We start from the raw sequence: 60,948 nt of genomic DNA, 5'->3' as shown, positions 1-60,948 counted from the left end.
CTCGCTCCCTAAAGGCTCTTTTTTTCTTGTTCAATAGTTCCTTTAGCTCACTGGTGATCCAGGGTTTGTTATTAGGGAAGCATCTCACTGTTCTGGTGGGGATGGTGTTGTCCACACAGAAGTTTATATAGTCAGTCACACACTCAGTCATGGCATTAATGTCCTCTCCATGTGGCTTACAAAGAGAAATCCAATCAGTTGCATCAAAACAACCCTGTAAGGCTTCTTCAGCTTCATGTGACCACTTTCTAACAGTCCTTTTTATGACAGGTAGTCTCTGGACAAGGGGTTTATATGCTGAACAGAGAAAAACAAGGTTGTGATCTGATTTTCCCAGGGGAGGTCTTGATTTGGAAATGTATGAATCCTTGACATTTGTGTAAAACAAATCCAATGTCTTGTTTTCTCTGGTAGAGCAGCTGACAAACTGTTGAAAAGTTGGCAGTGTAGCAGAGAGTGAGGCATGATTAAAATCACCAGATATTGCCACAAAAGAATTGGGGTGTTGAGTCTGTATCTTAGCAACAACGGAACTGATGACATCACATGCAGTGTCGGCAACAGCTGAGGGTGGAATGTAAACAGCCACCAAAACAACACTGGTGAACTCTCTTGGCAAATAATATGGACGAAAACTTACTGCCAATAGTTCAATGTCAGGACTGCAGATACGACTCTTCACAGTAACATGTCCTGGGTGACACCATCTGTTGTTGACAAGCACTGCCAATCCACCAGGTAAACGCAGCTTACGCAGGTAAACGCAACTAACGCAGGTAAACACAGCTAACGCAGGTTAACACAGTGTAACTCTGCACAGCAGCATGATGGCGTGTCCTCAGCCAGCTTACAGACAGAGACTAACCCTTCACCAACGTCCTGCTGATTTTAGAATGAGGTATATGACCCTGGACCCGGTTAACATCGGACCCTTCTGCTCTGTGGCGGGTCCCAGGAAACAGGGGTGCCTATTGCAGCCATCATGTGGCTGCCCTCTCCGGGGGAGCCTCTCTCCCCCGGTCTTCTCTCTCCCCATACCCCTCTCCCTTCTGGCTCCTGTACACAGCACACATTCACACACCTAGGGTTCTGAGGACGGGTGTGTTCTGCTGGGTGCAGCGGATGGGTCCACGTAGGTGGTCCCCTTTGCTGCACTCTGCAGCCCCCTGCCCAGAGAAGTTTGAACCTGTTAATTGATTCATAAATCTGGAGGCTGTGAGTGGTTTCCTCATGAAAAACAGCTATTTTAATAGTTTTAAAGTCACAGTGTAAAGAAATAATTAACACTTTAATAGCAGAAAGGTTTAATGCATTTTCCCATCCACAATTTTCCCACTTTTGCCCATTTTGCCGGAATTCCTTTCGACTAATGAGAGCCAAACGTAATAGCACACCATTCCCGATCGAGGTACTAAATAAATTGGTGTGCATTAATCATATAAAAAGCAGTAAAAAGGGACCGAAGACAGTCAAGGGATGGATTGCGCCGCTGTCACCTTTGCAGCCTCTTCTGGGAATTTATCAACAGGAACAACACAGAAACATGTCACATGGCAGCATACTCAGAGTTCCTGACGATAACAGATCATGAGGCTCCTTTATACTTCCTGAAAACATTCTGTGCGTACGTGGCCAAAACCCAATCTCTGCTCAGCACCGTGTCTGAGCATCTTCCGTTATCAGCTTGGCAGAGATCGTTCTGACCCTGAATAAAGTGACCCTGAAGCATCCCATAGTTCTGCTGCGATAGGCCCAGCCTGCTGGGGGAGCTCCCATGATGCACCTCTGTCACTCTGTCAGCACAACCAGCTCTCTGTCAATCCAGTTTGACCCGTTTGTGACTGACTGCCACACCTTTAGTTTCCACTGATGCAGAAACTTTGTGGTGAACTAAAGTCCCACCTTTACAGTCACAGCGGTGAGGAGATGGCTTCTGATTGGTCGGCCGCTGTGCCACCTGGCTTCTGATTGGTCGGCCGCGGTGCCACCTGGCTTCTGATTGGTCGGCCGCTGTGCCCCCTGGCCACCTTCTGCAGGTATAAGCAGTGAAGTCTGAGAGCTGACAGGCGTTCGTGTGGAGAGTTCAGTTCCAGCTGCAGGTGAGTTCACACAGGTGAGCCCCGAGCGGGATGACTTTACACAGAGTGGCAGTCTGTCTCTGAACCCTGATCATTGCTTTATGTTGTGGATTCAGCAGCTCAGCAGAGATCCAGACGGACATCCGCCTCCGTCACTTCAACACAGCTGAGATGATGAAGGTGAGTTTGGACCTTATTGAGCTCTTTAAAGCCTCGGGACAATATTTCAGAACTTGGGATCGGTGCTGTTAGCAGATCTGGGTCGAGTCGTGTTAAACAGACTCAGATGTTTGGGTCTTGGATGGATTTGCTCTGTCCAGATCTTAATCTTCCCATAAGTGTTTGAATTCCAAATGGATCCAGAACTTTAAACATGTCGGAACCATCGTTATGAACAAACTTGTAGATGTAGAACAGATAACTCTGTATTAGTGTGAAATAAGCAGATCCTGAGCACTCCCCCACAGTCTGAAGTGAGTGACTCCTTTTATCCCTGTAAGGAAGCAATGCACTGCATTTCTGACCTGATGGAGCAGCGACACTGGGTTTCAGGAAGGGGAGCTTTCACATGAGTGCTGCCATGTCTGGGGGTTTTCGCCATGTTTTTCATTGTTTACTTCTTAGTTTTGCCATGTTTTAGTTTTTTCTCACGCCTTAGTTTTCTGGTCCAGATCCAGTATTTAGTTTAGCCATGTTTTCCCCACAGTTTCTGCTGCTCTGCCATCACCCTCATTCACGCCACCCGTGTTTTTCCCCTCAGCTGCACTCACTCACCTATCACTCCGTCAGTATTTAGTTTCCAGGTTTCCTCATTCACTTTGCCAGATCCTACCCGTCAATATCCTTCACACCAAGTTAAATATTATCATGTCAAGTCAAGTTCTTTGATTTTTCTCGGTCACAGGGATGTTTTGTTTTCTCACAGTTTAGTTTTTGTCACCCGGCTCAGCCGCGCTTTGTTTTGAAATAATAAATCAAGTTTGCTTTTTGAAGTCCGCATCATCTCGTCTACGCCTCGCACCCCCACCTTACTGACAAGTGGCTGTCGTCTCACGCATCACTAACTCACAGACAGTTAACTTTAGTCCAGGTGAGTTTGGCCCCGCCCCTTTTCCTGCTTCTGCCAATCACTCAGATCCTCCAGAACAGAGCAGAACGTCATGGATACAGAACGTGTGGCGAAACGTGGTGCTGCAGCAAAGTGAGCTAAAAAGAGGAAACTTCTTATTTATTTCTACGTCAAAAATCACGTTGTGCAGTTTTCCAGCTCAGCGACTCTGCAGTAAAACCTGCCTGCAGTCGGACCGCCACCCGCTGAGCACGTTCGGAGCAGCAAGAAACCGAAAAGACATGAAAGAATGTCTGAAGTGCGTTGAAGCTGCTCAGCAGCAGGTGGCAGACGGTAAGAATCTCCTCATGTCCTCTGTTCCAGCTCCCATCAGTCCTCCTCCTCCTCCTCCTGGCTCCGCCCATGATCAGCTGTAAAACCTTCCAGCCGGTCGACTGCAGCGACATCCACCACCACGACAACAAGACACCCAGCGGAGTGTACACCATCTACCCCATCGGATCCACATCTGCTGTCCAGGTACCCCTCATCCTGTCTGTGAAGCCCAGGCAGGGGCTGTTATTCACAGTCTCATGGAAGGAGGTGGGCCGAGGGGCCCGTCTAAGGGCCACAGCAGCCCAAACCTCCCTTCTGCTTTCAGTCTGTGGGTTCTTACTCCTGTAGGGGCGGTATGGGCTCTTTGGGGTCCTTTGAGGCTCTTTGGGATCCTTTGGAGTCTCTTTGGGGCTCTTTGGGATCCTTTGGGGCTCTTTGGGGTCCTTTGGGGTCTTTTGGGGTCTCTTTTGGGGTCTCTTTTGGGATCCTTTGGGGTCTGTTTGGGACCCTTTGGGGCTCTTTGGGGTCCTTTGGGGTCTTTTTGGAACCCTTTGGGGTCCTTTGGGGTTTCTTTGGAACCCTTTCGGGTCCTTTGGGGTCTCTTTGGGATCCTTTGGGGCTCTTTGGGGTCCTTTGGGGTCTTTTTGGAACCCTTTGGGGTCCTTTGGGGTTTCTTTGGGACCCTTTGGGGTCCTTTATGGGCCCTTTGGGGTCTCTTTGGGGCTTTTTGTCTCGTAAAGACGTGTAAAATCTCCATGAAGTCTGGATCACATGAACACATGGTGTGTGTGTGTGTGTGTGTGTGTGTGCAGGTGTACTGCGACATGGACTCTCAGGGAGGACGCTGGACGGTGAGTTCTCCACCTGAAGTCGCGGCCGGTTAACGGAGAACCTCAGTTCTCTGAGTGTTCTCTGAGGTTCTGCCTTGACCCTCAGACCCTCAAACGCTTCTTTGCTTCCAGGTGTTCCAGAGGAGGATGGACGGCTCGGTGAACTTCTACAGGCCCTGGGATCAGTACAAGACGGGCTTTGGGAACGCTGCTGGGGAGTACTGGCTCGGTGAGACGTGACTTTGCTGGCTGTCCGTGTTCTTTGACTGTAGCGTAACATGTGTGGCGTTAGCTCCACCTACAGGTCAGGGGAGGAATGACAAACCTCCACAGGATGCCTTTTAATGTCAAGAAGAGTTGATAATGTCCAGCTGGAGCAGGTCTGAGTAAAGTGAGGATATAAAGTTAAGGTACTCTTGTTGGTCCTTATTATGTAGGTTAAATCCTAGGCGGGGCTTACTCTTCTAATTATCTATGTCCTCATGAGTCGGTAATAAATCAGGTTGTAATTTTTTGAGTTGATTTTAAACACATTTTGAAGTGACTTTTCTGTTCTGTGGCTTGAAATATAATTGTTGATATCTTCAGCAGCTCTGTAGAGCATTCAGAAAGTGGTGTCCCTGTAATACACCCACAGAACCGGTCTGACAAGCGTCCTTATAACACATATAAACCTGTGTGTGTGTGTGTGTGTGTGTGTGTGTGTGTGTGTGTGTGTGTGTGTTTCTGTAGGTCTTGAGAACATCCATCAGATGACTCGCCAGCGAAACTACGAGCTGCTGGTGGACATGGAGGACTTTGAAGGAAAAAAGGTGTTTGCTCGTTACTCCTCCTTTAAGGTGGATGCTGAGTATGACGGTTACGTTCTGCAAGTGACTGGATTCTCCAATGAGGGAGGGGCTGGTGAGTTACCATGGTTACTCCTGCTGTGGAGTTTAATATCAGCTGTCTTTTCTGGAGACTTTGTCATGGTTTCACTCTGAGAGGAGCTGATCAGTTTTTCCTTTAATTTCCATCAAATAAAAACAATAAGAATACTTTGGTATCACTTCACTTGTGTTTCTGCAGGAGAAACTGAAACATTCCCTTCTTATATTTGCTGTGTTTCTGCAGGAGAAACTGAATCATTCTCTTCTTATATTTGCTGTGTTTCTGCAGGAGAAACTGAAACATTCCCTTCTTATATTTGCTGTGTTTCTGCAGGAGAAACTGAATCATTCCCTTCTTATATTTGCTGTGTTTCTGCAGGAGAAACTGAATCATTCCCTTCTTATATTTGCTGTGTTTCTGCAGGAGAAACTGAAACATTCCCTTCTTATATTTGCTGTGTTTCTGCAGGAGAAACTGAATCATTCCCTTCTTATATTTGCTGTGTTTCTGCAGGAGAAACTGAAACATTCCCTTCTTATATTTCCTGTTTCTGCAGGAGAAACTGAAACATTCCCTTCTTATATTTGCTGTGTTTCTGCAGGAGAAACTGAATCATTCCCTTCTTATATTTGCTGTGTTTCTGCAGGAGAAACTGAAACATTCCCTTCTTATATTTGCTGTGTTTCTGCAGGAGAAACTGAATCATTCCCTTCTTATATTTGCTGTTTCTGCAGGAGAAACTGAAACATTCCCTTCTTATATTTCCTGTTTCTGCAGGAGAAACTGAAACATTCCCTTCTTATATTTGCTGTGTTTCTGCAGGAGAAACTGAATCATTCCCTTCTTATATTTGCTGTGTTTCTGCAGGAGAAACTGAAACATTCCCTTCTTATATTTGCTGTGTTTCTGCAGGAGAAACTGAAACATTGCCTTCTTATATTTGCTGTGTTTCTGCAGGAGAAACTGAATCATTCCCTTCTTATATTTGCTGTGTTTCTGCAGGAGAAACTGAAACATTCCCTTCTTATATTTGCTGTGTTTCTGCAGGAGAAACTGAAACATTCCCTTCTTATATTTGCTGTGTTTCTGCAGGAGAAACTGAAACATTCCCTTCTTATATTTGCTGTTTCTGCAGGAGAAACTGAATCATTCCCTTCTTATATTTGCTGTGTTTCTGCAGGAGAAACTGAAACATTCCCTTCTTATATTTGCTGTGTTTCTGCAGGAGAAACTGAAACATTCCCTTCTTATATTTGCTGTGTTTCTGCAGGAGAAACTGAAACATTCCCTTCTTATATTTGCTGTGTTTCTGCAGGAGAAACTGAATCATTCCCTTCTTATATTTCCTGTTTCTGCAGGAGAAACTGAATCATTCCCTTCTTATATTTGCTGTGTTTCTGCAGGAGAAACTGAATCATTCACTTCTTATATTTCCTGTTTCTGCAGGAGAAACTGAATCATTCCCTTCTTATATTTCCTGTGTTTCTGCAGGAGAAACTGAATCATTCACTTCTTATATTTGCTGTGTTTCTGCAGGAGAAACTGAAACATTCCCTTCTTATATTTGCTGTGTTTCTGCAGGAGAAACTGAATCATTCCCTTCTTATATTTCCTGTTTCTGCAGGAGAAACTGAATCATTCCCTTCTTATATTTGCTGTGTTTCTGCAGGAGAAACTGAATCATTCCCTTCTTATATTTCCTGTTTCTGCAGGAGAAACTGAATCATTCCCTTCTTATATTTGCTGTGTTTCTGCAGGAGAAACTGAATCATTCCCTTCTTATATTTGCTGTGTTTCTGCAGGAGAAACTGAAACATTCCCTTCTTATATTTCCTGTTTCTGCAGGAGAAACTGAAACATTCCCTTCTTATATTTGCTGTGTTTCTGCAGGAGAAACTGAAACATTCCCTTCTTATATTTGCTGTGTTTCTGCAGGAGAAACTGAAACATTCCCTTCTTATATTTGCTGTGTTTCTGCAGGAGAAACTGAATCATTCCCTTCTTATATTTCCTGTTTCTGCAGGAGAAACTGAAACATTCCCTTCTTATATTTGCTGTGTTTCTGCAGGAGAAACTGAAACATTCCCTTCTTATATTTGCTGTGTTTCTGCAGGAGAAACTGAATCATTCCCTTCTTATATTTGCTGTGTTTCTGCAGGAGAAACTGAATCATTCCCTTCTTATATTTGCTGTGTTTCTGCAGGAGAAACTGAATTATTCCCTTCTTATATTTGCTGTGTTTCTGCAGGAGAAACTGAAACATTCCCTTCTTATATTTGCTGTTTCTGCAGGAGAAACTGAAACATTCCCTTCTTATATTTGCTGTGTTTCTGTAGGAGAAACTGAAACATTCCCTTCTTATATTTGCTGTGTTTCTGCAGGAGAAACTGAAACATTCCCTTCTTATATTTGCTGTGTTTCTGCAGGAGAAACTGAAACATTCCCTTCTTATATTTGCTGTGTTTCTGCAGGAGAAACTGAATCATTCCCTTCTTATATTTGCTGTGTTTCTGCAGGAGAAACTGAATCATTCCCTTCTTATATTTGCTGTGTTTCTGCAGGAGAAACTGAATCATTCCCTTCTTATATTTGCTGTGTTTCTGCAGGAGAAACTGAAACATTCCCTTCTTATATTTGCTGTTTCTGCAGGAGAAACTGAATCATTCCCTTCTTATATTTGCTGTGTTTCTGCAGGAGAAACTGAAACATTCCCTTCTTATATTTGCTGTGTTTCTGCAGGAGAAACTGAAACATTGCCTTCTTATATTTGCTGTTTCTGCAGGAGAAACTGAATCATTCCCTTCTTATAGTTGCTGTGTTTCTGCAGGAGAAACTGAATCATTCCCTTCTTATATTTGCTGTGTTTCTGCAGGAGAAACTGAATCATTCCCTTCTTATATTTGCTGTGTTTCTGCAGGAGAAACTGAAACATTCCCTTCTTATATTTGCTGTGTTTCTGCAGGAGAAACTGAAACATTCCCTTCTTATATTTGCTGTTTCTGCAGGAGAAACTGAATCATTCCCTTCTTATATTTGCTGTGTTTCTGCAGGAGAAACTGAAACATTCCCTTCTTATATTTGCTGTGTTTCTGCAGGAGAAACTGAATCATTCCCTTCTTATATTTGCTGTGTTTCTGCAGGAGAAACTGAATCATTCCCTTCTTATATTTCCTGTTTCTGCAGGAGAAACTGAAACATTCCCTTCTTATATTTGCTGTGTTTCTGCAGGAGAAACTGAAACATTCCCTTCTTATATTTGCTGTGTTTCTGCAGGAGAAACTGAATCATTCCCTTCTTATATTTCCTGTTTCTGCAGGAGAAACTGAATCATTCCCTTCTTATATTTGCTGTGTTTCTGCAGGAGAAACTGAATCATTCACTTCTTATATTTGCTGTGTTTCTGCAGGAGAAACTGAATCATTCCCTTCTTATATTTCCTGTTTCTGCAGGAGAAACTGAAACATTCCCTTCTTATATTTGCTGTGTTTCTGCAGGAGAAACTCAAACATTCCCTTCTTATATTTCCTGATTCTGCAGGAGATGGTCTGCTTCGTCACAACGGAATGAAATTCTCCACCTTCGACAAAGACCAGGACATCTGGTCTGGAAACTGTGCCAAGTCATTCCTGGGGGCATGGTGGTATGACCAGTGTCACTCTGCAAACCCCAACGGAGTTTACCGCTGGGGGGCTGATAAGACCCTCTATGCTGTTGGAGTGGAGTGGAAACTCTGGAAGGAGCATGACTATTCCCTGAAGGCCATCAGCATGAAGATCCGTCCTGTGAAGTAACTCTGCAGGACAAACTAACAGAACATCGTCACAGGTTGATCTGTGTCTGTTCTCTCATCTATCATGTAACCCAACAGAATCTTTGAAATTAAAGCATCAATCAAAAGTTCACATGAACATTTCCAGCTTGAATAAAAGTCAAATGTTGAGTGTGAGCAAAGTTATCTGTTTGGAAAGTATCCAACTGTGAAGTCTTTAAAGGGATATGCCACCCCCAGGCCAAATTAAGTGTATCCCCGCATTCCCGAGACATAAATAAGTGTGTGGGAGCGTTTTCCTGGCGACCCAGGCATTGACACTCCCAGACACTCCCCGCTACGTCTTTGGGAATCCCCACCCCGGACTTCTTCAAACAAACCAGCGTGAAGGGGGGTATTCCCAATGACGTAGCGGGGAGTGTGCTTCGGCTGTGTTTTCCGCACTGGAAACTAGTCCCAAACCGACATGAGCAAACCAAACCTTCCGTGTAGATTTAGACAGTCATTTGCACTCGATGTGAAAGTACACCACTCACACAGTAATTAGAAGGTAAATCAAGTAAATTAATTCACGTTGGGCGAAATCTTTCGAGTGGCGACGCTAGCATGTATGTATTACGCGCAACCAAGCAGTGGTCAGTGCTGTGAGATTCGGACAATGCCTGGGTCGCCAGGAAAAGGCTCCCACACACTTATTTATGTCTCGGGAATGCGGGGATACACTTAATTTGGCCTGGGGGTGGCATATCCCTTTAAGGTGATGGGTTTCAATAGTTTCCTGTTTAAGTTAGTGGAGAGTCATTGTTGTCGATGTTGGGTTGTCAAAGGGATAGTTCGCCTCTTTTGACATGAAGCTGTGTGACATCCCATATCAGCAACATCATTTCTGAACATCTTCTTACCCCCTGCTGCGTCCTGTGAGCAGAGTTCCAGCCTCGTTTTGGTGTTGATGAAGGTAGTCCGGCTAGTTGGCTGGGGTTTAAAAAATAAAGCGTTTTGCTTCTCAAAATAATATGTGTTCAAAAGAGTAATACATTTGCATCACAAAATCGTTCTCCAGGAAAAAGTCAGACGTCACAATCGCTTGGCCCTATTTTCTGTTCCTTCATATCAACGCGAACAGCCACCTAGCGTCAGCCGCGCCTGTCAAGGTGTTTGCTGCTCGGAAGCAGGGGACTGCTCGGTCTGCACTTGGGTCTGCACAGCAGGCAGTGATACGAAGAATGTATGTAATAATTTCTAAGTTATTTCAACTTAGTTAGTATTAAGTACATGCCACAAGACTTCTCTAATTAGGCCAACTCAGTTACTTTTGTACGATCAAGATGATTTGCCTAATCCTCTAAAAGCTTATTTAAGTTAAACCAACTTCTATTTTAATTGTGTTAAAATACTCCTTTTAAAATTTTCCTTTCATTCTACTCAGAAATTTCAGTGGAAATTGTTACATTAAAGGGACATTATGTAATTTCTTCCCCCATCTCGAGGTGCAATTTTATTTTGCAAAGTTGAATGAATTTGCTCTCTAGCACCTCACGTTTTCAAATGTGCGCTGCAACTTCTTGAACTACGGCAAGCGGAATGTGTCAAGATTCAAGAAGCTATAGCTTCAGACTCAAGGTCCATACAAACAAAAAGAAATCAAGACACACAGTACAAAGGATTACATAACACACATACAACAACACTATGAATACAGATGACAGATAACATGTCAGATAACATAACATCTCCTTTGGTGTGCAAGCAATGCAATTAGTCATATTCCGGGAGTTACCGGAAGTGACGTCGACGCAGCGTTAGCATTAGCCTGCGTTAGCAATAGGAGCATTAGCAGCGGTAAATAAACTCCCGGTAAACTTACAAACTTTCCAATGCCTCGTTTTGTGAGTTAAGAGCCTATGTATACTACGGCAGAAGTTTGGTAACAATCAGTGCATTATTAGTGGGATAATTTACGAGATAAAATCTATTTAGCATTTTTTTTTTAAACTTTATTAGTAAATCAACAAAATAACAGTTTACAAATGTGAGCATAACGCCAAAAAGAAGATATCCAGGGGGAGCATAGGAATAATAATAAAAAGAAGAAGATGATGCACTTACAAAAAGAAAGCTAATGAACACAAAGACATATGTGCCAAGGAATAAAATCTATTTAGCATTAGCGGCTGTAAGCCATTTGGCGGAAATGACGTCACAATGACGTCATTTCTGCTTAGGCCTGGTGGGGAAATCGCGATTCGAAGTGCTTTATGTCCCTCTCGGCACTTCGTCATTTTTCATAGACCGGAAGGACATGGCAGCCTCCATAGAGCTTACCTGCTCTATGTAGATACAGACAAGTTATTCTTCACTCAGGAGGATAAGTGAGATTTTTGACAGAGATAATTTTACACCAATGAGGACTAATTTATGAATGATTATGTTGATTTGAGCTAATAAATTACTTAATTTATTACATAGTGTCCCTTTAATTTTTAATGTTGAGCCAGCACAAGAACTTATTTATCCAAGTCAGAATATATCACACATTGAAATTTCAGATCTGTTTATTCAAACAATCAGCCACGAATGGCAACTTCCCTCCGTGCCTCCACAGACTTGTCCCCTGAAAAACAAAAAGATAACTTGGTACACCTGAGGCATCAATATTCTCGTAGGCACTATGGGTGCTGCTAAGGCTGAGGAGAACAATGTGTGCAGTGACCTGCAGGTGAGGTAAAGTGCAGCATGATGTGAAGCTTTGGGTGGAGATGGACTGAGCTGGAACTGTGATGTAACAGAACCCTGCAGATCTGAACGGGTCACTGACTGACAGAGGAACCCAAACAGAGCAACAGGAAGTAACTGCAGGTGTCCGCATGAATCACCTTTAACCTTGTAGCACCCAAGCATATGACTAATCATTGAAAAAAATCATTTTGGCTCTTCTTGCATCTTTTTGGGTGGGAATAAACCAATGTTTTTGGAATTGGGCTATTTTTGATAATTTTAGGCAATGTTGCATATTTGCAACTGTGGGCTTTCCTGATTAATTTAGTTCACAAAACCAAGTCATTCTCTGCAGATCGTTTGGCAAAAAAGGTGTAGTGAAAGTTCACCAGTAACTGCTGCTACCACAATAAAATGTATATCATAGACCTTTATTGAACATTGTTAATACAAAGTGCGGAACGCAACCATCATAAACTTTCCATTCAACAACAAATCAAACAGATTTTACAGATCTTTGTTGTGAAAAAGTGAAGCACATATAAAATGCAAAAAAATGTAATGTAAATCAAAATGCAATGTAAATAAAAAATATTACATTTTTTATTTACATTACATTTTGATTTACATTACATTTTTCATCAAATAAAAAATGTGCACATGAAGCTAATAAAAAAATGCAAAAAAAATAATCATAAAAATACACTTTGGAGACCTGAGCTCCCATTACCGCTGTGAAAGGTGAAGAAAGCAGACCACAGCAAACGAGACCAGAACGAACTAGAACAGACCACCGCAAAGCAGAGTGTAATTCACTGAGCCAAGAAAATGATTGCTGTGACACATAAAATGTAATGTAAAAAAATATTACACATGAATGTAAATAATGTATGTAAATTTAAAAAAATCAAATCATGTAATGTTAATAAAAATATAAACAAAAATATAATGTAAATAAATAATGTAAATAAATAAAAAGCTTGTTGCATATCTGCAACTGTTGAAACAGTTTCATGAACTTTTCCCGAGGTCGAGAGAAACAGAAAAACAAAGCACTTTGATAATGTCTTTATTACCTGTGGGATCAGTTTTATCAGGAACTGGTGACCTTTGGAGTGCAGAATGTGTCTGTACCCGCAGAGCGTATCTTAGTTCAATTCTAATATTTGTCTTTTATCCCACTGTAGCACTTTGAGATTTTTTGTAAATGTAAAGTGCGTTGTAAATAAAATGTATCATTATTATCACCATTATTATTATTATTATAATTATTATTATTATCTTTACCTGCAGAATGTATCTGTACTCTGTACCTGCAGAGCAGATGTCCACAGGTAGATAACAGCTGATCTGCTCCGAGTGCGTCTGAGCAGTTGAACACAAACTTTCTCTGTGGGTTCTGCAGCTCCTCAAACTGAAGGTGAGTACCATCACATCGTCGTTTGTGGTTCTGTCGGGTTCTCTGGGATCCATGGGCCTCAGTTAGACAACTGACCCGACATCAGGTTTAATCTGTAGGAAACAGGAAGCCACATCCAGGCAGTTATTTGTAAAACTGGAACGCGACATGAGAATGAGCTGAACCGCAGACAAAGTCCGGTCGTCCTGGTTGTTTTATTCAACCTTTGCTCCGTGAATATTTCTGCTTATTAAACACGGAGTGGTGCTTCATTAAGAGGACATTTTTCCACATCATCCTGGGACTCTGCTCGTACTTTTTATCATTCATATTATTTTCTATTTGATATCATTTCTCAGATCTTTACCTGCTTGTTTTGGGTGACGCTAAACATACAATAAAGGTATGAAATGTTAATCTTAATAAGGATATTGGTAATTTAAAGGGAGCAGCTATGGGAGCCACAAACCTTTTGGGTTTTTGTGATTTTGAACTAACAAGAAAGATATTTAAATGACATATTCAAGCCTAAATCAGCTGATTCCATTTGTTTCTATTGTTTTTGAGTCACTCGTTTATTTGTATCCAGGTGTTGTGATACGTTCAGAAAACTGCTGAAACAGAAGAGATGTTGATGTCCGTTAAGAGTTTTTAACTTAGATCAGCAGCAGCTTGACCACCGCTTCTGTGTTTCTTCTTCTTCTGTTTCACAAGTTCAAACCATTTTTTACCCTTTTCGCCCCCTCCTGCGCTGACGGACAGCATGGCGAGCAGGAAGTGTTGTGCTTGTTCTGCCATGCCTGTGATCCACTACGTTTTCATCAGCGCCATGACGGTTGCGTGCGTGACGTTTTTCGCACTGGTCGCCACCAGGAAAACAGACACAGGTGAGGGTCTACTCAATGCAACCACACATGAGGATTAATACGCCTCTGGAAATAGTCCCCAGGAACTTGTTCAGTTAGTTAGAAATGACTGAGGCAGGTGTTCAGATGTGCGACTGAGCCACAGATGGCCCCGAACCTTGATTATTAAAACAAAAAGGATCAGAAATCCTGAATAAAATAAAGAAATGCTTCTGGATTTCTTATCATTTTGGTCCCCGACTGTTTTAATGGGTTTTGGTGCAGCCTTACCCATTAAAACCATCTTCTTCTACAGATCTACGGCTGAATCTTCGGAGATTCTTAAAGAAAACATGTTTTTGGTTGTCAGGCCAGGTCGAGCCCTTCAGCTGTCTTGGATCAGTGGAAGTGGTTTATTTTACCCAGTCAACAACAGACAGGAAAGCGTTTGGATTTACTCGCTACACTTCACAGACGGCAGTTTTATAAACAAGAACCGGTACGATGGTGACTTTGTAGGGAGGCTGAAGCTGTTCCGACGCTGAAAGGACACGAGTCTGAACCTCGAGCTGGGAGTGAAACTGTTCTGTGTTTTGTTGGAATCAGACGTACGAACGGATTTTAGAACAAACATCATGTGTAAATGAGTAGGTTCTGAGCAGGTTCTGAGCAGGTACTGAGAAGATACTGAGAAGGTTCTGAGCAGGTTCTGAGCAGGTACTGAGAAGGTACTGAGCAGGTACTGAGAAGGTACTGAGAAGATACTGAGAAGGTTCTGAACAGGTTCTGAGGAGGTTCTGAGGAGGTTCTGAGGAGGTTCTGAGCAGGAGAGTCCTGCCGCTCACGTTGATGTTCTGGATCTGATTCTGGGCCCAACACAGTAATCTGGATCTCATGCTGTCTAAAGCATGTTTCTCTCTTTAGAGCATTCACCAGTCACCAGTCTCTGCCCCGCCCCTTTGGCAAACCTCCAGAAATTTGACCATTGAGAAGACACTTTAGCCTGATCCTCGCCCAAGAGAAAGTTCTTTCTCGTTCTGAACTAATTACTAACTAGAAAATTTCTGAAGAAATTTTGATGGGTGCCAATCTACTACCCGCCCTATAAAAAAAAGTTTAGTTTAGTTGAAGTTGAGAGTCTCCTGTCACATATAACCTTTGAATGAGGTCTCTGTGATGTCGTATGGCTGAGTTATGAGGCCTCCAAAATAGAGTAGTTTTTGGCATTTTTGGTTTGTTAAGTGCTTTTCAATCGATTTTCCCATTCCTAAGACAGATCTGATGAAGACAGTTATGTCATTTTTATCAAGGTAATGTTTAAAATACAACTTTAATGGCATTTTCAAAATGGCCTCGTTAAGTGCTTTTCAATCGATTTTCCCATTTCATTTTGTGCTTCTGCCAGTCACAAAATGGAGAAGACATTTATGTCATTTCTATCAAGGTCCTGTTTAAAATACAGCTTTTTTGGCATTTTCAAAATGCATTTTGGGGCTCGTTAAGTGCTTCTCAATTGATTTTCCCATTGAATTTTGCACCTCTGCGAGTCCCAAAATGGAGAAGACAGGTGTGCTGTAGACAGCTATGTAATTTTTATCAAGGTCCTGTTTAAAATACAGCTTTTATGGCATTTTCAAAATGGCCTCGGTAAGTGCTTTTCAATACATTTTCCCATTGCATTGTGGGTATTTTCAAACTTCCCCTCACAATCAGTTTAAAGGAGAAACGCAGATCATATTTATAACATTAAGCTGTTATAACAGGGCATCCATCTTCTCTCTGCCCTCATAAGCAGTCTTAGAACAGAGCAGGCTAACAAGGCGTTGCTACGGAGACGGAACCAGCTGCGGCTCGTCTGTGTTAAACAGAGAGCAAACTGACATATGTGCACACACTATGGTTTCTTAAATTTAGACTAATTTCGACTGCACTCGACTGTCTCGAACAAACGGTCGGTGTTCGAAAAGTAAATGCCGTATCCGAATAATTTTTTAACCGTGAGCACCCCAAGAGACGGCAGAAGTCAGCGGTGTAACTTTCATTCGGCTACTATGTGTGGCTGGTTTTTTATGGCAATTTTAAAATCATTTTTAGACATTGATTTTATCATTTTAGGTGTTTATAATGGGTGGAATGTCAGCTGGAGGGCCGACTTTCTGGGCTCAGAGGCAATTTGTGATAAATCTGTGTGGCAGAGGTCAATGAGTGTGACTTTGTGTGAAAGAGGACAAAAATGCCTACGTTTTGAAGTAAAATTTGTCCAGATCGGGCAGAAATTTTGGACATGAGAGACATTTGTTTGAGGAATTGGTGAAGTATCAAATTTAGAGTGAGCAGTAGAGTGGGAGAGACACCTGAGCTGAGATGTCGTCTCCCTAAAACGTAAACTGCCGTTGTGTCAAAGCTGTATAATGTATATACAAAAAACCCTTTAGTTCAGTTGAAGTTGAGAGTCTCCTGTCACATATAAACTTTGAATGAGGTCTGTGCGATGCTGTATGGCTGAGTTATAAGGCCTCCAAAATAGGGCAGATTTTTTAATTTTTGAACTTTCATTGCATTTTCCCATCCGCAATTTTCCGACTTTTTCCCATTTTGCCGGAATTCCTTTTGACTAATGAGAGCCAAACGTCATGCCACACCATTCCCGATCATCGCTGCCAGACTAGTAGCGCGCCGAACTTTAGGGCGGAAACGGAAGAATAATAAGAGTCTGGCAACAGAGTAATATGTGTGTCTAATGCCTTTGGCATTGGCACCCATAATTATTTAGTTATGAAGAGTAAAAACTAATCTTGAGGTACAAAATATGAAAAATTGAATGTCTGAAAGTGATCAAGTTGTGTCCACTTTAAGCTTAGTTACCTGTCTCTGTTTTCAGGAGGCAAATCCTACCTGATTGGACTGGGTCGAGCTGACTGCACCGGACCACCGGCTGAAATCCCTCTGGTGAGTACCAAGACAATCGGGACACGTGAATGCGTCCTTTCAGGTTGTTTCCTGGAAGATTTCCTGAATGTCAGATTCAACCCCGATTCCAAAAGAGTTGGAAAGCTGCGCATAATAAGCACAGAATCCAATTACTTGGAAATCTCATAAACCAAAATCTATTCACAAGAGAACATGGAAAACAGATCAGATGTTGAAAGTGAGACATAAAAAATATAAAACTACTCAGGAACTAGAGGAATATTTCTCAACATAAAACTGAACACTTTGAATCTACAGAACATGAAATCATCTTGTGAAGAGGATGGAAGGGATGGTGGAACGTGGTAATCCACAGACTTTCTGCTCTCCGACCAGCAAATGATCCAGTTAGGCATTAAGAGCACATGGCTCTGTAGTATATGTTAGAAAGTTCACCGTTAGGCAGTTAGAAACATCTACATGATTAAAGATTCTTACATACATGTATTCATGTGACCGCTGCCCAACACAAGACGGCCTCGGGACACACTACCATCTCACAGCCGTGGATTGTGACACCGCTTCATGTTGGAAATGTGGACAAACGTATGCAACAGGTTTTCTGGTCCCACTTACAGACCCTGAGGGGTTTCAGGCGCTGGATAAAGCAGAGGTCCTTGTCCCTGAGTCAGTTTAAAAGAGGCAAACTCTGGTGTGAAAACAGCAAACCGGTGAGAAGTAGTGGGAGGTGAACGTTATCATTTGGATGAAGTGCATGTATTCACTGTGGGCATATGATCAGTGCTTCCCTGATGAAACGGAACTGAACTGAAATGTTGAAAGTTCCCTCTCCAGTTTACACCCAAAGTAACCCCGGTTAATCAGAGAAGCAGACAGCTGTCTGATGTCAGCTGTTCCTCCTCCTCACGTTGACTTCTTATCAGTCCATCAGCGATGGACTCTCAGGTCTGATAATTTTTCAGATTAAGCAGGCTGTGCGTGTTTTAGAACAAAGAAACCATTAGATTACACAACACTTCTTCTGTGGTATCAACTCAAACAGCAACTCACTGAGGGCTGTTTATCTGCAGAGAATCAAAGTTCAACAGTCTGCCATCTGACTGGGTGTGTTGGAGCTGATAATATTTATGGTTTCCTATCAGAAATGAGACTTATCAAACTGGCAATCAATGAACAGTTGGAGGAAACACATCCTGACAAGAATGTTCATGTTTGTTTTTAGCTGCAGTTAGCATCCGACAGAGTCCTGATTCGTGCATATCTAATGATGGTGAATTGGACTTCTGAGTATTTAAAGTGAAAGTTAACCCCTTTTTTCGTGTCATAAGAAAGCTCAAAATTCAATTTCCAAATTTAATATTTGAATTGGTTCCGGCTATACCTCCGAATGCCTTGTTCCAAAATCTGAAATCAGTTTGACTTCAGCTCTGAGCCATTGAAGAAACAAAGAAGAAAACAAGCTGCCCAAGGAGCTGCCTGTTGGTAGAGAATTCTGCTACACAAACAGGATTTGAACTGGTTCTGAACAGAAGTAGGATGAAAAGTTCACGATAAACACACTGTAACTCAACATCATACCTCAGTAAACACGTTAGTAATATTTTTTCTGTTCACACCAAATTGTTTACCTGCACATATTTGGGTGTAGATGGGTTATGCAAACCCTCAGCAGAAGGCTGCAGGAATACACACACGCCTGTTCAGCCGAGCCTTCATCATCGATGACGGGACGAGGAGAGTTGTGTTCGTCACTGCAGACGTAGGAATGATATCACAGAGGCTTCGACTGGAGGTAGATATGTGCACACGCAAACATATAAATACAGATCATAATATAAGAATATATATACATAATTAAACATATTTATACATTTGAACTCCTAGTTTTTAAAGCCCAGTCTTAAGTGATGTAAATATCTGCCCCTCTTTCACTCCGGCTATATATCAGATATATACCGACTATATACCAGCTATTTACAGGCTATATCCCCATAACGCCTATTGTCGCATATATGCTACAAACCGTTTGACTCAATCAACCAGCTGAGATGGCATCTTTATTCCCCCAATGCCGGTTAGTCCATATTCACTACCGACCTAGGAACCTTTATAAAAACAAATATGTAAAAAAAAAAAAGGGTGAATAAAAAAACATTGTTTTTTCACTGTTATATTAATATTACTGTGTTATTGTAATCTTATAATTGACCATTATGCCTGGTGTTGCAAATAAGCAACATACCAAAATTTCTATTTATTTTTTGTGCAAAAGTGAAATTAATCTCAGCATTATTTACCATCTACTTAAATGCTAAAACACACACAAAACATTTTTTTTATATACAGCTATATAAATTCAGGCGTTAAGGGGATATACCGGCTACATACCGCTTATATCGGCTATATACTGGCTATATATCGCATATACAGGCTATATACCGGCTATATATTTGCTATATACTGGCTATATATTGGCTATATACAGGCTTTATACCGGCTATATATTGGCTATATACAGGCTTTATACCGGCTATATATTGGCTATATACAGTCTATATACTGGCTATATATTGGCTATATACAGGCTTTATACCGGCTATATATTGGCTATATACTAGCTATATATCGGCTATATACCGGTTATATACCGGATGTATTTCAGCTATATACCGGCTATATACCGGCTATATACAGGCTATATACAGGCTATATACAGGCTATATACCGGCTATATATCGGCTATATACTGGCTATATATTGGCTATATACAGGCTTTATACCGGCTATTAGTGGCTATATACTAGCTATATATTGGCTATATACAGGCTATATACCTACTATATACTGGCTGTATATCGGCTATATACCGGTTATATACCGGACGTATTTCAGCTATATACAGGCTATATACAGGCTATATACTGGCTATATACCGGCTATATACAGGCTATATACCGGCTATATACCGACTATATACAGGCTATATACAGGCTATATACAGGCTATATACAGGGTATATACAGGCTATGTACCGCATATTTATCGGATATATACTGGCTACATAACTTACAAGTCTCTTATACAAACTTATTAAATGTTTTCCTGAGGCTGTCATTAACACATATATTCCATTAACACTTTATACACATCAACAAGCATTGTGTAAAGGCTTTAATACCGATTAACTGTCCTGATTATAACGTGTGACCATTTTGGTTTGAAGGTTCAGATTGGTTTCGGGTTCTGGTCCTCCTATTTCAGGTTCTGCAGGCGCTGCAGGTGAAGTACGGGGATCTGTACCGGCAGGATAATGTGGTTCTGAGCGGAACTCACACTCATTGTGGCCCGGCTGGATATTTCCAGTACACACTGTTCATGATCACCAGCAGCGGTTACATCAAGGCGTCCATGGAGCCGCTGGTCAACGGGATCGTCGAGGTGTGTTCCCATGGACTTAAGTGTCTCATAGTTGTCATGATCACGTGTGGAGTTTGGGTCAGTTTATCTCAGCAAAATGTGGCAGCTGGAGGAACTATAAAGAAAAAATATAATTCTGTCTTTTACAACCAGAGTAAATGATCGATAATTTGAGGGATAATTCCAGCAAATACAGGTTTCAGTGGGTGGTTTATGGAACATCTGGGGCAGCTGTTCGTGCAGTACCAGTAATGATTTGTGTATTAAAGATGGCCCATTTGATTATATAGTACCATCAAGTGAGATTGTGACATTACTGTACCCGGGTCAGTGATTTAAACTTCTTTCCAGAGCATAGACATAGCCCACCATAACATGAGGCCCGGCAGGATCTACAGGAACAGTGAAGAGCTGGAGGACAGCAGCCTGAACAGGAGTCCTCACTCATACCTGAACAACCCTGAAGATGAGAGACACAGGTACACAAACACCTGAGTGCACGACTCAGAAAAGCTTGTAAACGCTGACTGTTTTCTTAATTCTGGACCCTCAGACATTCACACAGGGTTCTGTTCAACGTAGCATCGCCTTCAGCACATCTGTGGCAGCTGGGTCAGGTCTTTGCCATCTTTAGTAGCGTCAGCTGAGAAATAAGTCCAGATGTGAGATGTGCTTCACTTGCTGCTTGTGAACTCCTGTTTCGATCTTCTTCTAAACTTGTTGACTCAATCTTCCCGGACCCCTGAAAGCTTTTGCAACCTGCAGACACGACTGATGGGGCCGTTATTGATGTCTTCAGGTACAAGTCGAACACAGACAGAAAGGTGCTGGTGCTGAAGTTCACTGATCTGGATGGAGATGGGATCGGAATGCTCTGGTAAAAACACAAAGACCTGTCCTTTAATGAAACATATTCACTCTGTGTAGATCTGTCACTAGCATTCTGTTCAGAAAGTCTGAACCTAACCGACCCCAACAGTGGTGAAAGCAGCAGGAATTTAGTCTTTATTAGCCTCATAACATCAGTCTAACCTGAATCTGTCTAACCTGAATCTGACATCACATCAACCTGGTGCTTAAGTAACGTGTAATTAATGTGAGAGGCCCAAATACAGCAGATTCAGGTGATTTTGCTGTAAAACTGTGAAACTAAAATAGTTTTATAAATGATGAAAATGCTGGTGACATAATTACAAAGTGACGTGAAAAATCTCTAATCTTCCTTCTGACCATCTTATCAATACAAGAAGGCGACCAAAACAGCTCTTTGATCTGGTTTTATTTTTAACTTTATTTTTATAGAAAGAATACAATATACAGAAAAACATAGAACAAACAGTTGGTCACCTCCACATTCATACAGACATTATGCTGATGATACAAGTCGCTTCATACAGTAATGGCTCAGTCAGCATCTCTCGTGGCCACAAACACAATCCATTTTTCCCAGTATTGCGAATACTTATCGCTCCGTAGACTTAGCGAAAAGGTCATCCTTTCCATATTCTGAATATTTGTCACAACATCTGTCCAGTCTGTCTCTGTTGGAGGTGAAGCCTGCAGCCATTTCCGGGTTACAGCTTTCTTGCTAGCTGCTAATAATATTTTTAAAAGATATTTGTATCGCACCAGTAGATGGGGAGCAATATTGCCGAGATAGATTGTGGAAAAAGAGCAGTGAATTTCATCGCCAAAAATATTTTGGTGATGATCTCTTGCCAGTATGGCTGAACAGCTGGGCAGCTCCAGAATATATGAAAGTGGTCTGCTAGCTGTTCTCCACAGTTCCTCCAGCATAAACCTCTGACTGTCTCCCCTGTCTGTGCCCATTTTAACTCAGGAGTTATGAAATAACAGCAGAAATCCCTCCAAAGACCAGAACTAGTGGAAGTTAACTGCACAGAGCATATATTCAGCCACTCTTCTTCTTGGTGACGGTTCCAGATTCTTTTTCCCACCTTAATCTAACTTCATCCGTTGAGTGTTTCTTATTGTCCTTTTTTTTGTACATATCAATGAATATGTTAATTAAGTTGGGCTCATATTCCTCTGTTGGTTTGATCTCATTATTAAAATAAGACCTGATTTGAAGATGCCTAAAGAAATCCAATTTTTTCCAATCCATATGTCTCCGAAATTTTCTGAAAACTATCAAGTTCTCCCTTCAATGAAATTGACCAATAAGAAGTGATTCCCCTTCTATACCAATGTTTAAACCTCCCGTCGGTCCTTGTGGGCTTGAAATCGTGGTCAAAAGTCAAAAATCAACCCATCTCAGCCGTTTAGACTCTCTTTCAAATAGTGGCAAACTGTAGACCATTGATTCAGGCCAGCAGAATGCTGCTCATACAGTATTTTACAACTCAGTATAGATTGTAACGGTATATCTAATTGGGAAATTTCCAAATCCTTCCATTTTGCTGTATAATTTGGGTCGCAGCAGCATGCCAGTGGTCTTAACTGCGCTGCCTTACAGTAGTCTGCTAAGCTTTGATCTGTTTTAACCACAAATGAAGCAGAAAAACAATCTTTTCTTCTTCTACAGTCAGTTGACTTGATTCCTATGAAGGAAGAGCACATTATTCAGGTTCCTGGTCTCTGCTGTAACCAGGTCCTACCTTTCAGTTCTTCCTTTCTTCTTCTTCTGCTCTCCTGAAAGCTGGTTCGCCGTTCACGCCGTCAGCATGAACTACACCAACCGCATGGTGAGCAGCGACAACATGGGGTACGCCTCCTACCTCCTGGAGCAGGAGAAGAACCCCGGGGAGCTACCTGGACAGGTGACACGAGCCACTTCACTGCAGATAAATTAGAGGCTTTTTAAGAAAAATGATCATCCCTGAAACCAGAATTAGATCAAAACAATTTGAACTTCAGAGTGTGCTGATTGCTTTGTGTGGCAGGGAGGTTTCGTTGCTGGTTTCTCCTCCAGTAACCTCGGCGACGTCAGTCCGAACACCAAAGGTCCTCGATGTGTGAACACCGGGCTGCCCTGCGACTACCTAAACAGCTCCTGTCCGATCGGAGGGGTAAACTCACACAGACACAATCACTGGCGTTATTTGCAGCAGACAGTAATCAGTAGGTGTGTGTCTGTCAGACTAAGCTGTGTCAGGGATTCGGACCTGGAGAAGACATGTTCGAGAGCACCAGAATCATCGGACACAGCATCTACATGAAGGCCAGGGTACTCGGCTATATTTCTCTTTCGATCTGTCTCTGCTGACAGTTACAGATTTTATTAAATATATTAGAGGACAGTAAGGAAATTCAAGCTTAAACAAAAGTATGAAAGGATGTTGTGGGGACCCGGACCAGGGGTCCGTTTCACAAAGCAGGTTCAACAAACTCTGAGTCTATTCCTGAACTCTGAGTTGATTTACTCTGAGATAGAAAACTCTGAGTTTTCGGTTCCAGAAACGCTGATTTGACTGAGTTTAATCAACTCTGAGTAAGTTCACCTTGAGTTTAGCGCGTGCACCACAACTTTAAAAAGCCAGCATCAATGGAGCCCCGATTCGACGAGTCACCATGGCAACGGGGAAGAGGAGGGGCTACGTTTTTCACCAACCTGGAATTGGAAATCTCAATGCGCTCATACGGCAAGTTTCAATACGTTTTTAGAAATAAGTGCAACAAGTTTAAATGTAGTCCTTTGCAATCCCAATAATATTACAGGAAAACTGCTTGAATGGTAGCCCATTCATTTATTTCATTTAGGTGCAATCCCGCAGGGGAGAAGCGCTCTTGGCAGCAGTTTAAGATGAAATATAAAAACATTGTTCAAACAGGTGAGACCTCGGCATGGAGGTACCTCATTTTGATCAACATGATGCTGTTTTCACACACATAAATGTCTTCTCATCTATATCATGTTCTGTTAAATAATTAAGCCTATTTAAACTAACACAGACAACAGAAAGAAGGCAGATGCCTGTAAATCGGGTGGTGCCCAGCACCGCAAACCTCTATTAATACAAATTCTTTTTGCTTTTATCCCAACAAAATTCTGATGATGCCGCTCAAAAAGATAATTGTGTGTAAATGCTAAAACATCTATGCGCGGTCTGATATCCGTATCCTGATGAATATTTAATTCTCTGCGCAGTAATGCTGCACCTTCATCCACGGGATCGTTGTCAAAAGGACATGTTGGAGAAAAAGTTGTCTCCTACTGTGCCTAATGGACTTCTAGAAGTAGAAGAACTCGCTCTGCTGACTGAATGAATGAGGAAATCTAACGGCGTGTGTGGCTGAAAGAGGGCGGAGACAGAGAGAAACCCTGGGTCCCACCCAGGTTAGGTTCATAGAGTCTGTTACTACGGTAACTGACCGAGAGCTTAAGTTACCTCTCTTTGTGAAACAGGCTAGAGTTACCCCTCTTTCTCGGGGTTGAGTTACCTCCCTTTGTGAAACGGAAAACTCAGAGTTTCCCTCATTTCAGGGTTAACCTACTCAGAGTTTTCACTAAACCTGCTACGTGAAACGGACCTCTGTACCTTGCCTTATGGGGACACCCTAAACACTGCGGCTGTGTTCGAAACCACCTACTACATACTACATACTACATACTGCATACTGCATAATGCATACTACATACTGCATACTGCATACTGCATACTGCACACTGCATACTGCATACTACATACTGCATACTGCATACTGCATACTGCATACTACATACTTGCATACTGCATACTTCCATACTGCATACTCATCGATCAGACAGTATGCAGAGTGTTTACCCACAATGCATTTCGCTCCTGCCCGAGCCGAAATCAGCCGGCCTGAAGCTGATTTCGCTTAAGCTCTAAACTCTGTAAACTTTAGCAACATTTGAAACATTTTCAGGCGAGAAAGTAGTCGTTTAGATCCCCAACGTGTTGAAAACCTGACAAAATACCGGCTGTTTACAATTTTGTTCCCACGAATTCGGCGCTACTAAAGCTAGCCGCAGTGAGCTAATGCACTTCCGATTATTTTCACAAAATAAAATACCCGTTTCCTTTTCTCATAGGGAAAGCCATTACGATACAATTGGTGCTTTTGTTTTGAAAACAGGAAGTGAACCTACCCTCGTTGTAGCTAGCTTGAAACTGCCGTTTTGACAGGAAATGACGATCGGCGACGTCACGTTACATTGCATCTTGGGTAGTTTGAGTATGAGTAGTAACCTCATGATGCATACCCAACATTTCGGAGAATCTAGTATGCATCCGGGAACTTAAAAAAAGTTAAAGTTAGTAGGAGTAGTGGGAGTAGTGGGAGTAGTAGGAGAAGTAGGCGGTTTCGAGCACAGCCTGCATCTTTGCATTATGCATGTGCTATTTCCATGCTTCGATGTGGTTCTGGCTTGATGTCAGGATAAGCTGAGGAGATGTTTGTGCTGGCGCCCCCTGCAGGAGCTGTATGCCCACGCGGTGGAGGAGGTGACCGGCCCCCTTCTGTCGGCTCATCAGTGGGTCAACATGACGGATGTGACTGTTCAGATCAACGACACGCACACAGTCAGAAAGCACACACACACACACACACACACACACACACACACACACACACACAAGGATTTACTGTGCTCACAATTATCAACAAGCTGGGTTTCACAGACAGCTTGTTAAGATTTTTATTTAACCCTAAAAGCGCCTCAAACATTTTAACAACCAGGTTTCCACAGGCTGCTGCTTAAAAACAGGCGGTTGCTTGTAAAGATGGATAATACCCTAACTCTCCTTTTAATGAGACTATTAATCAACTCTGTATGGAACAACAGTGCCAATGTGTAGCTGACATGAATTAGCTTTTTGTTTTATTCCTTAATATCAGCGCTATTGTGTCTCCATCAGATTTTCTTCCATTTTCACAGAAGGGTTGATTTTCAGTGTTGGCTTCATGTTTAACTGTTGCTGTTTAGGTCAGCACATGTAAACCAGCTCTGGGTCACAGTTTTGCAGCAGGAACAACAGACGGAGGAGGAGACCTGAACTTCACTCAGGGTGACCCTGCAGCCACTTCACTCACATTCTGCTCTGTTCTGTCAGACTTTCATTAAATCTGTCTTCATGTGAAGGTGCTGTGGAAGGAGACCCGTTCTGGGACGGGATCAGAGACGCTCTGGTGGGTTCGCCATCCAATCAGACGAAGGAATGTCATCAACCCAAACCCATCCTGTTCAGCACGGGAGAGGTGAGGCAACTCAGGAAGTTAGACACATCAAACCCTACAAAAAGGCCTCAAATATCACATCATCCATCCATCCACCATCCATCCACTCATCCATCCATCCATCCATCCATCCACCCATCCATCCATCCACTCATCCATCCATCCATCCATCCACCCATCCATCCACCCACCCATCCATCCATCCACTCACCCATCCATCCACTCATCCATCCATCCATCCATCCACTCACCCATCCACCCATCCATCCATCCATCCACTCACCCATCCACCCATCCATCCATCCATCCATCCACTCATCCATCCATCCATCCACTCACCCATCCATCCATCCATCCATCCACTCACCCATCCATCCATTCATCCATCCATCCACTCATCCATCCATCCATCCATCATACATCCATCCATCCATCCATCCATCCATTCATCCATCCATCCACTCATCCATCCATCCATCCATCCATCCATCCATCATCCATCCATCCACTCATCCATCCATCCATCCATCAATCCATCAATCATACATACATACATCCATCCATCCATCATCTCATCCATCCATCCATCCATCCATCCATCCATCCATCCATCAATCCATCAATCATACATACATACATCCATCCATCCATCATCTCATCCATCCATCCATCCATCCATCCATCCATCCATCCATCCATCCACTCATCCATCCATCCATCAATCCATCAATCATACATACATACATCCATCCATCCATCATCTCATCCATCCATCCACTCATCCATCCATCCATCCATCAATCCATCAATCATACATACATACATCCATCCATCCATCATCTCATCCATCCATCCATCATCCATCCATTCATCCATCCATCCACTCATCCATCCATCCATCCATCATCCATCCATCCATCCATCCATCCACTCATCCATCCATCCATCCATCCATCCATCAATCCATCAATCATACATACATACATCCATCTCATCCATCATCTCATCCATCCATCCATCCATCCACTCATTCATCCATCCATCCATCAATCCATCAATCATACATACATACATCCATCCATCCATCATCTCATCCATCCATCCATCATCCATCCATTCATCCATCCATCCACTCATCCATCCATCCATCCATCATCCATCCATCCATCCATCCATCCACTCATCCATCCATCTATCCATCCATCCATCATACATCCATCCATCCATCCATCCATCCATCATCCATCCATCCATCCATCCATCCATCCATCCATCCATCCACTCATCCATCCATCATCTTCCTCTTATCTGAGGTTGGGTCAGAACCAACAGGTCCAGGAGGTAAGCCCCCCGGATGGTGGAGCTCCTCCCCCTATCTCTGAGCCCCGCCCCCCTCTGAAGGAAACTCATTCCAGCCGCTCGTATCCACGACCTCCTTCTTTGGGTTTCTACCCAGATCTGTGCCCACAGCTGAGGGTTGGAGCAAAGATGGAGAAGCAACCTGAAAGCTTCTCCTTCCGGCTCAGCTCCCTCTTCACCACGACGGACCGGAGCAGCGCCCTCATTACTGCTGACGGAGCCCCGATCCGTCTGTCCATCTCTGACTCAGACTCACCATCACTGAGAACCAGATCCAGAGATACTGAAGCTCCTCCCCCTGAGGGCAGAGACTCCTCCCCCTGAGGCTGAAGCTCCTCCCCCTGAGGCAGAGACTCCTCCCCCTGAGGCTGAAGCTCCTCCCCCTGAGGCAGAGACTCCTCCCCCTGAGGCAGAGATTCCTCCCCCTGAGGCAGAGAGACTCCTCCCCCTGAGGCAGAGACTCCTCCCCCTGAGGCAGAGAGACTCCTCCCCCTGAGGCAGAGACTCCTCCCCCTGAGGCAGAGAGACTCCTCCCCCTGAGGCAGAGACTCCTCCCCCTGAGGCAGAGACTCCTCCCTGATGTTAGTCTCAGAAGTGACTCAGATTAAAAACACACGTGATAAAATGTATGGAAACAAATTAAACTTGACAGATTGAGGTGAAATTTAAAAAAAGCTAAATAAATGCATAAAGTTGTGAGAGCAGGAGCAGATATTGATGACCGGCTCATTGGTTGAGTCCGTTTTGTAAGTGAACACCTGGCTCCTGGGTGGTTGTCACACCTGCCGTGTTCATGTGTGCAGATGAACTGGCCTCTGCCGTGGCATCCTCAGGTCGTCGACGTTCAGATCATCACCATCGGATCTGTAGCGGTTGTAGCTGTTCCAGGAGAAATGACGTGAGAATGTTTAACATATAGATCACCAACAAAGACTTTGCTGGTGATAGCTATGTTGATGCTGTGTGTGTTTCAACAGCACCATGTCCGGGAGGAGGTTACGAGAAGCTGTCCAACAGGTGAGCCGCAACAGGAACTCACACACCTCTCACACGCCATGTGCCAGTACTGTGAGTTATCACTGCGTGTTATCGTTGTGTGTTAGGAGCTGCAGTCTGAAGGAGCGTTCGGGGAGGTGGAGGTGGTGATCGCTGGACTCAGTAACGCATACACTCACTACATCACCACCTATGAAGAGTACCAGGTACGTGGCAGCTGAGGTGTAGCACCTCCCTTGATTATCTAATATTATCCTGTTAGCCTAGCCGGTAGTTAGCTAACGTTAGCTTGATATGATACGGGGTGGACAGGTTGGACACATTGGCCAATGATATTTACTAACAGCTACTTATATCTTGTCTTTTCACTTTATTAAGATCAGATTCTGCAGGTAAAATTCCAACAATAAGGTGACTTTGACTTGACTTCACTTGCCCAAGAAAAAATTACTTGAGACTTACTTGAGACTTGAAAGCTAAGACTTGAGACTTACTTGAGACTTGAAAGCTAAGACTTGAGACTTACTTGAGACTTGAAAGCTAAGACTTGAGACTTACTTGAGACTTGAAAGCTAAGACTTGAGACTTACTTGAGACTTGAAAGCTAAGACGTGGGACTTACTTGAGACTTTAAAGCTAAGACTTGGGACTTACTTGAGACTTGAAAGCTAAGACTTGAGACTTACTTGAGACTTGAAAGCTAAGGCCTGAGACTTACTTGAGACTTGAAAGCTAAGGCCTGAGACTTACTTGAGACTTGCACATGTGTGACTTGGTCCCATCTCTGGTAAAGAATAAAACAGTGGCACTAAAATAAAAAGAGAATTGAAGTCCAGATCTTTTTGGTCTTTTGTTGAAGAAACGGACTGAAAGCAGCAGGAAACTGACGTTGGTTTGTTACCTGCGTTTTTCAGGTGCAGCGGTATGAAGGAGCCTCCACCATCTATGGACCGCACACACTCACTGCCTACCTGCACAAGTACCGCGGCCTCGCCAGAGCCATCGCTCAGGTGGGATTCGACAGGTTACACATGTCAACAGAATAATGGACGCAGTCCTTTGGACACACCTAGGATCTTTTCTCTCCTACTTTGATGCTCCATGACTTCTTCACAGACAACCAGTCAGACACAGACTTCTGTTTTTATCTTCCGACTGTTCAACAATGAGTTGGAAGGACAACAATTTTATAGATGTTGCACATTTCTGTGAAGGAAAATTCCAATTTAAACCACTACAGAGTAAATTTGAAGTGAGTGAAAAAGGCTTTTAGCCAACATTTTCTTGTACATCACGATGCATTACTCAGATGCATCACTGGAATTTCACCAAACTAACGTCCTTCAAGGGATTTTAGGACACGGCATCCTGGAAATGTAGCTGTTAAGGATCATTCCTCGACTTTGAGAAACACGTATCGTCTGATATGTTGATACAGGCTGATTTTATGTGTGTTTGAAACAAACGTTGGTAATCAATATGATGAAATAGTTTCCATAAAACGGACCTCGAAGCGTGATACTATCCATGTTGTCATTTCTGTGTTTCCAGGACAGCGTATCGGAGCTGCCAGCTGGACCTGAACCTCCCTTCTTTACGGAGGGTCTCTTCAATCTAATGCCTGTAGCAGCTGTTGACAGAAAACCAGGTAACAGCAGCTTTGGAGACGTCCTGGAGCAGGTTTACCCTGTCTATAGACAGGTAGGACACACAACTTCGCACCTCTGAGGCACCACTAATCCGTCTTTTATTTCATTCTATTTGGCATGAAGTATCTGCTTGAAATTACTTAATTTATAAATCAGGACAAGATTTTCTTTAGGTCTGTAAGCTGCCAGCTTCGGGTAAAGATGAACGAAACAAATGTGTTTATTTTAGCAAATCCGAATCCTCCCATATGCTGATGACACCGTGCTGTTTTTATGTGAATTAGTAAGAATCAAACTTCTTTCAGGGGGATGTCGTTTCTGTCACGTTTGTTGCAGGCAACCCTCGACACTCCGGGGATATTGTAAGAATACTTTCACATTTCTTTGAGCTCTCATTGGTTTTGGTTTCGCACGGGAGTTTATGTCCTCTCTTTTTTGTTGTTACTGTAGAGAAATAAAACATTTGTAACTGTGGAGCTTCATGACAACAGAGCAGACACCTGGGAGGTCATCCACACTGATGCATCATGGGAGACCAGGTGGGTTTGTGTTTGAAGACATATTCCTATTCTTAACTCTGACGACAGGAGTGAGACAGTAAAACCCGATCAAAGACAGATCGAGACAGACCTTAACGGCAGCTGAACTGAGTCATGAAGTATTGTTTCCTACTGAAGGTTTCACTGGCTGAAGGGGTCAAACCGGCAGAGTAACGCTACGGTAGAATGGCACATTCCTCCATCGGCCCCCAGCGGCTCCTACAGGATCAGACACTTTGGACATTACAAACAGAGGAAAGGCCTGCAAAACATCATCTCGCCATACGAAGGCTCCTCTGACGTCTTCAGAGTCACCGGCAGCTTCTACTACCAGTGATTTCTGCCACCCGTCCTGGATCCTCCATCAGGGTTCAGGAGCTGCTGAGCCGGGGCAGATTTACAGAAAGAGGCACATGTGTTAAAGTAGTCAGACCTCCTGTGAAGTTTAATAACTAAACACCAAATAAATGACTTTAAATGTTCAAATAGTTTCACTGTTCTTGTCTTGTTGCCCTGTTTGACTCAGGACAAACAACCGCAAAGATTCTGATTCAATCTGATCCATGCGCGTAATTTGCACGGGGGTTACGGGGGTCATGACCCCCTCAAAAATCAGATCCAGTTAATATAACCCCCCCAATATCATCAAATCAAATCATCAAAAAATATCATAAAATTCTGAATGAATAACTTTTGTTTGTTTTCTTTATTCATTCATTTCATTTCAAGATAGTATCATGTTTTAAATAATCTGTAATGTAACCTCCCCCCCACAAACCGACTACTTGGTATTACCCAACCCAATTTCTCTACCGAAAGTTTGTTTAGGCTATGCGCACGCAGCCGCTGGTGAGTGGTGCCAGAGGGTGCCAGGGATCACTGTGTGGAACCAATGTCACTGAACTGTATCTTAAGTTGCTGTTTGCTCCAAAACAGTCACACTTTTTTGGGGTTTGTTGTGCTAAGAGGTGGATTAACGAGAGTTAAATTGATGGAAAAGGGCTGTGACGGCTGCTCAGAAAGTTCACAAAGCTAGCGCGAAAATCTTGAATGTTGTCTTGCACATACCAAGACGTTCACCTCATGTGTTCCTTATATGTGATCCTGCAAGGCGAAACCAGTCGCTTTGGTAAAATTGACAAAACTAAGTTATTGTGCTCACATGAACGGCCATAAACTCAGCTTTCCAATGATATGTATATTGAGGCTATTGCTATCGCTAAGATAACTGCATCCAAAGTTGGCATGGTTCTCCTGTCACGATAATGCTAGAAGAGGAGAAAATCACCTTTTTAAGCGGCGTTGACAACTGGAATGACTGCTAATGTGTTGAATCTTCACCGGGCTTAACAGTCAAAACATATGTTTTTCCGTGAAATTTGTTCAACCCGCCCAGTTTTCCAGTCGTTTCAGTAATATATTGTGGTCAACTGTATCAAATGCAGCACTGAGATCTAGTAAAACTCAGACTGACATTTTTCCACCGTCTGTATTCAGACATATGTTGTTAAACTCTTTGGTCAGAGCAGTCTCAGTGCTGTGGTTCTGTCTAAAACCTGACTGGAAGGTGTCATAGCAGTTATTTTGTTTTAAAAAGTAATTAAGTGGTTGAAAAACCGCTTTTTCAACGATCTTACTTAAAAATGGGAGATTTGAGATGGGCCTGTAGTTGTTCATTTGTGTCTTGTCAAGATTGTCCTTTTTCAGCAGAGGTTTGATTACAGCTGTTTTTAGTGGCTCTGGAAACACACCCGACATCAAAGACAAGTTCACCATCAGTAACAGGTCTGACTCCTTTAATATTATTATTATTAATTTATAGCAATCTTAATGTGATAGTAAGTGGGCAATATGTGAAATCGGTTCAGAATAAAGGTGCAAGCTGCACTCCAGTGTGCCACCCTGTATTGTGTCATGTATCGAGAGTTGCATTGTGCATAATACATTTGCTGCATGTAGGTGCCAATACAGTGATGAAATTGATTAATCTTTAAGTTCTTGTCATCTGCCAATGTTGGCTAGTGCTTAAACACTGAATTTAACTACTGTGTCGTTATGGCATAAATAGTGAAGTGAACAGCTGCATTTACGTTAAGTAGCCTAAATCAGTAAAAGTATCACAATGTATTTCTAACACAGGAATGGCAAATTAGTGAGCAAGAAAATTATTAAATAAATAAATAAATAAGTATGCTGCGAGTTTAACCCCCCCAATGGTAGACCCAAAGTTACGCCCTTGATCTGATCAATAAATGACAAAACTGTGTTCATAGCAAAAATATTTATTGTAAACTTGTCTGTATAGAAATTTGCGAGTGGAACCAGGATTGCACATCACAGGGACAGTATGTATGTTCACAGCAGCATGAATAAGACCAACACATCAATACTGACGTGCACAGCAGTTTAAAACCAACAAACAGGAAACCAGCAGAGGAACGAGCCTCAGGGGAACGAGCCTCAGGGGAACGGGCCTCAGAGGAACGAGCCTCAGAGGAACGAGCCTCAGGGGAACGAGCCTCAGGGGAACGGGCCTCAGAGGAACGAGCCTCGGGGGAACGAGCCTCGGAGGAACGAGCCTCGGAGGAACGAGCCTCAGGGGAACGAGCCTCAGGGGAACGAGCCTCGGAGGAACGAGCCTCGGAGGAACGAGCCTCGGAGGAACGGGCCTCAGAGGAACGAGCCTCGGAGGAACGAGCCTCGGAGGAACGAGCCTCAGGGGAACGGGCCTCAGAGGAACGAGCCTCAGGGGAACGAGCCTCAGAGGAACGAGCCTCAGGGGAACGGGCCTCGGAGGAACGAGCCTCGGAGGAACGAGCCTCGGAGGAACGAGCCTCAGGGGAACGAGCCTCAGAGGAACGAGCCTCAGGGGAACGGGCCTCGGAGGAACGAGCCTCGGAGGAACGAGCCTCGGAGGAACGAGCCTCAGGGGAACGAGCCTCGGAGGAACGAGCCTCGGAGGAACAGCAGAGACGTCCGAACACAGGAAACCAGAAGTGTGTTCAAACTGCAGGCCGGACGATGCTCACATGCTGTGGGACCCAACGCATGCTTCATTACTGAGAGTTTCACCATGTGACAGCACAAACACACTCTGGCTGGCTGGGTTTTTTAAAACTACAGTTTTCTTTTCACATCGAAGACTTGAGTCGCTGCAGAATAGTGAAAACAACACGTTTGTATCTACAGGAGCACCGACCCCACTGGGATCGGATGCTCAGCCTCCGGAAGCCCTTTCTGCAGCCCACACATTCACATTATTTACACCATCCACCTGCAGCGTATTTTACACAGAAACACCTGAAGGTCGGATCTGTGAGGGATCCACCAGGAAAACACAAACTCATCTGCAACAACACACTTTGCATATCGGCTTTAGATTTTGGATAAAAATGGGTTTCCCTTTTTCAACTTAAAGTGCTCTGAAATGATTCTGCATCTCTGTCCAGTCGGCTCTCACATTTAAGACCCTGAATGTCACTTTAAAACATGTAGAAATAAAGCTGGAAACTGACCAAAGTGGTTCTGGAGTTTCCTCAGAAAACAAAGTTACATCATCAAAGAATCGAGATTAAAAATAATCAGCACTCAGTAATATCAGGTGCTGTCATTTTGCAGTTGATCTTTTTTAATTCTTGAATGGATTAAGTAGTCATTTCAGTATAAAAATGAGAATAATAATAATGCAGTTATATTTTATCAGGAGGAAACATACCTTGTGTCTCCTTGCTGCATTTGACTCAGATCAATAAATGTCAAATAATAATCATAATAATAATAAGTGAGACAAATTCATAAACTGATCTGATTTTAAGGGCAAATGATCAAGTTGTTAGTATTTATTTGATCAGTGTTGTGCTCATATGAGTCAAATGTTTTTATAATTGCAGCCGTTTTACTGTAAGTATGGAACATCGAGAGTGCCACAAATCAGGAAATATAAAAAAAAATCAACTAAGAAATAAATGTGGATTTAAGTCACATTTAAAACTAGAAAAATGATTGCAAACATTTGTGCAAAAAATAGTATTTTAAAATTAAATTGATTTGTTTTTATTAATGTATTCTTTTTTATTCCACATTCTTTTCACCATCTCATCTATTAAGGCCCTGTAAGTCTGTTTGTTTGCAGAATTACAAAAGTTAACTCATAAAACTGGAGAAGATCGCATTAAAATGTTGCTTTGTTGTATCAGGATCACTTTGTTTCCTGGCTCTCCAGTTATTTTGTGATTTTAAGGTCTGATCTCAGATATTTTCCGACTGAATCTCTTATTGCTCAACAAGGAGGTTGGTCCAATAACATGTCAACTTTACCAATTAAGTTTTATATTTGTGAAGGTCCACTGTCTGAATATAACAGATTAAAGGAAGCATGTAAATGTGAGCCCTCACATGCTCACTGACAGATTAAAGTGCTTTCAGTCGGACTTAAACACATTCAGTCCTCATAAAAATATCAAACTTAGGCTCAACATGGAAGGAGTGCACGTACATGACACGACTGGGGTCAGTGCAGCTGGACAAAATAATCAGACTAAAGTTACAGGGAGATGCCGGCACATTTCACTGTTCAGTCACATGTGTTGGACTCAAACATGTGAGAAACTACAATGTCTGCAGGACACATGTCTGACTCGGGTCAAACACTTATCTGACTCATCTGGGTCACACGCACAAGTCCAACAGGAGTCCAGGATAAGTCGGACCGGTCCGACGTGTCACTTTACTGCAGTTTCATTCGTCTTTACTGCGTTTTGGTGACGTCCTGTTTGCTGAGCAGGACCTCCAGCAGGCGGAGTTTTGCTTTGAGCTGTTTGTATTCCTGGTACTCCTCCTTCATTGGACTGCGATCCTCCTTTTGGCAGATTCTGTTGGGAAACAGTCAGATTCTGTTATATTCTGTTGGGAAACAGTCAGATTCTGTTGGGAAACAGTCAGATTCAGTCGGATTCTGTAAGATTCTGTTGGGAAACAGTCGGATTCTGTAAGATTCTGTTGGGAAACAGTCAGATTCTGTTGGGAAACAGTCAGATTCAGTCAGATTCTGTTGGGAAACAGTCAGATTCAGTCAGATTCTGTTGGGAAACAGTCAGATTCTGTTGGGAAACAGTCAGATTCTGTTGGGAAACAGTCAGATTCTGTTAGATTCTGTTGGGAAACAGTCAGATTCTGTTGAAAAACAGTCAGATTCTGTTGGGAAACAGTCGGATTCTGTAAGATTCTGTTGGGAAAGAGTCAGATTCAGTCAGATTCTGTTGAAAAAACAGTCAGATTCTGTTGGGAAAAAGTCAGATTCTGTAAGATTCTGTTGGGAAACAGTCAGATTCTGTTGGGAAACAGTCAGATTCAGTCAGATTCTGTTGGGAAACAGTCGGATTCTGTAAGATTCTGTTGGGAAACAGTCAGATTCAGTCAGATTCTGTTGGAAAACAGTCAGATTCTGTTGGGAAACAGTCGGATTCTGTAAGATTCTGTTGGGAAACAGTCAGATTCTGTTGGGAAAGAGTCAGATTCAGTCAGATTCTGTTGAAAAAACAGTCTGATTCTGTTGGGAAAAAGTCAGATTCTGTAAGATTCTGTTGGGAAACAGTCAGATTCTGTTGGGAAACAGTCAGATTCTGTTGGGAAACAGTCAGATTCAATCAGATTCTGTTGGAAAACAGTCAGATTCTGTTGGGAAAGAGTCAGATTCAGTCAGATTCTGTTGTAAAAACAGTCTGATTCTGTTGGGAAACAGTCAGATTCTGTAAGATTCTGTTGGGAAACAGTCAGATTGTGTTGGGAAACAGTCAGATTGTGTTGGGAAACAGTCAGATTGTGTTGGGAAACAGTCAGATTGTGTTGGGAAACAGTCAGATTCTGTTGGGAAACAGTCAGATTCTGTTGGGAAACAGTCAGATTCTGTTGGGAAACAGTCAGATTGTGTTGGGAAACAGTCAGATTGTGTTGGGAAACAGTCAGATTATGTTGGGAAACAGTCAGATTCTGTTGGGAAACAGTCAGATTCTGTTGGGAAACAGTCAGATTGTGTTGGGAAACAGTCAGATTGTGTTGGGAAACAGTCAGATTGTGTTGGGAAACAGTCAGATTGTGTTGGGAAACAGTCAGATTGTGTTGGGAAACAGTCAGATTGTGTTGGGAAACAGTCAGATTGTGTTGGGAAACAGTCATATTCTGTTGGGAAACAGTCAATTCTGTTGGGAAACAGTCAGATTGTGTTGGGAAACAGTCAGATTGTGTTGGGAAACAGTCAGATTGTGTTGGGAAACAGTCATATTCTGTTGGGAAACAGTCAATTCTGTTGGGAAACAGTCAGATTGTGTTGGGAAACAGTCAGATTGTGTTGGGAAACAGTCAGATTGTGTTGGGAAACAGTCAGATTGTGTTGGGAAACAGTCAGATTCTGTTGGGAAACAGTAAGATTCTGTTGGGAAACAGTCAGATTCTGTTGGGAAACAGTCAGATTGTGTTGGGAAACAGTCAGATTATGTTGGGAAACAGTCATATTCTGTTGGGAAACAGTCAATTTTGTTGGGAAACAGTCAGATTGTGTTGGGAAACAGTCATATTCTGTTGGGAAACAGTCAGATTGTGTTGGGAAACAGTCATATTCTGTTGGGAAACAGTCATATTCTGTTGGGAAACAGTCAGATTGTGTTGGGAAACAGTCAGATTGTGTTGGGAAACAGTCAGATTCTGTTGGGAAACAGTAAGATTCTGTTGGGAAACAGTCAGATTGTGTTGGGAAACAGTCAGATTGTGTTGGGAAACAGTCAGATTCTGTTAGGAAACAGTCAGATTCTGTTGGGAAACAGTCCGATTGTGTTGGGAAACACTCAGATTCTGTTGGGAAACAGTCAGATTCTGTTGGGAAACAGTCAGATTCTGTTGGGAAACAGTCAGATTATGTTGGGAAACAGTCAGATTCTGTTGGGAAACAGTTATATTCTGTTAGGAAACAGTCAGATTCTGTTGGGAAACAGTCAGATTCTGTTGGGAAACAGTCAGATTATGTTGGGAAACAGTTATATTCTGTTAGGAAACAGTCAGATTCTGTTGGGAAACAGTCAGATTCTGTTGGGAAACAGTCAGATTCTGTTAGGAAACAGTCAGATTCTGTTAGGAAACAGTCAGATTGTGTTGGGAAACAGTCAGATTCTGTTAGGAAACAGTCAGATTGTGTTGGGAAACAGTCAGATTCTGTTGGGAAACAGTCAGATTCTGTTGGGAAACAGTCAGATTCTGTTGGGAAACAGTCAGATTCTGTTAGATTCTGTTGGGAAACAGTCAGATTCTGTTGGGAACAGTCAGATTCTGTTGGGAAACAGTCAGATTATGTTGGGAAACAGTCAGATTCTGTTGGGAAACAGTTATATTCTGTTAGGAAACAGTCAGATTCTGTTGGGAAACAGTCAGATTCTGTTGGGAAACAGTCAGATTCTGTTAGGAAACAGTCAGATTCTGTTAGGAAACAGTCAGATTGTGTTGGGAAACAGTCAGATTATGTTGGGAAACAGTCAGATTCTGTTAGGAAACAGTCAGATTGTGTTGGGAAACAGTCAGATTCTGTTGGGAAACAGTCAGATTCTGTTGGGAAACAGTCAGATTCTGTTGGGAAACAGTCAGATTATGTTGGGAAACAGTCAGATTCTGTTAGATTCTGTTGGGAAACAGTCAGATTCTGTTGGGAAACAGTCAGATTCTGTTGGGAAACAGTCAGATTCTGTTGGGAAACAGTCAGATTCTGTTGGGAAACAGTCAGATTCTGTTAGGAAACAGTCAGATTGTGTTGGGAAACAGTCAGATTCTGTTGGGAAACAGTCAGATTCTGTTAGGAAACAGTCAGATTGTGTTGGGAAACAGTCAGATTATGTTGGGAAACAGTCAGATTCTGTTAGGAAACAGTCAGATTCTGTTGGGAAACAGTAAGATTCTGTTGGGAAACAGTCAGATTCTGTTGGGAAACAGTCAGATTCTGTTGGGAAACAGTCAGATTGTGTTGGGAAACAGTCAGATTGTGTTGGGAAACAGTCAGATTGTGTTGGGAAACAGTCATATTATGTTGGGAAACAGTCATATTCTGTTGGGAAACAGTCAATTCTGTTGGGAAACAGTCAGATTGTGTTGGGAAACAGTCAGATTGTGTTGGGAAACAGTCAGATTGTGTTGGGAAACAGTCATATTCTGTTGGGAAACAGTCAATTCTGTTGGGAAACAGTCAGATTGTGTTGGGAAACAGTCAGATTGTGTTGGGAAACAGTCAGATTGTGTTGGGAAACAGTCAGATTGTGTTGGGAAACAGTCAGATTCTGTTGGGAAACAGTAAGATTCTGTTGGGAAACAGTCAGATTGTGTTGGGAAACAGTCAGATTGTGTTGGGAAACAGTCAGATTATGTTGGGAAACAGTCATATTCTGTTGGGAAACAGTCAATTTTGTTGGGAAACAGTCAGATTGTGTTGGGAAACAGTCATATTCTGTTGGGAAACAGTCAGATTGTGTTGGGAAACAGTCAGATTGTGTTGGGAAACAGTCAGATTCTGTTGGGAAACAGTAAGATTCTGTTGGGAAACAGTCAGATTGTGTTGGGAAACAGTCAGATTGTGTTGGGAAACAGTCAGATTCTGTTAGGAAACAGTCAGATTCTGTTGGGAAACAGTCCGATTGTGTTGGGAAACAGTCAGATTCTGTTGGGAAACAGTCAGATTATGTTGGGAAACAGTCAGATTCTGTTGGGAAACAGTCAGATTCTGTTGGGAAACAGTCAGATTCTGTTGGGAAACAGTCAGATTATGTTGGGAAACAGTCAGATTCTGTTGGGAAACAGTTATATTCTGTTAGGAAACAGTCAGATTCTGTTGGGAAACAGTCAGATTCTGTTGGGAAACAGTCAGATTATGTTGGGAAACAGTCAGATTCTGTTAGATTCTGTTGGGAAACAGTCAGATTCTGTTGGGAAACAGTCAGATTCTGTTGGGAAACAGTCAGATTATGTTGGGAAACAGTCAGATTCTGTTGGGAAACAGTTATATTCTGTTAGGAAACAGTCAGATTCTGTTGGGAAACAGTCAGATTCTGTTGGGAAACAGTCAGATTCTGTTAGGAAACAGTCAGATTCTGTTAGGAAACAGTCAGATTGTGTTGGGAAACAGTCAGATTATGTTGGGAAACAGTCAGATTCTGTTAGGAAACAGTCAGATTGTGTTGGGAAACAGTCATATTCTGTTGGGAAACAGTCAATTCTGTTGGGAAACAGTCAGATTGTGTTGGGAAACAGTCAGATTGTGTTGGGAAACAGTCAGATTGTGTTGGGAAACAGTCAGATTGTGTTGGGAAACAGTAAGATTCTGTTGGGAAACAGTCAGATTGTGTTGGGAAACAGTCAGATTGTGTTGGGAAACAGTCAGATTATGTTGGGAAACAGTCATATTCTGTTGGGAAACAGTCAATTTTGTTGGGAAACAGTCAGATTGTGTTGGGAAACAGTCATATTCTGTTGGGAAACAGTCAGATTGTGTTGGGAAACAGTCATATTCTGTTGGGAAACAGTCATATTCTGTTGGGAAACAGTCAGATTGTGTTGGGAAACAGTCAGATTGTGTTGGGAAACAGTCAGATTCTGTTGGGAAACAGTAAGATTCTGTTGGGAAACAGTCAGATTGTGTTGGGAAACAGTCAGATTGTGTTGGGAAACAGTCAGATTCTGTTAGGAAACAGTCAGATTCTGTTGGGAAACAGTCCGATTGTGTTGGGAAACAGTCAGATTCTGTTGGGAAACAGTCAGATTCTGTTGGGAAACAGTCAGATTCTGTTGGGAAACAGTCAGATTATGTTGGGAAACAGTCAGATTCTGTTGGGAAACAGTTATATTCTGTTAGGAAACAGTCAGATTCTGTTGGGAAACAGTCAGATTCTGTTGGGAAACAGTCAGATTATGTTGGGAAACAGTTATATTCTGTTAGGAAACAGTCAGATTCTGTTGGGAAACAGTCAGATTCTGTTGGGAAACAGTCAGATTCTGTTAGGAAACAGTCAGATTCTGTTAGGAAACAGTCAGATTGTGTTGGGAAACAGTCAGATTCTGTTAGGAAACAGTCAGATTGTGTTGGGAAACAGTCAGATTCTGTTGGGAAACAGTCAGATTCTGTTGGGAAACAGTCAGATTCTGTTGGGAAACAGTCAGATTCTGTTAGATTCTGTTGGGAAACAGTCAGATTCTGTTGGGAAACAGTCAGATTCTGTTGGGAAACAGTCAGATTATGTTGGGAAACAGTCAGATTCTGTTGGGAAACAGTTATATTCTGTTAGGAAACAGTCAGATTCTGTTGGGAAACAGTCAGATTCTGTTGGGAAACAGTCAGATTCTGTTAGGAAACAGTCAGATTCTGTTAGGAAACAGTCAGATTGTGTTGGGAAACAGTCAGATTATGTTGGGAAACAGTCAGATTCTGTTAGGAAACAGTCAGATTGTGTTGGGAAACAGTCAGATTCTGTTGGGAAACAGTCAGATTCTGTTGGGAAACAGTCAGATTCTGTTGGGAAACAGTCAGATTATGTTGGGAAACAGTCAGATTCTGTTAGATTCTGTTGGGAAACAGTCAGATTCTGTTGGGAAACAGTCAGATTCTGTTGGGAAACAGTCAGATTCTGTTGGGAAACAGTCAGATTCTGTTGGGAAACAGTCAGATTCTGTTGGGAAACAGTCAGATTCTGTTAGGAAACAGTCAGATTGTGTTGGGAAACAGTCAGATTCTGTTGGGAAACAGTCAGATTCTGTTAGGAAACAGTCAGATTGTGTTGGGAAACAGTCAGATTATGTTGGGAAACAGTCAGATTCTGTTAGGAAACAGTCAGATTCTGTTGGGAAACAGTAAGATTCTGTTGGGAAACAGTCAGATTCTGTTGGGAAACAGTCAGATTCTGTTGGGAAACAGTCAGATTGTGTTGGGAAACAGTCAGATTGTGTTGGGAAACAGTCAGATTGTGTTGGGAAACAGTCATATTATGTTGGGAAACAGTCATATTCTGTTGGGAAACAGTCAATTCTGTTGGGAAACAGTCAGATTGTGTTGGGAAACAGTCAGATTGTGTTGGGAAACAGTCAGATTGTGTTGGGAAACAGTCATATTCTGTTGGGAAACAGTCAATTCTGTTGGGAAACAGTCAGATTGTGTTGGGAAACAGTCAGATTGTGTTGGGAAACAGTCAGATTGTGTTGGGAAACAGTCAGATTGTGTTGGGAAACAGTCAGATTCTGTTGGGAAACAGTAAGATTCTGTTGGGAAACAGTCAGATTCTGTTGGGAAACAGTCAGATTGTGTTTGGAAACAGTCAGATTATGTTGGGAAACAGTCATATTCTGTTGGGAAACAGTCAATTTTGTTGGGAAACAGTCAGATTGTGTTGGGAAACAGTCATATTCTGTTGGGAAACAGTCAGATTGTGTTGGGAAACAGTCATATTCTGTTGGGAAACAGTCAGATTGTGTTGGGAAACAGTCAGATTGTGTTGGGAAACAGTCAGATTCTGTTGGGAAACAGTAAGATTCTGTTGGGAAACAGTCAGATTGTGTTGGGAAACAGTCAGATTGTGTTGGGAAACAGTCAGATTCTGTTAGGAAACAGTCAGATTCTGTTGGGAAACAGTCCGATTGTGTTGGGAAACAGTCAGATTCTGTTGGGAAACAGTCAGATTATGTTGGGAAACAGTCAGATTCTGTTGGGAAACAGTCAGATTCTGTTGGGAAACAGTCAGATTCTGTTGGGAAACAGTCAGATTATGTTGGGAAACAGTCAGATTCTGTTGGGAAACAGTTATATTCTGTTAGGAAACAGTCAGATTCTGTTGGGAAACAGTCAGATTCTGTTGGGAAACAGTCAGATTATGTTGGGAAACAGTCAGATTCTGTTAGATTCTGTTGGGAAACAGTCAGATTCTGTTGGGAAACAGTCAGATTCTGTTGGGAAACAGTTATATTCTGTTAGGAAACAGTCAGATTCTGTTGGGAAACAGTCAGATTCTGTTGGGAAACAGTCAGATTCTGTTAGGAAACAGTCAGATTCTGTTAGGAAACAGTCAGATTGTGTTGGGAAACAGTCAGATTATGTTGGGAAACAGTCAGATTCTGTTAGGAAACAGTCAGATTGTGTTGGGAAACAGTCAGATTCTGTTGGGAAACAGTCAGATTCTGTTGGGAAACAGTCAGATTCTGTTGGGAAACAGTCAGATTATGTTGGGAAACAGTCAGATTCTGTTAGATTCTGTTGGGAAACAGTCAGATTCTGTTAGATTCTGTTGGGAAACAGTCAGATTCTGTTGGGAAACAGTCAGATTCTGTTGGGAAACAGTCAGATTATGTTGGGAAACAGTCAGATTCTGTTGGGAAACAGTTATATTCTGTTAGGAAACAGTCAGATTCTGTTGGGAAACAGTCAGATTCTGTTGGGAAACAGTCAGATTCTGTTAGGAAACAGTCAGATTCTGTTAGGAAACAGTCAGATTGTGTTGGGAAACAGTCAGATTATGTTGGGAAACAGTCAGATTCTGTTAGGAAACAGTCAGATTCTGTTGGGAAACAGTCAGATTCTGTTGGGAAACAGTCAGATTCTGTTAGATTCTGTTGGGAAACAGTCAGATTCTGTTGGGAAACAGTCAGATTCTGTTGGGAAACAGTCAGATTCTGTTGGGAAACAGTCAGATTCTGTTGGGAAACAGTCAGATTGTGTTGGGAAACAGTCAGATTCTGTTGGGAAACAGTCAGATTCTGTTGGGAAACAGTCAGATTGTGTTGGGAAACAGTCATATTCTGTTGGGAAACAGTCAGATTGTGTTGGGAAACAGTCAGATTCTGTTAGGAAACAGTCAGATTCCGTTGGGAAACAGTCAGATTGTGTTGGGAAACAGTCAGATTGTGTTGGGAAACAGTCAGATTCTGTTGGGAAACAGTCATATTCTGTTATAATCTTCTTCGACCTCACAGTTCACTCACCGTCCCGTCTGGCGGTAAAACTCGTCTTCAAACTCCTTCAGAACTTTGCGCCTCGTCTTCTTCTCGGCTCTGGTCGCCCGCAGACTCTGCAGCAGCTGAGACCTGAACCGGTGGGAGGACAGAGGGCAGCGTGAAACCAACATCAGGGCAGATGTGCTGCAGGGAGCACAGCTGTGCAGATGTGCAGACGCACCTGGAGGCTTCGTGCAGGTTGGCTGTGGTGAGAGCAGCTTGCCGACGGACAGCTTTCACCTCGTCTATCGGGGACACGAAGGCCGGGTCGCTGTCTCGGTCGCTGTCCTCCTCGCGGGCCGCCGGCCGGGCCGCTCTGCGAGGAGGCGGGACCGGAGGTTCCTCGACCAGCGTGGAGTTCAGAGACTCCTCATCAGAACCTTCTTCCTCCTTAAATACAAAACAAGCCTTTTTAGTTTAGTTTCTACTCACCATCATCTTTCTGCCTCAAGGCGAGACACGGCAGGCAAAAACAGGGATTTTTCATGCAGTGGTCAATTTTTAGATTTTGGGCCAGTCTACTCCTTCAACATGTGTTCTTTCAACCTGCTATAAAGAAAACGTTGAAAACATAAATTAAAATGTTTATTTCATCACATATTGTTTACTCGCGGCAGTGTGTTTCGCCCAAATTTACCAAAATGAATTCCTATTTAAATCTTTAAATGCCGTTTTCTCAAAATCAGTTTTTTGTATTTTTCCAGTATCAATATCTCAGCCTACGGAGCACCTACTAACACCAAACTTTCCAGTTATACACTTAGCAGTATTCTGAAGATATTTACAGAAGGATTTGTTGATAAATCATTCCTGGCCTGATTTATGTGACATTATAATAAAAAAATATGGCAAAAATTGATGTTTTTTAGGCTATGGGCAGTATATTTTGATTTCCTAGGAAATGAAAGCAGATATCCAGAAATCCCTCTGTAATTTTCTTTTCATTTTGTGTGTAAACAAAATGAAAAAAGAATTTTGCACCTGGCTTTATCATATGTTCAGATCTATCTTCCGGAAATATATGCAAATTTGCACATATATAATGAAATAATTCCTCATTTGCATAATTAAACATACAAATTTCTAAAACTTGTAATAGATTTATTTTTCATACTTGTATAAGTAATCAACTGAGGAAGTTTCATGGTGATATCTATTATTTTAAAATATTACCCTATTCACCTGTAGTGTCTCGCCTTAAAGTTAACACAAGCTGCTGCAGCTCTGGCCCGCGGTGGGGCTCAGAGGCCCGAGGATACTTTGGCATGTAGACTGTGGAAGTTGGAGGTCAAACCAAGGAGCTCACAGCTGAAGGATGACGACTGAACCTCACGAGCTACAGAGATGGTGCCAGAGATAATGCAACACAAAGGTAACAGTGGTTCTGGTTCTCATTTATAACCACTTCTATGTTTTTTTTTCTCACCCATAGACCCATCTCTGCAAGATAACAGGTTCCAGATCAGTTACTGATCTGGAATTACTTAGAGTCCCGGGCAACATAGCTCCCAGACTCATTGGGGCACGCAAACCCCCCCACCACGGTAAGGTGACAGCCAGAGCCGGCCCAAGGCATATGCCAACTATGCGGCCGCTTAGGGCCCCCACGCCACCAGGGGGCCCCGAGAGCAATTTTGAATTTAATTTTGATTACAACTTTGTTTTTCTGTAAGATAATGTGAATGTCAATTGATTCTATTTTGTATTTGTATTTTGAACATTTTGCACACCATTGCACATCTGAAAGAAATGAAACTATTTAACGTGTTTACTATAAATGCAGTCTCCAGCCTGCTGATGTTACTTTCAAATAGTTAAATTAATGAGCCATACTTATACATCACTCTTTATGTAGAAGTTAATTAAACCATATTTATGAGTTTGCTGACACCTGTATAATGTAAGATGATTACAAATAATGCTAATGATTGTGGGTCCGTTACACACATAACAGTGTAGCCTATGGAATAATGAGGCATCTGGAGCTGAGGTGATGGTGGGGGGGCCCCAAATGAAAATCTGCTTAAGGCTCCATAAAGGCTTGGGCCGGCCCTGGTGACAGCTCATGGGGGATCTGATTAATGTCGTCTCTTATTCACACAGGCTGGAAGATTCTTGTTTTTCTGTCAAATGACATTTATACTGAGTTTTAGAATCAGGATTGTTCACTTTAAATCTTTGTCCTCCTCATCTTCTCTGCATGAAACCATGCAGAGAGAACTATGAGCAGAACTATGAGCAGACTCCCAGCCTCCATAGTACCCAGATGACACGGTGTGCGTTTCTTACGATGGTGCCGATGGGGGGGCTGACACACAGCAGCCGTTTGATGGTCTGGTACCGGTCGTACAGAGGCTTCACCAGGTTCCTCTCCTGCTTCGTTCCCTGTCAAACAAAAACAGCCACGAGCCACTTTAAAAAGTCAGAGTTTTTTTTTTCTTTCTTGGAAGTAAAATGAAGTGGATTGTGGAGCAGGGCCCTCTACAGTTTGTTTCCATGTAGAAGAAGCAGCTCAGTCACCAAATTACAGATGTTTAAATGCTGCCAGTTATAAGTAAGTAGCTCCGCTTTACTTCTCCTCCCACTGAGGGAGCTTCATCTATTTTACTCAGGCAGGAAAATATTCATTAAAAGGACCCGAGGGCGGAGACTCACCGGCCGGCCGTGAAGACTCTCAAAGTACAGCAGACATTTCTGCAGAGTGATCTTCTCCAGCACCATCTGAGCCTGAGTCATCTCCTGCAGAGAGAGGGGGGGGCAGTGGTTAATTTAATCCTGTTCCGGCAGGATCCGGCACCTCTTCATTTTGGCCACCCTGTGTTCCAGCACCCATTTGGGCAGAGCCCAAAAAAAAAAATGGTTAAAATGAAATAAAATATGCAGATATAAATTTACAGAACAAATCCCAAGAATTTCATGTTGTTTATTAAGATTAAGATTTGAAAGAGTCGGAGATCTGTGTTGACGCACTGAAAAGCTGGGCCAACGAACAAAGTGCTTTCACTTTTGAAATTCACTGTGTCTTCAACATTGCCAACCCGCGCGCAGTCATACGGGCCTACAGCATGTACAGAGACTCAGATGGTAAAGACACCCCCGATGAGCTGATGGAGTTACTTGTTGCTGTCAACAGCATTCCCATTGCAAGTGCTGAATGTGAGCGCAGATTTTCTCAAATGAACTTGATTTGCACTCCCAACGGTGTCGCGCATAGACGTCGTCATCGTCTTGCTGCCGCCGCCCCCCCCGTTCTGTGATTGGTTCCCTAACTCAGGCAAAAATAAGGGCGGTGGTTTCCAGGCTGACTTTGCAGTGTGAATGAAATCGCACGCAAAGCAGCATGGGAATTCCCAGGCTAACAGACACACGCAGTAAAAGCAGAAAACAAGAGGTAGAGGACAAGCCGGACATGCTCGTGATGTGGGGTGTTTTAAACAACTAAATATGGTGAGCAAACATACTGTCTATTAATAGGCCGCCGTGCCAATCTTTGAATAATACATTTTTTTTTACACATTAGACCTGTTGAGAAATGAATTGCTGGCTGTATACTGAAGTCCTACTTGTGGTGATGTGGGCATTTGCCTATGTTTTGCGTACTAGCCTAAAATAGTTATAAATTATCGTCATAACATTTATACCATGGATATTATTTGAAATTGAGGCTTGTAAGTCCCACAGCGTTTCAAGTGGACATTTTCATGTTGTTTTCAGCGGCTTTTCTGTAAACGTTCCGGGACCTGTACGCGTCTCGTCATCCCTGAGCTGTCATATGTACTTTGCGTTCCGGCACCTTATGATTTACAAATTAAGCACTGGAGGAGGGGGTAAATAAGGGGGGGGCAGTCTCTCTCTGAGCTCACCTTGGTGTCGTCGGGCAGACCCAGTGTTTCCTTCTTCTCTCTCAGACGTTGGAACAGAGACTCGACCGTCTCCTCCAGACTCGGGCTGTGCGCCGCCGCCCCCTGCTGGCCGGAGCCGGAGCTGCAGCACACAGAAGGTGACGAGTTAAAGAACAACACGTTTAATCCAGACAGCAGCTGGAACATGAAGCCGTGTGTCCTCCTCTGGGAGCCGTGTTCCCACAGAGGGTTTACCTGTCCGCGGTGTCCTGCCCTTTGGACTCGAACACCGACTGCCTCAGTCTGAGCTCTGCAGAGGAAAGGCAGCACACATGAAACAACAAGCCTCTGAGCGGCCGCAACTCAGCTTCAATTATTTTAATGATGATCTGAATCAGCTTAAAGGATCGTGTTGTTATTTCTGTTTCTACATGAAGATCCAGAGGCTGAAGCCAGAGCAAAGATGGCTGAGAAGTGGCACCAGTCAAATGAAAGAGAAGCTAAGAAGCTCATCCATGATGCACGTTTACCTTTGAGCTGCTTCCGAGCCTTGGCCAGTTCACTCATCACTCTGACCATCTCCGGGTTCGAGTATTTATCGTTGTGGGACGGCTGAGACACAAACAGACAGCGACAAATTATTTTAATTCCAGACAACAAACCTCCTGTTCTCAGCTCTGTGCAGAGAACTCAGTTCTCACTGGATTGGATAAGTATTTGGAGGTTTCTGACCTCCTGAACCCTCTCAGGCCAGGCTTCATTTTACAGATACACGCGTTTATCATGGCCGCCTCACGTATGTAGCATTATTCTCACGTGCACGTCCATAACACTGAAGGTAAGCTGCAACATGTATGTCTCCAGTAGGGGGCAGTGTTGGGCCAAATTTGACCAGATATAGGGTCATAGGGTCTTTTTATTAGGGCTGGGCAACGATTAAAATGTTTAATCTAATTAATCACATGATTTCCCTGATTAATCACGATTAATCGCATTTGTACGCAAAATTCCAAAAATGAATCCAAAAGTAGCGTATAGCTTTTAGCATTTAGCTTTATTTTAAATGTGCTGCCATATGAATGAAAGTGCCATAACATTTGTTGTGCAAACACACTTTTAACATCAGCATCTTTCTGTAGTTTTTATGTAGAAGCCTCGCTCCACTGTCTGTTTCCTTGAATGACTTGCTGCTATCAGTTGTGTGTTTTGCCTTTAAGTGATATTTTAGACTGGAACTACTACGCTGAGAAGACAATTCAACTTGGCAGTGTTTACAGATGACTTTGGTTCTGTCGACTCCGCCGTCTGGAAGAACTTTAACATGAAAATGGCCGAGTAAAAGTTCCGTACCCTTCTCCATGTTTGGTGGATCCGCCGATTACTTTCTTTTCCGGTTCCGCAGCAGACAGCAACAGACTTTAACAATAATAAAACCTGCGTGAATGCGTGATAAAATATTTATCGGCGTTAAATGATAAACAAGTTAACGCGATAATAACGAGTTAACTCGCCCAGCCCTACTTTTTATCTGAAGTAAGTGAACGATTACACCCACGAAGGAGCAACATTAACATGTAGTTAAAAAGCAGGAATATTTCTGGCTTTAGACACGGTTTCTTCTTTCTTTGAACGGTTTCCTCACGTTTTAAGGACATGTCGTCCCAGACCTCCACGCCACATTGAAGGGTAAGAATATCAGTAAAATCAGTTCAACCAAACTTGGCTGCTGCAGGAGGAAGGTAAGAACTTACCTTGTAGTTCATGTCCTGCTCAAACTGCTCCTCAAACCTGCGAACCCTCTTCTTCAGGCTCTGAATCTGCCTGGTGAGAACGGGGATGGAGGGGGGGCGCTGGTCCTCTGATCCATCAGCCACGTCCCCTCGAGCCCGACACCTGGACACAAATGCAGGTACAGTTCAGCATCAAACTGTTTCACCTGAGCAGAATGTGTCCCCGAGGCTCCGCCCTCCTGCTGTTTTAAGTTCACAAAATAAAAAAATCTTCACATTTCTGTGAGCGATCGTAGCTTTCCTCAGCTGTAAGCCGAAGGGTCCGACATAAATACATCACAAACTTTGGTAAAACCCAGGCTGTGTTCGAAACCGCCTACTACATACTACATACTGCATACTACATACTGCATACTTCCATACCACATACTACATACTGCATACTGCATACTCATTGATCAGACAGTATGCAGAGCGTTTACCCACAATGCATTTCGCTCCTGCCCGAGCCGAAATCAGCCGGCCTGAAGCTGATTTCCCTTAAGCTCTAAACTCTGTAAACTTTAGCAACATTTGAAACATTTTCAGGTGAGAAAGTAGTCGTTTAGATCCCCAACGTGTTGAAAACCTGACAAAATACCGGCTATTTACAATTTTGTTCCCACGAATTTGGCGCTACTAAAGCTAGCCGCAGTGAGCAACGCACTTCCGGTTATTTTCACAAAATAAAATACCCGTTGCCTTTTGTCATAGGGAAAGCCATTACGATACAATTGGTGCTTTTGTTTTGAAAACAGGAAGTGAACCTACCGTCGTTGTAGCTAGCTTGAAACTGCCGTTTTGACAGGAAATGACGATCGGCGACGTCACGTTACGTTGCATCTTGGGTAGTTTGAGTATGAGTAGTGACCTCATGATACATACCCAACATTTAGGAGAATCTAGTATGCATCCAGGAACTTCTCGCTGACTCAAACTCGCATACTAACTCAAAAAGTTAGTATGAGTAGTAGGAGAAGTATGCGGTTTCAAACACAGCCCCAGTTTTTCTTCAGCAGAAACAGGAAGTTGGTCAGCTGGTGTCCAGTCAGCCTCTTTCAGCTGCTGAAGGAGATTCACAAGATGATCTCCTCTACTATATTTTAACTTTAATGAGTATTAATATATGAGGGAAGATTGGAGACTGAACACTGGAAAAATATATCCATCCTTACCCCAGTTTAAAAACAAAGAGGAGTAAGGATGAACGAACTATCAGGAGATGAAGCATCAGAGACAGGAAATTGAAGCTGAGTGACTGTCAGTGACTTTCCATCCAAAACAATAGCAGTAGAGGACAGGAAGTAGACACAAAGAGCATGAACACATGGGTCACAAACACATTTTGACCTCTCCTTCAGGCTGTGGCTCTGGAAATAGAAGAAAGATGGATTATGTAAGATAGATTAATGCAGCTGACATATCAAGGTCAAACTGAAACCGCTTGATCGGGACAGACAAAAATGCTCTGATTCTCTCCACAAACCAAGTGACGCCACGTTTGAGGGAAGCCTGAACATGTTCCACCAACAACCAGATAGCAGAAATAACGAGTCCTTAATCCAAAACAACAAGCCCTGAGTTTAGTCCCAGATCAAGATCAATAATTCTAAATCCAGACCCGCATCAGGCTCAGCTATTTCCAAATCTACTGACTGATCAAGAAAGAGTCCCAAATCTATCCCCACGTTAGAACCAACAGTCCCGAAACCTTGACCCTTATCATGATCAACAGACTCCAAGTCCAGTTCCAGATCACTGAAGTCCTAAATGTAGAGCCACATCAGGGCCAACAAGTCATAAATTTAAACCCAAGCCAAAGTTCGATCCAATGTCTGGTACAGAGTTAAAAAAAAAAAAAAAGATTAGTCCCACATCTATACCCACCCAAGACCAACAGGCCCCAAGTTTAGATCCAAATCATGGTCAACAAACCCCCCAAAAAAACATCCAATTCAAATCTATACCCATATCAATGTCAACTGTAGAAATATATCAGGGTCAACAAATCCCAAATCCCAAATCTAGACCTAGAACAGAACGAAGATGCCCCAAATAAACACTGAAAAAGAACCAACTTAAATGAATTGCTTCAGTTATGATTATGATGAAATGAAGACCCATTTCAGGACCAAAGTCTTCAAGTCTTAAAAGAACCAATGAACCCTGCTGCAAACAGTCGTTCAACTCCCAGCTGAAAACAGACGGATGAGTAAAGCAGCCGGTAAACAATCTTACAGGTAAACAAGTAAACAAGGAGACGAGGCTCACAGGATGTACTGTTGGCTGCAGGGCGGTGACGGTGCGGCGTCTGGGTCAGAGCTGAACCTCAGGCTGGGGCTGGAGCAGCGTGGGGAGGGCAGGGGGCTGGGGAGTCCTGCCAGCAGCTGGAGGAAAGTGCCACGTCCTCCTCCCTCTGGTCCATCTCCTCCTCGCTCCTCACCGCCAGGGCTCCTCTGTGGGGAGGGGTGAGGGCTGGGGGGCAGCGCTCCATCTGAGGCTGGAGGTCGCTGGCCCAGGTGGATGGAGGTAATCGGCTGATGTCTGGGGGACTGTGGAGGTCTGGTCAGGACTGTCAGCAGCTCTACGCACACAGAGTGGCACAAATTAATATTCTCACAACATGTCACAGCACAAATGTCTCTTGGAAGTCGTGTAGCAGAGTCAGAGTTTTATTTAAAGGGCAGAAACAGAATATTTTGTAGCAGAAGTTTTTGTGTTTACAACAGCAGCTCAGAGCTGATGAGGCAGAATGGACGGGAAGCAGGGAGGGTCAATGACCTCAATGACCATTAGACCCGCCTCAAACCATCTCTGACCATTAGACCCACCTCAAAGCACCCCTACGACTATTAGACCCACCTCAATGACCATTAGACCCGCCTCAAACCATCTCTGACTATTAGACCAGCCTCAGTGACCATTAGACCCGACTCAGTGACCATTAGACCAGCCTCAGTGACCATTAGACCCGACTCAGTGACCATTAGACCAGCCTCAGTGACCATTAGACCCGACTCAGTGACCATTAGACCCGCCTCAAACCACCCCTACGACTATTAGACCCGCCTCAATGACCATTAGAACCGCCTCAAACCACCCCAATGACTATTAGACCCGCCTCAATGACCATTAGAACCGCCTCAAACCACCCCAATGACTATTAGACCCGCGTCAGTGACCATTAGACCCACCTCAGTGACTATTAGACCCGCCTAAATGACCATTAGATCCACCTCAGTGACCATTAGAACAACCTCAAACCACCTCTATGACTATTAGACCCGCCTCAATGACCATTAGACCCGCCTCAAACCATCTCTGACTATTAGACCCGCCACAGTGACCATTAGACCCGCCTCAGTGACCATTAGACCCACCTCAAACCACCCCTACGACTATTAGACCCGCCTCAGTGACCATTAGACCCACCTCAGTGATCATTAGACCCGCCTCAAACCACCTCAATGATCATTAGACCCACCTCAAACCACCCCAATGACCATTAGACCCACCTCAGTGACCATTAGACCCACCTTAATGACCATTAGACCCACCTCAGTGATCATTAAACCCACCTCAAACCACCCCAATGACCATTAGACCCGCCTCAATGACCATTAGAACAACCTCAAACCACCTTTATGACTATTAGACCCGCCTCAAACCACCCCAATAACTATTAGACCGGCCTCAATGACCATTAGACCCACCTCAGTGACCATTAGACCCACCTCAGAGACCATTAGACCCACCTCAATGACCATTAGACCCACTTCAAACCACCTCAATGACCACCAGGTTTCAGTGAATCTCTGCATCTGCTTCCTGTTTTCTGGGAATATATAAATAAGTGAGGCTGATCAGGACTATTATACAATACTGTTCATCAGATTAGCTAAAAAACACCTCGATGACATCAGTGAGCAACCAGTTCAGAGCAACAAATCATCATAACAAAAAGGTGGAACTCCAGTGAATACTTATTGTTTGTATAGCTGAATGAATCACCACTAAAAATAGTTGATAGCTTTTACATTTAGTTAAAAAGCTGTAAGAAGCAGCTTTAATGAGCAAATGTGTCACAACCACACGTTCCACATATGATGACGGACACCTGAAAGAAGTCAGCGTGGTGCAGAGTGTGTTTTACTTCTGTCGGCCGGTCTATAAATAGCAACACGTTCGGAGTAAACGAGGCGGCGTGCCAACACACACAGCGTGGCTGGTGGGCAAATTAAGCTGATTCACCAGAAAGGGTGATGAATGAGATCTGAACAGAAGTCAGTTCATTTACTGACTTTACTGACACACAGACAGATGTGACACACAGACAGGTGTGACAGACAAACAGGTGTGACACACAGACAGGTGTGACACACAGACAGGTGTGACACACAGACAGACAGGTGTGACAGACAGACAGGTGTGACAGACAGACAGACAGGTGTGACACACAGACAGGTGTGACAGACAGACAGGTGTGACACACAGACAGACAGGTGTGACACACAGACAGGTGTGACACACAGACAGGTGTGACAGACACACAGACAGGTGTGACACACAGACAGACAGGTGTGACAGACAGACAGGTGTGACACACAGACAGGTGTGACAGACAGACAAACAGGTGTGACACACAGACAGACAGGTGTGACACACAGACAGACAGGTGTGACACACAGACAGACAGGTGTGACACACAGACAGACAGGTGTGACAGACACACAGACAGACAGGTGTGACACACAGACAGGTGTGACACACAGACAGACAGGTGTGACAGACACACAGACAGGTGTGACAGACACACAGACAGGTGTGACACACAGACAGACAGGTGTGACAGACAGACAGACAGACAGGTGTGACACACAGACAGACAGGTGTGACAGACACACAGACAGGTGTGACAGACAGACAGGTGTGACAGACAGACAGGTGTGACAGACACACAGACAGACAGGTGTGACACACAGACAGGTGTGACACACAGACAGACAGGTGTGACAGACACACAGACAGGTGTGACACACAGACAGGTGTGACACACAGACAGACAGGTGTGACAGACACACAGACAGGTGTGACACACAGACAGACAGGTGTGACACACAGACAGACAGGTGTGACACAAAGACAGGTGTGACAGACACACAGACAGACAGGTGTGACACACAGACAGGTGTGACACACAGACAGACAGGTGTGACAGACACACAGACAGGTGTGACACACAGACAGGTGTGACAGACAGACAGGTGTGACAGACACACAGACAGACAGGTGTGACACACAGACAGGTGTGACACACAGACAGACAGGTGTGACAGACACACAGACAGGTGTGACACACAGACAGGTGTGACACACAGACAGACAGGTGTGACAGACACACAGACAGGTGTGACACACAGACAGACAGGTGTGACAGACACACAGACAGACAGACAGACAGGTGTGACAGACAGACACACAGACAGGTGTGACACACAGACAGACAGGTGTGACAGACACACAGACAGGTGTGACAGACACACAGACAGGTGTGACACACAGACAGACAGGTGTGACACAGACAGACAGGTGTGACAGACACACAGACAGGTGTGACAGACACACAGACAGGTGTGACACACAGACAGACAGGTGTGACACACAGACAGACAGGTGTGACAGACAGACAGACAGGTGTGACAGACAGACTGACAGGTGTGACAGACAGACAGGTGTGACACACAGACAGACAGGTGTGACACACAGACACACAGACAGGTGTACCTGGCGGGTTGTGGCAGACAGCCGCCGTCTTCTCCTCCTTAGCAGCCTCCGCCGGGACAGAGGGGCTCTTCTGCTCCTTGCTCCCCAGGGCAGGGGGGCTCTCCTCTGGGGACGGCCCCGGCAAGGACCCCCCGTCCGCCTCCAGAGCCTGGAGCTTCAGCAGTGAACTCTGCAGGCAGAAGCAGAACATGCTGCTGCTCCAGAGATTAGCCCGGTCCCAGAGATTGAGTAACTGTCAGACCGAGCAGCCCCGTCCCCTCACTGTGTGGCAGGGGGGGGGGGGGCTGTTAGAGAGCAGGATCCCAGAGATTAGCCAGGTCCCAGCCTCTGAAGCATCACACGTGGTGGGGGTGGGATTCAGACAGATACGCTGGATGCTTTTAGAAAGAATTGATCTCCTCCAGATCCCAGGATGACTCAGTCAGCATCTGATCCATAAATTAGCCCCCTTCTTCTCAGGCTGTTCCAGAGATTAGTCACATGCACACCTGACAAAGTGGAGGAATGTAAATGTTTTTGCTTCTTCCTGTGGCTTGCCTAGTAGTTCTGTGATCCAGCCGTTAAGCCTGTTCCGGTGAAAATCCAGAAGATTCTTCCTCCTCGTGCAGGCAGCCACTGTGTGTCCAGGAAGTAGCCGGGTCCATTCAGCCTGAGCTCAGGGAGTCTGGAAGCGATTTGAATTCTCTGCTTCTCGTTCAGCACCCTCACCGATGATGCTGGTGATGCTGATGATGATGCTGGTGATGCATGGGCTCCTCCCTCCCTGCTCGGATTACTCATCCTCAGCCTTGTGAGGAAGGGGAGGGGGGGGGGGATGCTCGCCTCCGTCAGGATGAGCAGCTCCTGGTCGTGAGGTTTTTCCCGCATCAGAGGGGGAGGGGCTTCCTGATGACATCACTGCATTTAAAATTCTCATTCATAAAAGCACATGAGGAGGAAGAGGAGGAAGAGAGACGTGTTTCTCCTCCTCTCCCTCAGCCTGTGAACCCTGCTGCTCCGTCTCTGTTACAGTTCAACTCTCTATGCTTCAGAAATAATCTCACATCTGACCACATGTGGACAGATGTGAGGGCATCCAGGAGGCATCAAAGCTCTGTGCTGTAAATAAAAGATGGAGCTCTCCACCAGCTCTGACACACAAAGCCACGCTGCTGTTTCCCACCTCAGACAGAGAGTTTCTGTGTGGAGCTGCTGCTGCTTTTCTGCTTTAAACAGATTTAAACAGAGATCATAGCTGGGGTCACATGGCTCTGAAAGGATCGGATTATTGGATAAATTACAATCAGAATGAGTTGAGCAAGGGTAATTCTCCTTGGATATATGACGGTGAATGAATGGGATCAGAGGCACAAAGCGTGTCATACCCCGGTATGATAGGTGGCGCTGTACCCATTCCAGCTGTTGCTAATAGAGCCACTTCCTGTTGACCTCTTCACCACCAACAACAACAACAAACTCAGGCAATTGAGAAAGATGGAGAACGCAGAGCCAGATGAAGCTACGTCCCTCTACATTTGCTCTGTGATGAGCTGCTTGTTGCACAAACTCGATGCCCAACGGAGCATTCTCCATCGCGTTGTTTGTTTCTTTCTGACGGCGACAACAACAGGAATATCGTCTCCTTTGACTTCCGGGTCACGACCCCGGGAAAACATCTGGAGCATGCGCAGAACGCAAAGTCTGATTCACCACGTGCTTCAGCGTCTACAAGCAGGTTTAGAGTGACTTTCAACCCAGTTATCTCGGGGTCTGAATCCGATCCGATCCAGTTCTTAGTCAGATTAAGGTGTCTACATGCACTTAATAACTCAGTCTGATTGTAATTTAGCCAATAATCCGATCCTTTCAGAGCCATGTGACCCCGCTGAGTGTTCAGAGCTAAAAAATCTGTAACTCAAATCTCAAAAGAGACCAGAATCAAACATTTCCTCCAGACGGTTCTCAGTTTATTTTGGGTGTTACGTGGATGGTTGCTTTAGGAAAACTATACCAGAATGGGAATGCATTAATAACTTCTCAAATAAGAGATTCACAGAAATATTTCTTCACAAAAACGTCTGACAGATGCTTGTAATTCTAACTAGTCTGTCATCATCATACAGTTACTGTACAAAGGGATATAAAAGACTGTCCGTCTGTCCTGCAGCGCCCTGATTGGTCGAGTCAGGGACGTCTCGTGTCCACATTCAGTCCCACAGGTTGAGTCACTCAGTGGGGTCACATGGCACCCAACTACAGCTGTAATCAGATTACTCTCATCATGTAGACCCACTGACTTGGACACTTGGAGATCTGTTTAAAATAGAAACCTGCGGAGCATTTCTACGAACTTCTGTTAACAGAGGAACTGGATAATTATTTATCCAGTTCCTTATTCACACCTACGGAAGAGTATTAGGGCCAGGCATAAGAAAAAATAATAATGATTTGCCTGTCGAGATTAAAGTCAACATGTTGAGAATAAAGTCGAATTTTCGAGAAAAAAGTCAATTCCTCTGGTCCATCATCTAATTACTTTATTTTCGACATTTCGACTTTATTTTTTATTCTCGACAGGCAAAATATAAATATTTTTTCTTATGCCTGGCCCTAATACTCTTCCGTACACACCTGACCAACTTCACACACTTTAAAAACATGCAAATGTGTTTACTGTTGAGTCTCTGCTTTGATCAGAGTCCAGAAACCTGAGCTGAGAGTTGAATGACTCAGATGAACTCTGAGTCATTAAAAAAAAAGAATGACAAAAAATATCTTAAAAACCAATCCATTAAAGAAAAAACTTCATTAAATCAACTTAACATGACGTCAGCTTCCACTGCTCACTAATGAACTGATGACCAAATGCACAAAAAACGTGATTTTAAACCCATCTGAATCTCACTGAATCAAAGCTGAACTCTGAATAATCTCCAGATTTAGAACGCCACCTTGTGTCTTATTAAATGTGTTTGTAATGTAGGTCCCTGACATCTAACCTGAATCACACGGTGAAAGATTTCAAATAAAATGTGTGTGAGTAAAATCTCTCCCTGCAGCTGAGTTTTCTTTTCCATCGGTTTGTCGAATGAAGCGCTCGCCAGACTCCACTAAAAATCCAAGTGACTTTGTATGCAGCTACAAAACGCCTTCTTTAAATGACCTGAGATTAATTATTTTAGCCATTATACGTGTTTGGAAAAATTCGGCTCCGTCAGGCCATTTATCGGAGGTCGATCCCTTCAGTTTGGACTGTTTCCCTGCGGAGGGACGCCATGTTGTCTCTTTAAAGGACAGTTCGTGTTGAACGGCCCGAACAGTAACAGCTGCAGTTTTAGACACATCGTTTGAGGTCACTCCACGATGCTTCAACGTTTGCCAAAAAGCAAGGTGACATGAAACAAGTGATTTAACAGCTGAGGTGAAAATATCTGTTTGTAAACCAGGGTGTCAGACAGCTTCCAGGAAGCGGAAACTCACCTGCTGCACAGCAGCGACACCCGGCGGACAGAGTGTGGAAGTACAGGTATGGAAGTTTTTCTGTGCCATCACAGTTTGAATATGAATTTTTAATATTGAATTTTTAAGGCATCAAAATCAGACTTTGAATTTTAAAAACCATCAAATTTCGCGCACCGATTTTTTTCTTTTTTTGCCTCTGATTTTATTTCAATGTTAAAATAAATTCAGTGTAAAAAAAAAAAAATCAATGTCTCAAAACATTCAGTTTTTCAAAATTCGACATGTAAAAAAAATCAACACTGATTCAATGTTTGTAAAACTGAATATTTTGTGACATTGATTTTTTTTCCTGCAGACAGATGTGCGGACACATCTGCAGACTTACTGGACATAAAGCACTCCCATCACAGCTCTGGATGTCCTGCTGCCATTTACATTCTTATGAATTTAAAACGTTGCGGTAAAATAACTTCAGTTATGACAAATGTACTTTGGGACCTGCTGTTTAAGGCTGTGGTGAAGGCTGCTGATAACCTTCAAATATCTGGATGAATTATTGAGTTCAGGAGAAGCCCTTGGATGCTGGGCCGTGTGATGCAGCATTGAAGGTGACCTCCGACCCGAAGACAAATTCCAGCGTCGTTCATGTCTGATTATTCCCCAAAAACAAAGGAAAGCGCAGAAGAAGAAAATGTGGAGTTGAAAAGCAGTCACCAACCTTTCACCAAACGGGTTCATCACACAGGGGGAGCGCGGAGCGCGAACAGGTGAGCAGAACAACATGCAGCGCCTCTCTGCAGCTCCGAGCTGCTTGCTGCAGAAGGTCGCGGGTTCGAGTACAGTCCGGACCTCCCGCACGACGGAAGGATCTAAAATGTGACCAAACTGAGAGCGAAGATATTCGTAAGCGTTAGTAAAACTTTGAACAAGCACCCACCTTCCATCCATGTCTCCTTTCAGGGATTCATGGTAGAACTTTGCACAAAAAACAACTAAAGAAAGAAACCAAATGTATTTATTTTCATTATCACAAACTGGTCCTGGTCGTTTCTGAGCATCCTGATGTGTCTCCTGGTGTTTCCTGTCAGAGATGAATCTTCTCCTTCAGTAAACTCTGCAGCTGACGAACATCTGGAGGAACCTCAGCTTCTCTTTAAGCAGTTTTATTCATTTGGAGGATTTAATGTGTAAAGTTCTCACCTGAAGGTGCTGAAAACGTCTTCCTCCGCCAACTGAAACCAGCTTCATTAGAACCACCGGAATGTAATTATTTAATCATATTAAAACATTAAATATTCTTTGATTGTTATTTCTGCTCTAAGAAGAAACAAAGAAGAGTCTCAGTTTGTTCTTCCAGCTTTAATTATTTCAGCAGTTTTTGTTTCTAACAGTCATGTTCATCGATTTATCCACTCTATTAACAGCAATACTGATAATAATAATAATGATGATGATAATAATAATAATAATAATAATAATAATAATAATAATGGTAGTAATAATAATAATAATGATAATAATAATAATAATAATACTGGTAATGATAATAATAAAAATAATACTGGTAATAACAATAATAAAATTAATAATAATAATAATAACAATAATAATAATAATATGATAATAATAATAATAATAACAACAATAATAATGATAATAATGATCACAATAATACAACAGAAGCACAGCACTCTCAGTATTTACAAATTAATCAGAAACATTTGAGCTTCATCACACAAACTGAAATATAAACTTTCTCCTTCTCGTCCAAACGTCAGTTTTAATGTTCCAGCAGCGACTCTGGGTCACATGACCTCCACCTGCCGCCGGTCTGAGCTCCATCAGCTCTGCTCCACGTCACAGTCACATGACCTCCGAAGCCTCCATGTGTGGTGATGTCTAATGTCACGTGACCAGTTTGAGAGTCAGATTGAAGAAGTTCAGCAGCAGGCTGAGTCGTTTGGGTTTATCCTCCTGCTCCTGGGAGCTTATATCAGGGAAGATTTTCATTCCTAAAGCACGTCACCGAGCTTTTTCAACAAAGTCTCAAACATCTCCGTGGAAGGACGGATCGTGTTTATATTACATCACATTACATTTCGGTCATTCTGCAGACGCTTTTATCCAAAGCGACTCACAATAAGTGTGTTCAACATCGGTAGGCAAA

General features: G+C 43.2%; 4 protein-coding genes across 8 annotated transcripts in view; 2 read left to right on the top strand and 2 right to left on the bottom strand.

Moving 5' to 3' along the window:
- The first annotated feature begins 2,008 nt into the window (after window positions 1-2,008).
- Window positions 2,009-9,943, top strand: LOC142373977 (microfibril-associated glycoprotein 4-like). Of its 3 annotated transcripts, none has more exons than XM_075457463.1 (7): window positions 2,009-2,099; window positions 2,195-2,258; window positions 3,511-3,666; window positions 4,275-4,313; window positions 4,425-4,521; window positions 5,025-5,195; window positions 8,700-9,943. In XM_075457463.1, exons 2-7 carry the CDS (start codon window positions 2,250-2,252, stop codon window positions 8,951-8,953), a joined length of 726 nt encoding a protein of 241 aa, XP_075313578.1. In that variant the 5' UTR covers window positions 2,009-2,099; window positions 2,195-2,249; the 3' UTR covers window positions 8,954-9,943. The 3 variants fall into 3 exon arrangements, with proteins under 3 accessions (XP_075313578.1, XP_075313579.1, XP_075313580.1); XM_075457464.1 differs by having other exon boundaries at window positions 2,043-2,099; window positions 2,198-2,258; XM_075457465.1 differs by having other exon boundaries at window positions 2,071-2,113; window positions 2,198-2,258.
- Window positions 9,944-13,808: 3,865 nt separating this feature from the next.
- On the top strand, window positions 13,809-31,280 carry asah2 (N-acylsphingosine amidohydrolase 2). The gene is made up of 20 exons (XM_075458215.1): window positions 13,809-13,932; window positions 16,772-16,839; window positions 18,470-18,613; window positions 20,083-20,259; window positions 20,590-20,717; window positions 21,038-21,115; window positions 22,898-23,018; window positions 23,142-23,267; window positions 23,339-23,425; window positions 25,641-25,745; window positions 26,150-26,231; window positions 26,306-26,421; window positions 28,563-28,657; window positions 28,737-28,776; window positions 28,863-28,961; window positions 29,670-29,765; window positions 30,307-30,456; window positions 30,710-30,766; window positions 30,855-30,943; window positions 31,082-31,280. Exons 1-20 carry the CDS (start codon window positions 13,809-13,811, stop codon window positions 31,278-31,280), a joined length of 2,181 nt encoding a protein of 726 aa, XP_075314330.1.
- Window positions 31,281-33,886: 2,606 nt separating this feature from the next.
- On the bottom strand, window positions 33,887-55,530 carry LOC142373928 (protein FAM13C-like). The gene is made up of 11 exons (XM_075457405.1): window positions 55,341-55,530; window positions 51,828-52,140; window positions 49,539-49,680; window positions 48,318-48,399; window positions 48,043-48,097; window positions 47,809-47,929; window positions 46,601-46,684; window positions 46,235-46,330; window positions 44,127-44,335; window positions 43,934-44,035; window positions 33,887-35,814 (listed from the first exon to the last, which is right to left on the bottom strand). The coding sequence occupies exons 1-11, from the start codon at window positions 55,528-55,530 to the stop codon at window positions 35,691-35,693; spliced, it is 1,518 nt and encodes a 505-aa protein (XP_075313520.1). The 3' UTR covers window positions 33,887-35,690.
- A 4,600-nt stretch (window positions 55,531-60,130) lies between these two features.
- LOC142373525 (cGMP-dependent protein kinase 1-like) overlaps window positions 60,131-60,948 on the bottom strand; it is a 72,477-nt gene continuing 71,659 nt past the window's right edge. For all 3 annotated transcript variants that reach the window (XM_075456821.1, XM_075456822.1, XM_075456823.1), the window contains one exon: window positions 60,131-60,948. This exon is cut by the window's right edge and continues 1,578 nt beyond it. The gene's annotated coding sequence lies outside the window, so the exon portion shown is untranslated.

The sequence above is a fragment of the Odontesthes bonariensis genome, chromosome 23 (assembly GCF_027942865.1).
Source record: "Odontesthes bonariensis isolate fOdoBon6 chromosome 23, fOdoBon6.hap1, whole genome shotgun sequence".
NCBI lineage: Eukaryota > Metazoa > Chordata > Actinopteri > Atheriniformes > Atherinopsidae > Odontesthes > Odontesthes bonariensis.
Note: the sequence above shows the minus strand (reverse complement) of the source record. Positions and strands in the feature narration are given on the sequence as shown.

Excerpts from the sequence above, each read along its gene's own strand:
- asah2 (XM_075458215.1), top strand. The coding sequence starts at position 13,809 with ATGGCGAGCAGGAAGTGTTGTGCTTGTTCTGCCATGCCTGTGATCCAC. Across the intron at positions 16,840-18,469 it reads CACCGGCTGAAATCCCTCTG|ATGGGTTATGCAAACCCTCA; the intron begins GTGAGTACCAAG and ends ATTTGGGTGTAG. Across the intron at positions 23,019-23,141 it reads CCGGGGAGCTACCTGGACAG|GGAGGTTTCGTTGCTGGTTT; the intron begins GTGACACGAGCC and ends TTTGTGTGGCAG.
- LOC142373977 (XM_075457463.1), top strand. Across the intron at positions 4,314-4,424 it reads CTCAGGGAGGACGCTGGACG|GTGTTCCAGAGGAGGATGGA; the intron begins GTGAGTTCTCCA and ends CTTTGCTTCCAG. Across the intron at positions 4,522-5,024 it reads TGCTGGGGAGTACTGGCTCG|GTCTTGAGAACATCCATCAG; the intron begins GTGAGACGTGAC and ends GTGTTTCTGTAG.
- LOC142373928 (XM_075457405.1), bottom strand. The coding sequence starts at position 55,530 with ATGTTCTGCTTCTGCCTGCAGAGTTCACTGCTGAAGCTCCAGGCTCTG. Across the intron at positions 52,141-55,340 it reads TGTCTGCCACAACCCGCCAG|AGCTGCTGACAGTCCTGACC; the intron begins GTACACCTGTCT and ends CTGTGTGCGTAG. Across the intron at positions 48,098-48,317 it reads GGCTCGGAAGCAGCTCAAAG|AGCTCAGACTGAGGCAGTCG; the intron begins GTAAACGTGCAT and ends TTTCCTCTGCAG.